We start from the raw sequence: 60,948 nt of genomic DNA, 5'->3' as shown, positions 1-60,948 counted from the left end.
TAAAGTGGATGTAATTCTTTCAGCAAGTCTCCTGAACAGGGCTGAGACGATCCTTGCTCTCGTGGATCTTACAGAAAGGCAGACAATAAATATAAACAAACAAAATGACTTAATACGGTACTACTACCAGGAAAATAAATGAATGATAACAGGATCATTACAGATAGTGGTCACAGAATGTCTCTGAGATGACTTAAGTCTTTCCTTAAAGCTCCTGTCAAATATCTTTATTATCCTATAACCCATTTTTGTAGAAACTCATTGTAAAACCAATTTTTATTTATTTATTTTTTTGGCTACGGGGTGGAGAATTTGTAACCGGATCCCGCCTTCTAGGCGGAGTCACACCCAGCCTGAGAGGGGAGCTCATGGGCTGCGGCAGAGCACGTGGCCGCATAGCCCCGGCAGTCGGCGCCCCGCCCTGGACGCCTCAACCGTCAATCAGGGGCCGGGCTCCGCCTCCGGCGCGCGCTGAGTCTCTCTCTATAAAAGGAGCCGGCGGGCTGTGACTAACCTTTACGTCGACGCGTAACGGGGGGGTGCGTGTGAGGTCATCGCGCGAGCGGGCGGGGTCGGGCAGTTTGAACGAGACGAAGACGGAACCGGAGCCGGGCACGAGCAGTGGACGCGGTTCCCCCGAGAGCCGGTGAGCCAGTTAACGGGCACGGGGCGGCGGCCGGGGGGCGGCCAAGTGGGCCTCGGGCCGGGCAGGCGCCGGCGGGCACTGCAGGCGGTGCCCGGGACGCTCCCCACGGCGGTACGGTTCGGTCTGGGTGGGGGAAGGGCGGGGCCGTGACCCGGCGCGCGCGGGCTGGGGGGCGCGCGTTCTTCTTTACCGGGGGGCGGGGCTTCGGACCGGAAATGGGGGCTGCCCCACGCCGCGTGGGGACTTCTGGGCCGTGGCCGAAGTGTGGAACCCGGACAGCGGTGGCCGGAGGTTCCGGGGTGGCCAGCCCAGATAAGGGGGTGTGTGTAGTTGAAGTGGGTCCTGCTGGGAGCTCTGGGGACCCCCACTGTAGGAGGCAGTGTCGTCTCATGGTAAGAGTTCGGGTTTTGATTCAAACCTAGGGTTGATTCCCTGCTGTGCGACCGACCTTGGGCAGGTGCTTTTATCTCTCTGGGCCTCAGTTTCCTCATCCGTGAAATGGGGACAATGATAATAGTACGCATAGAAAGCTCTAACGCGGTGCGTGACAAAAAGCAAGCCAGCTCAATGGACTCCTTCCTTCATTGGGTATTTGTTGAACGCCTACTGGGTGCTAGGCACTGTGGTAAGCGCTGGCTATACACCTAGGAGCAGGAGGGCAAAGTCCTGCTCTCCAGGAGCCTACACTGTTTTGGGAAGACAGATAGGAAATAAGAAAATGTATACACGGACAAGAGAATTTAAAATCACTACTAGGAAGACAGCTGCCCTGGGGTGTTACAGGGCAGAGCTTGGCCTCTGCCCGATTTGGGGCATGAGGATCCTGAGGCTCATTGAAGGAACACACTCAAGGCCTGGCATCCACCTCTTTAATGGTGTGTTTCTAAGAGTAGTAATAATACTATTTGCTAATTAGGTGCTTGCTTTGTTCCAGGCATTGTGTTAAGTGCTTGATGTGGTATTAGGTCATTTTAGATCACACTGCCTCTTAAGAGATACTATCTTCATTTTGCAAATGAGTGAACTTAGATTCTTGGAGGTGAAGTGGTGATGCTTTATGCTGCTGTCCAGCAAGTGGCTAAACCCATATCATGACTCCTGAGTCCAGGCTCTTAACCTGTGTATTACGCTGCCTCCCTGAGGTCCAGACTTAGCATGTTTCCTACCACTGTGCCCTGGGTGGTGTGTCAGAGTGCTTGTCACAGTTCTGTCACATAGGGAAGCTTAGGACATGATGTACTTTTAACTGAAGTGTTTCCTCATTTAACCTCACCACCACCTTGTGTAGAATACATTATTTTCACCTTTCACAGGTAAGCCATTTGTGATCCAGAAAGCTGAAGTGTTTATCGAGGGTCACATCACTTTTTTCTGGTAGCATCTCCGGCCGCCTCTTTCTTTAGGGCTCAATATGGTGCCTTGAAAGTCAGAGGGTGGTCATCACTAGCGTTGAATTAGAATGGGCTTGGGAGCCTGCTAGGAGAACTTCTTGAGGAGAGAGAACTCGGGAGACAAGAAGGAGCTTTTTCGAGGCAGTGAAACCCTGGATCAAGGAGGGTATTTAATGGTCAGTTTTGTGTGGTGGTCGTGGAGTCTTCCATTGAGGCCAAGCAATGTAATCAATCCGGTGGAGGAAGAATGAGCTGTCTTAGCTGTAGCTCTGAGAACTGGGCTCTGTTTTGACTGCCTGGAAGAGCCAATTATTTGGTTGAGTCAGTGGATGTTTATTGCACATCCACAGGGTGCCTCCCCCTATATATTTAGTTTCTGCAGAATTTTCGGATTGCATGGGACCAGGTATTAATATACTGCTAATGAAATAGTTTTAAATTATGACAAGCCGTTAACGTTTTCTGAGCTGGGGTGTGGTCAAGAGACACACGTGGCTTCATTAATTAGCTGCTTACATTTTATGGTAGCGTGACACACACGATACCTGATGTATGTATGAATATCGCCAAAATAGATTACAAGTGCTCAGCCTGGGACCATGTTTTTTGTTCCGATGTGTCTCGCCTTGGTACCTGATAATAGCATTTTGCTCACAATATGCATGTCATGTATTCATTCATTCAGGGATTTTAAAACGGGGAGACACTTGATCTCTGATTTGTGATTCAGAAAATTCTCTCTGGCTGCTGTGCTGGAACAGATTGAGAGTAATTTGAGGGCTGTTGGAGTGGACCCAGATGAGAGAGAGTATGGCAGGTCTCTGTTTTTGGCGCTGGAGTTGGGAGAATGAGTGCAACAAGGTCCCTCCCTGCCCTGGACCTAATAATACCTGTTATGTCAGGTAGCATGCTGAGTATTTTGTGTACCTTTTCATTTAAACCTCACCTCAGCCTTTTCAGATAGGTGGCATTAACTCACCAGATAATTGAGGTGTATTGAAGTTTACTAACTTGCCCAAGGTCATACAACTAATGAATGACAGCCTCTAGTTCAAATCCAGGTCCTCCTGGCTTGAAATCCTCAGCTCTTTGCATAGAGTAAATTGCTTTCTGGCCCAAATATTGTCCGGGAATGATTCAGAAATGCAGAGATAATTGACAATCCAGTGTGATAATGCCTGTCTTAGAGGTTTGAAGTGCTGTGGGAACGTGGGGATTAATTTATAGGGATTAATTTCCCAGTGGAGTCAGGAGCTAAATTGTGCTGGCTTCTTTTGTAACAGTTTTATCATTTGAGTTTAAGAATGTAAGTGTTGATGGTTTGCTTTCTGAAAAAAGTTTATATAGATTTCTCTTTCTTTGACACTGTCCTGCCAACCTGAAAACAAGTAGCATTGACTGAGAGCCCACTGTAGGCAAAACACTGTGCCAAGTGCTGTGTGGGTGAATGTGGGATGTGAGGGCGCAGCCCTGATAAGTCACTTACCTCTCCAGACCTCAGTCATCCTTGCTCATAAAAAGGGTATTTAGTTGGGTAGATCTCCATCTCTTCCTGCCCTCATTCTGGAGCTGTGTGACTCATGCAGCAGCCAGTGCAGGAGACGTGTGGGGGAAGAACAACTCGTACTGTAGTCATGAGGTGGAGGAAATGAAGTGCCCCAAGAGAGCATGGGGTCTATTGATGGTTCCAGATTTGCTGAGTTTTTTTCACCCCCCATTGGTAATATTGGTGCCTCATGAAGTGAGGAAAATTTTAAGAGTCAAGGTCGCTATGAAATCCAGTGTTTTATAGTTACATGTCCTCAGGGCTACTGCCCAGGCATTTCATTTAGATCTGGGTTAGACTGCCCTTACCTCAGATTGCTTGAGTCTTCCCTTCCCACTGTCTGTTCTCTACCAGCAATCAAGGTAATCTTGGTCAATAGGAAATGACATTTGTTTGTGTATTTGGTCAGTGTTAAACTTCCGCTACTAGAATGTGAACTCTGTGGACAGGCAACTTGTCTCTCCTGCTTCTGTTTCCCGGTCCCTAGAACAGGGCTAGGAAAACGTGTAGACTGAATGAGGAGGATGATGGCATCCACATTTAATAGCATTTTAAATTAATGTGTTTTTGTTGTTTTGAGTTTGAAAGCCTGGTAGAAGGGTGGAGGGAAGCGAGACTGGGCAGGCTTGGCTGCCAATTCCCAGGGCTTCAGTGTGGAAATCTTTTCCTTATCTGTGAAATGAAGAGAATGAAGTGAACCTTGCAGAGAGTTGTGAGGGTTAATGATAAGTGTCTGTGAAGCTCTTGGTATTCAGTAGGCTCTCAGATGCCCTCCCACATCCCCAGGTGGCTCACACAGAATTAGTACTGAAGACTCTTCACTGTAAGGTCATTTGCCACCCACCATCTTTGTAGTACTTAGGTTATTACAAAGCTTACTTTTTAATTATAAAAGTGGATCTAGTCCTTAAAGAAAATTTGGAAAATAGTGAAAACAAAAGGGGAATTAATAAAAAGCCCACTGTTGAAGAAAACTACTGTAACCATTTTGATGTTAATGGATAAGCTTGGTCTGACAGTTTCTAATCAGAGAACCAGAGAACATTCTGGTTTGTGCATCAGCCTCCCTTTATAAAGCATTTAATCATGTCTTAGTGTCTCTTATAGCTTAAAATGTTATACTAATCACATTAAAATGGGACCTAAATTTTAGGCTGGTGGTGTTGGGCAATTCATTTCATTCAGGTCATGTTTATATGTGAAAATCCAGTGGATTTCATGGCTGGAATGAATCATAGTGTGTCTGATTTGGCTTTTTGGGGAAGAAGGCAAAGTTTAAAAATTGAGAGTTCCTGCAGGAAATGCTTGCTCTTCCTTGCGTACCTAATAATGCAAACCTTTCTATTTTCCTCACATGCTGTAGAAGATGGCCGTGAACGTATATTCAACGTCAGTCACCAGCGATAACCTAAGTCGACATGACATGCTGGCCTGGATCAATGAGTCTCTGCAGTTGAATTTGACAAAGGTCGAACAGTTGTGCTCAGGTAAGAGAAATCCACTAGACCACTTTTCCAGGAAAGCCTGCAGGTCCTTCAGGAATATGCAGGTCCGTATCTGACTGCAGAAGCCAGAGGTTCAGGTTCTCTGCTAGGGCTGCCCCATTTCTTCGCAGCTCTTAAAGGAACTGTGCTTAAAAAGAGCCTGCTTCTGGCCTGTGAGTCTACATCTCCCGCTGCAGGGACTGCATTCTGAGGCCTGCAGCTTAGCTAACCTAAGGTCTCCATCGGAGCTTTTGCATCCAGATTTGAAATGTTTTGTTTGAGGACAATAATGGTAATTGTTCTAGTTCTATATTAGTTTATTAGTGGCATTTCTTCTTCCAAGTAGCACAAGACCAAAGTCAGGCAAATGCCATTTCATAATTTTATCAAACTTCTGTTTAATAAGAATTTGGCAGAGGGGTAACGATTATAACAAGAACAAAAACATATTCTGTTTCTGTAGATACTAATTGTATAACATTTAGAAAACTAGAAAGAAGAAAAAAAATGCAGATAATTTCATTATTCAGAGCAAGCCACTGTTTGGATGTTTTCCTTTTAGTTTTCTTTTTCCCCCCCTTCTTCTTCCTCCTCCCCCCGAACTCCGGTTCAAGCCGTTGTTTCTCAGTCTAGTTGTGTAGGACGCAGCTCCCTGGCCTAAGCTGGTGTTACGAGCCTTGCGCTCCCTCCGCTGAGGCAGCTGGTCGCCGGTCGTTGGCTCACGGCAGCTCTTGCGGACTGCCAGCTGCTCACGCTGGCCACTGTCGACCTCGGCGTTAGGAGCACGGAGCTCCAACCACCTGAGCCACTGGGCCGGCCCTCTTTTTTTCTGTGCATACGACACATGTATATTTGTATATATTTTAGCTTTTTTCAACATTATGTTGTGGACATTCTTTAGTATCTTTAACTCTCTTGGAAATACTTATTTTTAATGGCTATCTACTATTCCTTTCTGTGGATATGCTGGAGTTAAATATCTTCCAACTTTTGGACATTTAGGCTTGTTTCTAATATTTCTGTTGTTTCTAATACTGCTAGGTTGAGTATCCTTTAACATAAATCTTATCTGTGTTTATTTCTTCAGTGATTCCTAGAAACGAAATTCTAGTCAAAGGGTGTGAACTTTATAGTTTTTTTTTTTTAACTTTTATTTATTTAAGTGTGCTTTTCTAGGACCCATCAGCTCCAAATCAAGTAGTTGTTTCAATCTAGTTGTGGAGGGCGCAGCTCACAGTGGCCCATGTGGGGATCGAACCGGCAACCTTGTTGTTAAGAGCATTGCGCTCTAACCAACTGAGCTAACCGGCCATCCCAGAACTTTATAGATTCTTGGTAATTACTTTTCACTAAGGTGTTATCAGTTTGTACTTCCTCAAAAGATTTCCTGTCTCACCGTTTGAGAGTTCTGCTGACTACCCCTGATTGTCCTGGCATAAGGAATGTGTCAGGGTTATCAAAACTGGATTTAAAACAAGACAAGAGGTGGGGTCAAGAATATGTCAGAAGAAAGATGAAATGTGTATTCTATTGCTACTTAAATTCTTATCTTGTTCATGGGATAGAGAATTAAAACCCTCAGCTTATCCTAGTAGTGACAACAATCATTTACTTGAACACTTATGTGCCAGGATTATATAAATGCTTTTCAAATATCTCTTAATTTTCACTGTACCTCCATGAAGTAGGGGTATTTATTAACCCCCTTTGACAGATGAGGAAACGGGCGTAGAGAAATTGAGTAACAAGCCCAGGGTTATACAACCAGGAACAGAATTGAGACTTGAACCTTCATTCACATCAAAAGCCCATGCTCTTTAACCCCTGTGCCCTACTTTTTAGACTTTTCTTTTACCGACTGGTGCCATTTGGATCACTTTAAAATGATTTCTCTTATTTCTACGATTTTTAAAAAATGAATTCAGCTTGTGTACTTCCTTATTTTGTAGCTGTGTCCTAGTCTTGGTCTTAGTTTCATTTGCCCCTCTTACTTCCTTTTTGAGGCTTAATCCCAGTTTTACAGATGGTCAGAGGAAGGCTGTATGTGAAGATGGTTCAGTGAAACAGTGGTGCCCAAGAGTCATGCGGATTAAACATGAGTTACTTTGTTAGTCAGAGGCATAGGTGGTTAGCCTTTGATCTGGGCTGCTCTCCCCCCATTTTCTGTTAGTTTCCTCAGTTTCATCTCCACGTCCCCATTTGTTGGAGTCTTTTAAAGCACTTGTTTGCCTCGTGATTTATGACTAATGTGGGGATGAGGTCATCCTAGTTTTCATTAGAGCTTTTTTCACCAGCAATTTCTCCATAAAATTTACCTCTTTCTGTAAATATACTCCAAAGTATATTTCACTTAGTTACTTGGAAAATGAGATCTCTTTTCATGTGTAGTAAGTTGTACATGTGCTGATCAGGCTCCAGATTTATGTCATTCAGACAGGGAGCTGTCGTGGTCATCAGGACTGGGTGTGACGGGGCTTCAGTCTGCTCTGAGCCATGTGACTTTGGACAACTCCGTTAATATTCTAGTTCCCCATCTATAAACTGGGGTAGTAGGACCTGGTCCATGTGTGAAAACAGCTGTCAGATAGGAATTCTTTACCAGACCCTGGAAGTGAATATAGCTCTCAAGGGAGGGCACATCCTCAGTTTAGAGGTGATGAGATTGCCCATGGGGCACAGCTCGTGCATTACAGAGCCTGGTTTTGAACCCAGATTTTTCTGATCACACAGCCTACACTCTTTCTGCTACATACATATTATATCTTTTTGAAAGAAGATTTTGGAAGAGAGCTAAATGTAAATTACATATAATTACACCGATACCGTCTCATTAAAATTCTGTGAAGAATTTCAACTTTGCCTGCTGGCTGCCACTTTCTTATCCTAGACAAAGTACTTTTCCCCAGTAGAAAGTAGTACGTATAGGACACTTAACTGATTTGTGAACAGACTTTTATTCATTCATAACTTTTTCTCTTGAGATCTGCGTTGGGCTTCTTTTAGCGTATGTAGTTGGTTGTGTTGTGTTTCACATTAATATTTAGAAAACCAGGTCTCAGCTTCCAGTATGAGACCAAACAGGATGGGCTGCAGATACTGTGTCCCTGAAAAAGGCCTGCTGCCAGGGGATTGGAGTCACAGAGAAAGGGAGGCTCCTCAGATCCTTGCATTTACTGAGGCCCAAGCAGAATCCCAGTCGCCTTTAACTCTGATGCCTCCTGTTCTTACCTCTGATGAGAAGAGGGTCAAGCAGACAGCATTCTCTACCTGACACAAGCTGTAAGAGGTAGGAATGGGCTTTTCCTTTGAGAAGACAAAGTTCTGAGGTCCTGTACTATTGATGTGCTGGCTGCCTGTGAAGTGGTTGGTTTTGTTAGTATTGTGGGCTCTCCCACCCCCAAAACAGTGAAACGAACCTTTGCTTGGCTCTTGTAGTGAGATAAGGTGCGGATAACTTTCAGTGACAGTTGGCAGGTTGTTTTAAGATTCATTATATTCTGTAGTCTCCCTGTTTTGGAGAGCTAGTCATCAAGTAAACAAATCTGATCACAGAGAAGGATTTTTTTCAAAAAAATTTATTGGGGAATGTTGGGTAACAGCGTGTTTCTCCAGGGCCCATCAGCTCCAAGTCGTTGTCCTTCAATCTAGTTGTGGAGGGCGCCGGCTCAGCTCCAAGTCCAGTTGCTGTTTTCAGTCTTTAGTTGCAGGGAGCGCAGCCCACTGTCCCATGCAAGAATTGAACTGGCAATCTTGTTGAGAGCTTGCTCCCTAACCATCTGAGCCATCCGGCTGCCCCTCTGGGAGCTTAGGGGCAGCTCGTTGTCTTCAGTCTAGTTGTGGAGGGCGCAGCTCACTTGCCCATGTGGGAATCGAACCGGCAGCCCTGTTGTTCAAGTTCGCACTCTAACTAACTGAGCCATCCGGATTCTGATGAGGGATTGCTTGTGTCAGAAAGAGGATGCTGGTTGCTTTTTGTCACCCATCCCTCTGTTCCCACAGTTCCATTCCATATTCAGGCCCTTCTGCACTTTTTCAAGGGCCCAGCATGGTGCTTTGGAAATGTCGCGTGGCCCTCGCTGAGTGTTCTTAGCTCCCCCTTCTCTTCTTGCCTTCTCCCCTCCAGCTTGGCCTCCTCCATAGTTGTGTGCTGCACAGAATCGGAGAGGTGTTTAGACGCTCCCAGGCAAAGGCTAGATTTCCTTTTCCTCAGCTTATCGTGTAGCCCCGCCAGTCCTTGAGTTTCTGTAAAACAGCGTATCAGTCTTGCCCGTGCTGCTCTGAAGGATGTGTGACCACACTCCTAACCAGGCCTCCCCCACTTTTTCTCCTCAACTGGACTCCCTTTTCCAAACACTCCATTTGGGGCTGTGATTTTACCATTCTTCCAGTGGCGCGGCCTGAGAATCATCTTTTGAAGCTAGTTCACAAAGTTCTGTATCTCTTCTGCAGGGTGTTTTGGATCCAGCCCCTTCTCAGTTTGCTTACTGCTGCCACAGTGGCCCCCTCACTGGACACTTAGGTTCTCTTTAGGTTCCCCTGCCCCCACTTCTCTCTTGTACCACATTAGTCTGCAGGCTTTGCAAGAGACCTTTCTTATTGAGTCACTCCTGTGCTCAAGGAAGTATCGCTTCAAACTTTGTTGCTTAACTCTTCCAGCATCTCCTTAATTTCTTTGCCTTAATTAAAGCAAAACAAAAGGCAAGAAACTTATTTTCTTCTGATTGTAAGTGATTAACTCCTTGTTACTGAAACATTAAGAAAACCATAGTCCACTGTAATGTCACAAGTTAGTAATGTAGTCATTGTTATCTTTTAGCTGTATTTTTTCCTGATGGTGGCTTTATTCATTGAGTGCTTATGATAGGCTGGGCATTTTCCAAAGTGCTTTACATACATAATCTGGAAGGTAAAGACCATCACCCCCATTTCAGGATAGGCAACTGAAGCACACAAAGGTTAGAGGTTAAACAACTTGCCCAAGTTTACACTTTCTGTGTTTTCCTATAATTTTTCAACATAATTGACATACTGTATATACGGTTTTCATTTTTATTTTTATTTTATTTTATTGGGGAAGGGGAACAGGACTTTATTGGGGAACAGTGTGTACTTCCAGGCCTTTTTTCCCCCAAGTCAAGTTGTTGTCCTTTCAGTCTTAGTTGTGGAGGGCGCAGCTCAGCTCCAGGTCCAGTTGCCGTTTATTAGTTGCAGGGGGCACAGCCCACCATCCCTTGTGGGAGTCGAACCGGCAACCTTGTGGTTGAGAGGACACATTCCAACCAACTGAGCCATCCGAGAGCTCAGCGGCAGTTCAGCTCAACGTGCTGTGTTCAATCTAGTTGCAGGGGGCACTGCCCACCATCCCTTGTGGGACGCGAGGAATTGAACCGGCAACCTTGTGGTTGAGAGCCCACTGACCCATGTGGGAATCTAACCGGCAGCCTTCGGAGTTAGGAGCATGGAGCTCTAACCACCTGAGCTACCGGGCCGGCCCTGGTTTTTATTTTTTGAATAACCGAAATTCTCAAAATGGTTTAAAATTCGAAAGGAACAAAAAGGTGAAACAGTGATAAGTGTCCCTCTTAATTGGGTCTGCCAGCTACCAAGTTTTCCGCCCCAGAGGAAACCAGTGTTATCAGCTGAGTAGCCTCCAGACAGACTGTGTAGGACAAGCGAAAAGGCGTCCATCTCTCTGCAGTGTGTGTGTGTATGTGTGTGTGTGTGTGTGTGTCCGTGCGTGCACGTGTGTGCTCATTCCCTCCCCTTTTTACACAAATGGTAGTGTGTCAAATCTCGTTGTATATTCCGGAGAGTGTTCCATATCCGAATATCAGATACCACTTTATTTTCTTTTATGGCTGTGCAGTACAGAAATTTCCTTGGATCAGTCCCAGGTTAAGGGACATTTAGTTTATTTCCAGTCTATTGGTATTACAGGTTGTTGCAGTACGTAACATATACAAACACACATGTGTTGTGCAGTTTTGTTTCCTGCTTTTAAAATTAAAATAGGATTACTTTTCCCATGTTAAATATCTTGAGGATGATTTTAAATGTCTGCATTAAATGTCCTCACAGCCCTCTTATTTCAAAATTATATTCATCCTTTAGGAGGAGTCAAGCCTCACTACCCCCTAAAGCTTTAACCACTTACATTTAATAGTCAGAGTGTTTCCTGTGTTTGAGTTTAAACACTGGGAGTTTTTCATCTGGAGTTTCCTGATAGGGGAACATCTATTCTGTATAGAATGTTGATTGCAGCTTTCATCTTATTCTCCAAGGAACCCTTGACCCAAAAGGGTTGAGAGCCAGCGCACTTGAGATAATTGTTAATTTTTGGAGCAGGGGCTGCATTGTGCCCTTGTTTTGTGTTCTCTGCTTGAAGCACAGATCCTGCTAGGGTGGGGCTGTGGCAGTTAGTGAGACCTGGTAGTTGATGCCCTGACACAGCTGGTCCTACCCTAAGTCTGTCTGCATCCTTAAGCCACAGATTATGTGGGCCTGTTCTGTTGCAGATTGTTGGGATAGCAGCCATTTAAGAGGGGTCCTCTTCTAGCCCTGCTTGGGTTGCCAGCCTTTGTTAAGGCAGAGGTTGGAAGGAAGGTCCCTTTTAACCTGTTCTGTACCCAACTGAGACATTTATAGGCCAGGAGTTTTCAGTATTTTTATATAAAGCAGCTGATTCACTTTTTTCTTTTAAACATTTACCTTCTTTTGGGGGAATTCTGATTATAAAAGTAATATTCGCTGTGTAGTACATAAATAAATATTTAAAAAATGGAATGCGTGCAGTATCATCCCTCAGAGATGGCCACTATGTAGTTATTTTTGATCTACAAAACAGTAATTTCATATGGTTTAACCTAATTGTTTCCTTCTAGTCTTTTTTCTGTGCATATATATCAAGATGGGTATTTTTACATACATAGACATTATAGATAGGTTTTGTATCTTGCTTTTTCTTTTTTTGTTTTTAAAGATTTTTTTTTTATTGGGGAAGGGGAACAGGACTTTACTGGGGAACAGCGTGTGCTTGCAGGACTTTTTCCAAGTCAAGTTGTTGTCCTTTCAATCTTAGTTGTGGAGGGTGCAGTTCTGCTCCAGGTGCAGTTGCCTTTGTTAGTTGCAGGGGGCGCAGCCCACCATCCCTTGTGGGAGTCGAACTGGCAACCTTGTGGGTGAGAGGACGCACTCCAACCAACTAAGCCATCTGGCACTGGCCCATGTGGGAATTGAACCGGCAGCCTTTGGTGTAGGAGCACGGAGCTCCCACCATCTGAGCCACCAGACCGGCCCTGCTTTTTCCTTTAATATTAAATCTTGAGCTCTTCCTAAAAAAGTAAAACTGTGTTTTGAATGCCCACATAATCTTGTCGGGCAGATGGTATGCTAAAAATTTATGTAATTGATTGCTCCTGCTATTGGAGATATAGATTGCTTCCATTTTTTACTCCTGTGAATAAAGTTATGATAACCAGTTTTAATGTGTAGATCTTTGCCTCCCTTTTAAAAAATTACTTCCCTAGGCTAGACCCTCTGTGCTTATTAGCAATTTACATTTCTTTTGTGAATTGTCCAGTTGTTTTGTCCATTTTTACTGGGGTCTGAATGTTTTTCTTCATATAAATTAACTCTGTTTCAGCCAAGTTAAAGTATTGCAGGATGGTGTGTATCTTCTTTTCCCAGATTCAGGAAATTCTTCTTTACTCAACTGTAGGGTGTTCTCAAAGGGTGGTTAATAATGTGGAAAAGCCCAGTGGACAGGGAGTCAGGATACCTGGGGTCTGGTCCTACCCCTGCTCTTTGGCCTTTGTAGTTTTGGGCCATAGTTTTTCGTCCTCAGTTTTTAAATTTAAGGCTCTAAGGATTTTTCTAGCTCTAAAATAAAGACTGATAGTTTTTCAAGCAGGCTTTTCTGAGAAGGAGATGACTGCTGCTTTTAAGTGGTTTTGGTTGACTTTGCCTGGAAGTCCTATGGATAGTTTGAGAATACTGTGCATTTAGTAAAAGCATGTTATTTGGTTGTTTCAGAAAATTTTTTTTTTATTTGTAAAGCAGTGCTATGGGTATAGATGCTTAATAGTTTAGTAGGTAATCTTGTACATATCTTTTTTTAAAAGTTGATTTGTATGTATCAGGATCTAAACAAGATCTATACATTTCACTTGGTAAATTATGATTTTTAAGTCTCTTAAAATATAGCAATTACCCCTCTTCATGGTATTAGCTTGTTGAAGACACTGGGTCATTGTCCTCTAGGATTTAGGACGCTTAGTTGTTCCTATTTTTAAAAATTATAAATATTGCTAATGCAGTGCCTGGTACATGGAATGCCCTCAGTATTTATTTGTTTGTTTGTTTGATTTTTGGATGAGTAAATAAATCAGCTACTTCAAAAATCAGACTTTTATTTTCGGATGCTCCTTTCTACTAAGAATATCACTGGTCACTGAAGTGCTTTTGCTCTCATTGCATCTTCTTTCCAAAAATAATGATAATGGCTCTTTATGCTGAAGCTGGCAGGGAGCCAGTTTGGCCTGATTTGTAGTAAGTTGAATATACATACTGTGGTGGTCTCAAGTTCTGCAGAACACCTACTGCCTGGTCACTGGATTTCTTGCCTCCTTCCCTAGCTTGTTCCTTTGATGAATTAGCCATGGGCGGGAAGTAAGTGTACAGTAAAGCCTGCCCTGTATTAGGAGAGTGCAGTTTGGTAGGCATTGGAAAAATAACCTGCGAGTACCGTGTTTCCCCGAAAATAAGACCTAGCCGGACAATCAGGTCTAATGCGTCTTTTGGAGCAAAAATTAATATAAGACTCATATTAATTTTTGCTCCAAAAGACGCATTAGATCTGATTGTCCGGCTAGGTCTTATTTTCAGGGAAACAAGGTATGTACCACATCTTTATCCATTCATCTGCTGGTGGGCACCTAGGCTGCTTCCATATCTTGGCTATTGAAAATAATGCTGCATTGAACATAGTTAAGTTTATTCCTGAAATACTGGAAGACAGACATCTTGGAAAAAACATTTTTTTTTAACCCAGGTCAGAAGATGGATGTTTGAAATACTTGGGAAATCCCTCCTCCTGCTGGTGGGGTGGAGGGTATGTCCTTGTGAAAAATCAGAAAATGTCACCTATTTCCCTTTTTTCTATTTTGGGCTTTCGTTTTTCTTTGCAGTGGTCATGTTATTGTTCTGCTGGTATGTAATAAAAAATAGTTTTAAAATTTCATAGAAACATTCTATTTCTCTTCCTCACCATAGGTTTCCAAGTTTCAAGTGTGTTATAGAACCTGAGGTAAAACCAGTCTTGTTATTGATTAAAAAATGACTTTGAAAACAAGTGGTTAATGAAACTTGGGTTTTGTAGGTCCACCTTACAACTTCTTAAATTGTACACGGGTTAAATGGGTTTGGGTAAAAGTTTACTGCTTCTTTAATAATAGCATTTGATGACCTCCTGTGTATTTTCTTCTTCTGTTGCTGTTGTGCATTCAGGGGCTGCCTATTGTCAGTTTATGGACATGCTGTTCCCTGGCTCCATTGCCTTGAAGAAAGTGAAATTCCAAGCTAAGCTAGAACATGAATACATCCAGAACTTCAAAATACTACAAGCAGGTTTTAAGAGGATGGGTGTTGACAAAGTAAGTAAATTTTATTCTTTCACTTAGGTTGTTTCTTAATTAGTGATTGTTACTAAGGATACAGGTGCTGGCCCATGACTTGGGACGTTTTCTTTTTTTCTTTTCCCAACTTATAGTCACCTTTTCTCTAGTTAACATAGATTTTACTGGGAGCTAACTTTCCCTCTGCTCTCCTACCCCCAGGTCCCTAGCTGTCTTTCTTTATCAAGCAGTTAGTAGCTCTCTGGAGGAATCAACATGTAAATCTGTACCTGTGATTTTTTTTCTTTTTAATATTACTATTTAATCTCAATCTGAGATCTAACTCTTTTAATGTCTGGATTTACTCCTGGAAAGCATACCATATAGTAGAAAAAGTAGTTTTAATAGGGAAGATTCCAGAAATAGTTGCTTTATAAAAGCAAGGTACAAGGAAGATCCTAGGTGGGTGTTGGGAAGTTCTCTCTTGCCCCCAAGGTTATTTGAAGGTGCCAGAAACACAGTCCATCAGGCTCCATTAGGACAAACATTATCTCTGTTTTAGTAGGTAATAGATTACAGTCATACACCATATTACACAATGTTTTGGTCAACGAAGGACTGCATATCCGCGTATCCGATGGTGGTCCTGTAAGATTTCAGTGGAGCTGAAAAATTCCTCTGACTTCTTAGCCATCGTAATGTTGTAGCACAACACATTGTTTTTGATGCTTTTAATAAATCTGCTCTGCTAGTCATATAAAAGTATAGTATGTAGCACGTATAATTATGTACAGTACATAATACTTGATAATAAACGACTGTTACTGGTTTCTGTATTTAGTGTACTATACTTTTAATTGTTATTGTAGAGTATACTCTTTCTACTTATAAAAAAAAGTTTGCTGTAAAACTTTTATGCCTGTCATGCCAGCGGCAGCCTCGTACATCCCATGTTTAACCCGTCTCTTGGTTGCATCGTTTTCTCTTGTGCTTGATTTAATCTCCTGTTCTGTATAGTAACATGCTGAACAGGCTTATTGCCTCGGAGCAGTAAATAGGCTATAGCATATAACCTAGGTGGGTAGTAGGCTGTACCATCCAGATTTGTGTACGTGCACTCTCTGATGTTTATACAATGACCGAATTACTTAACAGTGCGTTTCTCAGAACGCATCCCCGTCCTTCAGTGGCCCAGAATTGTATTGCAAAATGTAAGCAGCACCCCTAGCCCAGTTAGAAGGGTTTATCCTTTTAAACCATTTGTTTTGGAAAACATTGTTTTAGTAATGCTTATAATTACTCCCTAATTATGCTGGTGGTGTGTCTGGTATTTATTTACTTTGAAATCAGTCTTTATTTTAGTTTTGTCTGTGTACAATATGTAAAGTATTCATTTGTATTTTAAGAACATCATTTAGTTACCAGGCATAGTTTTAATACTAGGTGTAGCTTATATACAGTCATTTTTCTTTTTCTTTTTATGGAACTTTATTTTTTTGAATAAGGAAAATTTCTCAAGTATACAAAAGTAGAGATAATAGTGCAGTGATTCCCCCATGTACCTCAACAATGATCAACTCATGGGTAGTTGTGTTTCAGCTATACCTCTATCCCACCTCTTGTATTCCTGGATTATTTTAAAATGATTTCCAGAGATAACATTTTATTTGTAAATGTTTCAGTGTCATACAAAGTAATTTTTAAAAATTATATTTATTTGCTCAGGGGCAGATATAGTTCATATATATGTATATATATATATATATATACACATACACATATATGTGTATATAATATGTATGTATGTATATATAAATAAATAAATTATATATCTATATATCTATATATATATATATATAATCTTTTATAAAAATACCATTACAACTGGAATCCTTGAAGAGTTAAAAGATAGTTAAGCTCTGGCCCCAATAGTCCAACGATTTGAAGTAATACCAGATGACACAGTAATCTTATATAATAAACTTACAGAGTCCTTAAAATATGTTTTAATAGGATTGAAATTACTTGAAAAACATACCGTTTGAAGAAATCTATCCTGGGACTGATTCTGCACCTTGACCTATTTTTAAGACAGAATTTTCTTTAACACAGTTCATTGTAGATACCTGTGGTTAGTTTGTGCTGTGAATTTCATACTTTGTGACACACACTGTCCATGCAAGTTACATGGGAGATTTACTCTTTACAGTGGAATGAAATATCTTAGGATGTGTTTGGAAGTGTGTATATGATTTAGATACGGTATTTTTTTTTTCTTTTTTTTTTTCATTTCTGATTCCTTTTGATGCACTAGAAGGGAGGTTGGTGGAGGGAGTACTCCACGGAAGGCAAACTGAATGAAACTGCTCTCTAAAATTCCAGGGGCTTACTTAGCAGTAAGTTCTTGCCTCTGAACTATTTTTTTCTCCTCTTGGCAGAGCTTTATACTGACTTGATGCATGGACATGTTTGACGCTTGCCAAAAACCTCTTGCTTTGGGCTAAACAGTCTTGATGTTTCTCTGCAGATAATTCCTGTGGACAAATTAGTAAAAGGAAAGTTTCAGGACAATTTTGAATTCGTTCAGTGGTTCAAGAAGTTTTTTGATGCAAACTATGATGGAAAAGACTATGACCCCGTAGCTGCCAGACAAGGTCAAGAGACTGCAGTCGCTCCCTCCCTTGTTGCTCCGGCTCTGAACAAACCGAAGAAACCTCTCAGCTCTAGCAGTGCAGGTAAAAAGACAAAGCAGAAACACTGTTTCCGAATCATAGCACTCCAGGTATTCATTCATTCATTCATTCAGCCAGAACTTTTTGAGTAGCCGTAGGCTCCGGGAATTTACGGAGCCTAATCCCAGCCAAGTGGCAGGAGCACGGAGTGTGGCATCAGGCAGACCTGTGATTGTTCTTAGGTCGCTGGCCCAGTGTAAGCCACTTCGCCTCTGCCCCAGTTTCCTCCTATAAAATGGGAATTTTACTTGTTTGCCCCAGAGAGTTGTTTTTGAGGCCTGAATGAGTGCTCTTTAGTTGTATGTTATAGAAACCCCTTAGGTTAGGTCACATAAAAGAGAGCTTTAGTTAGGACACCAGGACATTTCTCAGAACCCTCGGGTGGGAAGTTACAACCAGACCTAAGCTCCGAGGAATTGAAGGAGCTTTTTCAGTCTCTCAAGGACTGCTCTTGGCTCTGCATCATCATCTTGTCTGTAGACCAGCTTCCTGTGCTTACTTACAGCTTCCCTGCCCTCCCGAGAACTTTAGCTGCTATGAGGCTTTGGCTTGCTGTGATGCCAGCAGAATTTGGGAGGTGGCGGGAGGCTGTTTTTAGAGACCTTCTCTAAAAGGTCTTGGCCAGGTAGGTTTCCCAAGATGTGTTTGCAGTAGAATATACCTATACCTAGGGGCAGGGTGGATGTTCTACTGATGCAAACTCCTTTTCCAGAAGGTGGCAAGAACATTAGCTAAGGTCCCTTAGTACTTCAAGAGAGAAGCTGATCCATCTGGTAGGTAGAGAGGACAATTGAGTACCTTTTAATTGTTATAGCATTATTGAGATATATTCTCATGCCATATAATTCGCTCATTTGAAATGTACAATTCAGTGGTTTTTAGTATATTTACAGATGTGTTAAACTATCACCACAGTCAATTTTAGAACATTTTCATTACCCCAAAAAGAAACCTGGTATGTGCCTAATAAATGTCATATCCCATTTTCCTCTAACTCCCTTCCCTCCTCAGACTGAGGCAACCACCAATCCACTTTCTGTAGGTTTACCTATTCTGAGCATTTCATATAAATTGGATCATAGAATATGTGGTCTCTTGTGTCTGGCTTTTTTCATTTAGCATGTCAACATCCATGTTGTAGCATGTATCAGTAGTTCATTCCTTTTTATGGCTAAATAATTCCATTGGGTGACTATACCACATTCTATTTATTCATTAGTTAATCATTTGTGTTGTTTCGACTTTTTAGCTGTTATGAATAATACTGCTATGAACATTCTTATCCAAGTTTCTGTGTGGATATATGTTTTCATTTCTCTTGGGTACGTATCCAAGAGTATATACTTTTGGAGTAGAATTCTTGGGTCAGATGGTAATTCTGTTTACCCTGTGCAGACTTTTCCAAAGTGGCTGCACCAGTTTACATTCCTATCAGCAGAGTACACGAGGATTCCAGTCTCTCCAAATATTGAGTACTTTAATTGAGCTATTTAGAATAGGGAACTGCATACATAACCCTGCACATTTCATGTTTCAGATGTGACTAACAGGCAAGCAGAGGCGTGCATTAAGCATTTAGTCTTCAGGATAAACATTCTAGAGATACACATACTGGAGATGATACTAGAGGTCATCCAGAGGAAATGCCTGTTATTGTAGGTGACAGACCTTATGGTTATTGAGTAATCTGGGGTGTCAGGAAGATGAGATATTTCTAAGCCTGGCATAATGTACAAGCTTTACAAGATAATTGCCGAACGAATGAATAAAGTCATGAATAACACATTGGCCTTGAGGTAGCCCAGTCTTGATTATTTTAACTTGTAGATAGGTTGGCCCCTTTACTACTTTTTTCTTGTTTTTGTCTGCTTTTGACTGTTGCTACTGAGGGAAGTCTGTGAATCCTAGTCAGTTTGCTGCTTTTCTCTCCTAACCCTTCTAAACACCTAAAAGGTGAGCAAGGTAAGGGTTTTGAAGTAATTAATTTTGGATTAGGAAGAGTCTCTACCCTGCTGTTCTTCCTAATGCAAGAAGCCTGAGGTTCTGAGTTAGGAGGCATCATACTTTCCAGATGGGGAACTGTGGGTACCTGGCAACATCTAGGACTGTGAGCTCGCTCCTGGCGGGAAGTTTGCCTTGTGCCATGAAGCTGCCTTGCCGGTGGATTTGGTTGGAACTGGGTTAAGGTAGATCACCTTTGTGTGCTTCTTCCAGGTAATAGTTCTATTCACGCCAGTGGCAAAAAGACTTCAGAGAAGGACTTACTCCTGACACAAAAATTGTGGCTAAAATTGGTACTTAACCTTGCTGGTAGGGTGAAAAACCACTTTGGGCAATCTTGGGGGTGTTGTCATACATGCTGGGCTCTTCACATTGGGCCCCTTCACTTCATTACAGTGGAAGGCAGTTGGTCACAGCCTCCTCATGTTGTCTGGTGGATTCTTTCTGTCTTGAAATTTCTGCTCTTAAAAAGATGTCTACTCTTCTCAGCTCCACAGAGGCCCATTGCAACACACAGAACCCCTAAGGCTGGCGCAGGTGTGGTGCGGAGGAATCCTGGTGTGGGCAACGGGGAGGACGAAGCAGCCGAACTGCTGCAGCAGGTAGGCCCCTCCCGCGTTCAAGATGGAGGTCACTGCAGGGGAAGGACGCTTGTTGCACTGACCAGGGGAGGCTTGTCTGTGTTCTTGTGGGAGGACCTGCTTTGTCTGCTCGCTGAAGCAGTACTTGTGATGTGTGTGAGCACGTCGGGTGCTGTGTGTGGAGTATGAGCGAGGAGATGGAGGTAGAAGAGGGGTCAGGCATTTCTGGGATCTGTAAGTTGACAGAATCCAGCGTCTGAGTTCAGAAACCCACCTATGCAGTGGAACCCTGTTGAATAACTGGAATGCTGTCAGGGTTCTGTGGGAATCAGAGTGTTTCTTGAATTTTGGTTCTGACAGAAAATACAGTTTCTTTTTGAATAATTGAAAACAAAAATGGAGTTTACAGTTTCTCTGCTGAAATCCTGGGTCCCTAGAGATTCAAGTTGAGAGAGGAACTGGTATGAAAAACCTATTGCTCTTCTGTTCTTAATAGGTCAGTGATGTGACGTGTCTTTTTCAGGATAGTTAATATCCTTCAAGGTACCTGTCAGAGGTCTCTGGATGAGAACAAATTTTAGACTTTTAGATATTTTCTCACTAATGCTTCTAGTTGTTTTGTTTGTTGGATTTCGGATGATTCTCTTGATTAATCCTAGTTTCAAAATTGTACACAAGTGTTAATGTGTATAGAATATGCGAACATTAATAATAAAAACAAAACTAGCTAACATTTTTAGAGTGCGTATGCCATTACGCTGTTGATGTTAAGCGCTTTAATTTTCCTTTTGTGTTAGTTAGCTCTGTGAGGCTTTACAGATAAGACTGTGGCTCAGAGAGGTTAAGTAACCTGAGCTGGGATTTGAGCCCAGCTTGTCTCAGAAGTACTTTGGTCTGAACAGGGTTTTAATACATATATATTTAGCATGAAGTATTTTAGCTTCTATCCAGGTTACCTAAGTCTTGACCACACCCTGTTACTGACTCCTTTGGCTCATCTTTCTGGCCCCTGAAAGTATTTGAATTTGTGGCCCTCAACAAAAGTATGGCGGCCCCGGGGACACGACCAATATGGGAAATAAAGCCAGATGTGCTCATTAGGCTAAGAGAAAAATAGTGTATTCTATACGAATTACCTTGTAGTGTTCATATCCTTGGGGGATCTTCAGTGATTCCACATTCTTAAGTCATCCTGGAGAAATTTTTTATTGATTTTAGTCCAGAGCAGCACTCTGTTCAGTAGAAATAGAATGTGAACCAGAAATGTGAGGCATACATAATTTGAAATTTTCTAGTAGCCACATTAAAAGAGGTAAAAACAAACAGGTTAAATTTACTCGAATAACACATTACCTAGTATATCCGAAATATCATTCTAACATGTAAACAATACGAATAATTATCAATGAGATGTTTTACATTTGGAGACTACTATACCAGGTTTTAGAAATCCTGTGTGTATTTAATGTTTCCAGTTCATCTCTATTAATTGCACTGGCCACATTTTAAGGGCCCAAATAGCCATGTATGGCTCGTGGCTACCAGATTGGCCAGTGCGGGTCCTAAGCATTCTTCTTGGGCTTCCTAAGTTACATCTATTACTTTACTACAAGAGAAGGTTCTTTTCTAAGAGTGACATTGATTACTAGCCACTGATTTTTAATAACCTTATAACTAAGCATTTGGAGGAGTGCTAGGTGAAAGCCAGTGTGACTTGGTGTATATTAATTGAAAGTTTCTTGTGGATACATAGTTACTGAGTGATACCAAGGAGACATGCTGCTTTGGCCTTACAGGTGGGCACAGAAGGATGGGGTCTGATGCCCTGGATGATTTGTAGGCCAGAGAAGGTTTTACTGGGTTTGTGAGGGAAGCACTAGTGAAATGAGTATATAGGTGGACTCCAAGTTAGCGTACCTTTTTAAGCTATTTTGGCTTCCCTTTCCTTCTCAGTCACTAATGTGATTAGAAGGCCTCTTCTCAGGCTCTTGGATCTTGGAGCTGAAGATCCAAGGCAGTTTCCTGTTGCTGGGATTGGTCAACTTTTGTCCTTCTGTCCCCTTTCGTACTGCACTCTGGGGCTGACTGATGGTTTAAGGAAAGGCAACTGGCAGCAGTTACAGCAGGGGTAATGAGAATGGGGAGGGAGGAAGGGATGATTTAGTTTTGCTGGCTACTAGGTGATGGTCGTAACTTGATTGACACTTTCAATTATTTTAAAAAGTGATTTCTCTGGTTGATAAAGGAATAGCAAAGGGCTGTCTAGAACCTTGATTCTGGTTTGGTCTCTTCAGGTCTTTGATGATGGACGTGATGTTAAGTGTTTGACAGAATAGTCCTGGTGGCTCCTCATCTCTGGATGCTCCTTGACTGCATGTTATGAGCGGGGAGCTTCCTTCTACTTGGGACATCCCTGTGGTATGTCTGGCTTCTTCGTCAGGCTGTGGGGAAGCTAGATGAGCTGTTTGCTTCAGTTTTTGCAGCTGTAACTTCAGAAGGTTAGACTTGATTTCTGTGGTGCCTTCTGGCTCTCATATTCCCTGGTATCCACATTGTTCTCGGGTGCTGCACCTTTGATTTCCTGGCATGGCTTTCAGTGTGGCCCTAGCCTGTAAGTCCTGTGAGGATTTTATGCTGCACTGTATGCCTTGTAATATGCATTCAGTGAGAGTTAAAGTGAATTCACATGTCATAGATTTGACTACACTGGAACGAAGATGCACTTTGCTTAAAATACACAGAGGATCAACCAGGAGAGTTGTTATGACTTTTATTACTCATGGCTAGAGTCTTGGCCTAAGCTCTGGGATTGACTTATTTCTTCATTGGCCCTTTCTGGAGATTAGAGCTCCCGAAGGCTCTTGCAGCATATGTGGTGAGGGGACAATGTGCTCAATGGAGGGAGCCAGCAGTGGAATGTGGTGGGGTCTGCTACCTGCCTCTGCTGTCTTCTCTCCCGTTTGAGACTCTTCTTGGAGAGAGACAGGTACAAGGACTGTCTACAAAGCAAATGCTTTTTTTTCTTTCGTGTCATGGATTGGCCTCCCCTCTCCCCCCTCCAGTATATGGGTGGGAGTGGGGGAAAGAACCATTGAGTGCTCCATGCCCAGCCCGTCCTCACTCCTAGCGTCTTTGGTTAGTATTAGTCATCTTTAGCTAGTCTTCCCCCTCCTGCCTTGCCATTCCTACCCTGTTCCCCTGGACCAGACCCTCTCCTTCCGTTGACCTCCACACACAGAAAGACCTGGACTCGATTGACCGATGCCTGGGTAAGGACTCAATTTATGGTTGTTAGCCACCATGTTGGCTGGCTTTGGCTTCCCTCTTTGTCTCAGGCTCCCATAGTTTTTCCTCCTGGATCTTTTCTCAGTCCGTGAGAAGTTCCTGCTTGTTTCATGGTATAGTTATAGTCTGCCCTTTCCTGGGAATTATTATAGTCAAGGTGACTGTGAACAAGCCCATGTTACTTATCTGGGGCTGAAGAAAATTGACCTTAAACTAAAGTGGGCTTTTGTCCGTGTTAGAGAGTTTGATGAAAGACCACATCTCCTTTTGGGTTAGAAGTTTGTCTGTTACGATACTGGTACACAAAAGCCAGGTGTCTCACCCTTTTTAATGTTTTGTGCAGGTCAACGTATTGAAACTCACTGTCGAAGACTTGGAAAAAGAGAGAGATTTCTACTTTGGAAAGCTAAGAAACATTGAATTGATTTGCCAGGAGAACGAAGGGGAAAACAACCCTGTACTGCAGAGGATTGTGGACATTCTCTATGCCACCGATGTATGTGTTGACATGAGGATATTTTCTTGCCATTTTGCCACCTAAGAGAAAATGAATTTTATCTGGTTGGTTTCGGCAAACTCAGTGCTGATGCCTGTTGTATTCCAGCGTAGCATCAAAGGACTTCACCTTTGACCCCTCAGAGTCAGCCAGAGTGCACCTCTGCCCCGCTTCAGTCTTTGCTTGAGGTCTGTGCTTTTGAGGCCAGAATGGGACAAGGAGGTGGCTGACTTGCCCTGATTCTGTAGTTTGTGGCCACTGATAGATGATGAGTGCCACAAACTGTTCTAACCCCGCCATTCCCACTGCTCCCCCCTGCAGCTGCGTTGTCTCCGTTTGATCTGGGCCCAGGCATGCCCTGGACAGCCAGGCACATGGTCCCTTTTTGATGTGTGCTGCCCACCTTTGCTCCTCCCTCCCAGGAGGGTGCCTGGTTTTCATTCCCTCACAGTGCTTTGTGGTCAAGGTACTTGGGATCCCTGTGCATTACACAGCCGAATCTGCTGATATTCATCATGACATTAGCTGATCGGGGAAGACTGATTTTCCCTGGGTCTAGAATTTGGTATCTTACTGTGTCTACTGTTTAATGGCTATATTTACTTATAATTCTCCTGCATCAGCAAGGTCTGTAGGATCAAACTACAGTATATATCTAAGTGATTTGTAGTATGTGTGGCAGTATGCAAATATAAGGTAATATCAGTGCTGTTATTAACACTAGCCTTTAAACGGTGAATTTGGGGGATTAAGACAGATGACTGAAAAGTTGATAATTTGTTAAATAAATTCTTCTTTCAGGCTTGCCTTGTGCCAAACGATGAAGATATAGGGGTCCCTGGTCTAGTCTGCATATTATTTTAGTGGGGTCATATCTTAAGTAAATCCAGCAGTAGAGATTTAGTTAAAAAAAAAAAAAAAAAAAAAAGATGGTGGTTGAAAGGGAAGTCTAATTTTTATGTTAGTGTAGCCAGTATGTGCTAGAATGCCCTGGAGCGAGTGTGAGGTGGGAGCCATGAATCTGCTGTTTTCCCATGCCACTAATGTTGGGTCAATCTTGCAGCTATTTTTGCACAGGAGATTTTTGTGTAAACACTAAAAACACCCGCAACACTCTTAAGTAGTGTGCATGGTTCCTCAGTACAGTCAGAGGAATGCATAAAGGACAATCTGGCTCTAGAGACAGTGTGTTGAGAGGAGATGCTGTGGTACTGAACTTTATGGTGACCTCAGGGATTTTTGAGGGTGACTTTCCTGTTTTTTAAACAACTTTATTGAGGTATAAGAGACATGAACTACACATATTTAAGTACACTTTGATGACGCGTGAAATCATCATTGTAATCAAGAGAATTTACATCCATCCATCACCCCCAAAAGTTTGAGGGTAAATTTGATTGTGAAATGTAATTCCACTGCCTAAGTAATAAAGTAGTGGTGCCCGGGCCTTGTGCCATTACGTGCCGAGTGTGTGGTGGATGCAGGAAGGACTGTTGACTTGAGAGACTTTGAATAGAGGAACATGAACCCACAGTAGAAACTGATCATTCAGTGCTGAGTAATAGCTTTCCTCATTTCCCTTCTCATTTTCCCGTTTTAGGAAGGCTTTGTGATACCCGACGAAGGGGGCCCCCAGGAGGAACAAGAAGAGTATTGACAGCCTGGACCATCAGAGCGACATTGACTTCTTCACTCCAAATCATGTGCTTAACTGTAAAATACTCCCTGTTATTCTTAGAGGACTCACTGGTTTCTTTTCATAAGCAAAAAGTACCTCTTCTTAAAGTGCACTTTGCAGAAGTTTCACTCCTTTTCCAATAAGTTTGAGTTAGGAGCTTTTACCTTGTAGCAGAGCAGTATTAACATCTAGTTGGTTCACCTAGGGAACAAAGAGGCTGACCATGGGGCTCCCCGAATGGATGGTGGTAATGCTGATGACTGGAGAAGGGGTTTTTATGCGATACGCTGAGGTGGAGACCTCAGTAGAGAAATGTAAAGACTGGTTTGAATTTTAAGCTAATGTGAAATCTTGGCAGAGAACGTTTTAATAAATAAATGCCTTAAGAGTATTTAAAATATGCCTCCATATTTCAAAATGTAAAATGTAACCTGACAGGAGATTTTATGTGTTTGACCTTGCGTGTGGGAAGGAGGGGCCAGACCTTGGAACCTTTGGAACCTGCTGTTCACAGTCCTTGCAGGGCTGCTTGAATCTTCGTAGGCATAACCTTGGCCCGGAAGGAAAGTTTAAAATGTTGCTCTGTAGAGCCATTGGGTGTCCTTGGCCAGTTGCATCTCTGCTAAGAAGCAAGAGGTAATGTGGCCTGAATGAATAGAGGGTGTGTTTCAGCCTGAAGTTGAATAGCTTGATTTTCATTGAACATATTTCTCTGACGATTTTTCCAATTACCCCTAAAATTTCTATGTATTGTGTTTTTTTGGGAAATGAGGTGTGTTCAGTTTTTAATTCCAACAACTACTTTTTGGGGGCTTGCCCACATCTCTGGGATTTGAATGGGGGTTGTGTCCCATTTTACTGTCTTTTAAGTTTACATTGAACATGTTTCTCTTCTCTGCGCCCCTTTCCCACTGGGGACTCCTCTTTGGCTCCTTCCAGTTTGCTGCTTAGAGTGGAAGGTCAGCAGGCAGGTGAGCATGCTGTAAGTTCTTTCTGGACGTCTGGCAAAGGGAGTGATCAGGGCAGGCCATCGCCACCTTGGAATCTGCAAGGCTGGCTGTTTGGGTACCTGCTGTCCCACAGCCCTCCCCTGGTACCGGAATACTTTGCCAGTGCACTAATCTCTTTGGAGATAAAATTCGTTAGCGTGTTCCTAAATGTTAATTTTCTTTTGCAGAAAATACAGTGCCGTGTCTGAATTAATTATTAATATTTAAAGTATTTCATTCCTTAACGCTCCCTCATTTGCTTTGCCCACAGCCTACTCAGTTCCTTTGTTTGGCAGAATTCTGCAAAATGTGTGTCACCCACTACTGAGATTGTTCAACCCCTGATGTATTTGTATTGATTTGTTTCCGGTGGTAGCTTGTCCTAAAATGTGTGTAGAAAGCAGGTATTTTATGATAAATTGTTGTGTAGTGCATGCTATGTGTGGAATTCAGAGGAAAACCCAGATTCAGTGATTAACAATGCCAAAAATGCAAGTTAACTAGCCATTGTTCAAATAACAGTGGTGCTATTTCTCTTTCGTGGCCTTTTAGACTTTTGTTGCCCTAAATTCCATTTTATTGGGAACCATTTTCCACCTGGTCTTTCTTGACAGGGTTTTTTTCTACTTTAAACAGTTTCTAAATAAAATTCTGTATTTCAAGAGTGTCATGTCTTCTGAAATTTGTCCTGCCCTGGGTATATTCTTTTAGGTTCAAATGACAAAGTACCAATGCTCCTTTCTTAAATTAGGACTGATCTTTTAAAAATCCTTCACTATTTTTTCAAATGTGTTTGTTTCTAAGCCTGTTCCTTTTTTTCTCTATTCATGTTACATTTCTCAGCCTCCTGCTGGCTTACATTCTCATATTACTATGTGAGGTCTTTCAGAAGTACAAGGCTTGACGTGGTGGCCGTGAAGCCTTTTTAGACTGTTCCCCCTGCGACACACAGCAGGACTGTGGGGCGATACTTTTTTTGGTTTGTTTTTCTTGAAAGTATGTTTCAAAGGTACTGAACACGCTCTTCATCTATAAAACAAACCTGAAATTGTCACCATTTTTTCCTCCCTCTTAAAATTCTGTGCCAAAGAAGTGAATTCAAAAGGAGACTACTGCCTTTCCAATATGAAGTAAAGTTAAAGGGGCAGAAGGTGGTTTTCTGTATGATCACCACCACAGTTATGGGCACTCTGTAAACCCAATTTGAGGATTTTGACTGGTTACACCCACATTATTTTCTCTAGAAGTTAATGGTATGACACCTTCCTTGAAATGTTACGCACCTTCACAAGGAATTTGGCACCATAGGTGTTGGTATTCTACAAGAAGATGCCTCCAGGAGTGCGTGGAGTTTTTGAAGATACTGTTGAGTAATGTCAACTGAGAAGTTACCTTGGAAGGAGTGAAGCTGACACTGTACCTCTGACCTAAGTCCATTGACCTGGTTCTTTAAGGCACATAAAGTCTTGACGTGACTAACTCAGGTTAGGTCACTGGTGCAGTAAACTTAAATAACCTGCTTGATTTGCTTGGCAAGTTCTGTGTTGTGTAGAGGATAGGTAAACAAATGGGTTTTCTGGCTGGATTTGGATTTAGAATCCACTCATGCTGGTGGTCCTCAAACCAATGGGCTTCACAATCATTTGGGGAACTTGATTGACATAATGTATTTCTGAAATCCATCCTCAGAAATTCCAGGTCTGGAGATTGAAACATCTGCTTTTTACTATGTCCCTCAGGGGACCTGGACTTGATGTTGTCCTCAGACCTGTACTTTGGCCTTAGGTGTACCCTCCAAGTCCAAGTCTACGTCTGGCGGGGGGAATTAGTCCTTGCAGGTCCCTCTTAGCGTTACGACTTTTGGGATGGTTGACCTCTCTTCTTGTTCTGCCTGCAGAACAGCGGTGACATGGGCTGAAGGGCCTCCCTCACTGGGTGCTTGTTGGGATCAGAATGAACCGACAGAAAAGAGCAACCACGACGTTAGGCATCCCCTCATGGGTTCTTCAGATCCAGTCTGAAGTTCTGTTTCTAGATCAGAAAAGCTTAGGGCAGGGGCTTTTGTATCTTGAGAATTCACGAGGATGTTCCTTAAGACAGACTTGGAGTATTTTGTAAAATAAGGAACAAGATCTTTCAATGTTTTATTATATTTTTTTCCAGCTTGGTGGTATTGATGAGTCCAGCTCCTTTCAGTTTTCAGACTGTGCTTTTCACTGTTTTTTCCCAAGTAAAATCAAGGTCTAAACACACATTCCACCATTTTCTTTTAAAAGAAATTTCAGTGATTCAATAATTCAGATTCACTAATTTAAAAAATTGTGTTTTCTTCAAGAATGTAATATGGTGTTGGAAAGGAAGCAGTTTTCTTTTGCTATAACCAAGAGACTAGAGAAGTTTTTCTTTAAGGATTGTTTTCTAAGATTTGACTTGAGGACCTCCTTTTGTGATGTTTACCGTAGTCTACAAACAATCTAGGCATTAAGCCTGATCAACCTCATTAGATTAGCTTGCCTAGTATGTGGGTGACCCAGATCTGACTGCTGTCAACAGAGGGGAAGTAATTGCTTTGACCCAAGCTGAATCTGAGCCTGTGGTCAGTGTTTGTGAATGTCCAGTCATTTTGCTGCTCTGGCACTGTTGCTGTTGATTTAAAATTAGAAAGATGTCATATTTTTTAATTTACACATTCCATTTATAAAATGTGAAATCAGATAAGTTCACATTTATTTCTGACACTTGCTGCTTTTCCTCATAGTTTTTATGTGTGAGAATATAAGTGTGCAGAATCCTTGTCTGAAAGAAAGCCCACGGAGGGCTTCTCTCCTTTTACGTTGAACTGACTAGCTAGAACCATTAACCCAGGTGACTTCAGCCAGATTGTTATGCAGCTGTAACTTGGGAAGGTCTCTTTCCCTTTTGGCTTAATCTGAATTGGAAAGTAATGTTATCTTAGTCCTTGGAGCACAGAAACTTTCTGTTGAGGTTGTAGCCGGGTAGCTTCATTCATTTGGTTATCTAGGTAAGCAGGTCTAGCCTTAGGGTCAGATTTCTAGGCTCCTCAATCCAGGACTTTAAACTACTTATATATTATATAATGTACTAAATATATACTATAATATAGTGTATATATATATATATACACACATATATACATATGTACACACACACACACATATATATATATATATATACACACACACACATTATATATATATATATACATACACACACACACTATATTATAGTAAATGATACTGGGTTTTATATTATTTTTTGCTCCAAAAGATGCATTAGAGCTGATGGTCCGGCTAGGTCTTATTTTCGGGGAAACGCGGTTGCAGTGTAGACTATTAAAGTTAAGTCCAAGGTCAAGCATACAAGTGGGCAGACAATATATAAAGGGAGAATATGGCTAGAGCCCTTCTCAGACCTCTACCAAAATAAATGAGGGAGACTGCTGTGGTCAGGTGACCAAGGACCAGGAGTTGAGACCAAGGTCCTCCTCCAGGCCCCATGTCCCCCGTCTGCAGAGCATGGCTTTTCGTTGGCTCAGGGAGGCAATGAGTGAGGGTAGTTTCCCCCAGATCCCTTCTGGGCCAGAAAAAGTTACTTAGGTTTGTAAAATCCAATGATACTGGAGCAAGAGAGAGTCAGGCAACATTCTGGCAAGTATTGCTCTGGAGGCCAGTTTCATCAGTTCAGGGACACTTTGGTTCAAAGAAAAGCACAATGTTTCTCAGCATCAGCTACATATATTTTACATGAGAAATTCTGGAAAACCTCACTGACAGTGAAATTGTGAAGTGTACTTTTGTACTTTAATAAAGTTTTGTACTTTAATAAAGTTTTGACTCTGAAAGAAGAGGCTTTTGACAGGAGAAGTAACAAGTGGTTCAGCAAATGTGTTTGGCCTTTTTTTCTACAGGCTGCAGGGAGAGCTTTGCCCCAAATTGCCATATAGTTCAAGAATCTAGACGTACCCAGGTCTCTGTCATGGTTTATCCTAGTCTAAGCTTGAGTGACCTTCAGATATCTTTTGCTTGCTTCACAGGTGTTTTATCGTGTTGCTATTTATATTTCTCATAATGGGGCCCATTTATATATTTTGAAATAGTTCCAGTGATTTTAAGATCCAGCATACTTCAGGGTCATCTGGGCTTTACCATTCTCAAGGTTTCTAACCTGATACCCACCATTTTTAAATTTTTTGTATTATATGTTTTTCTACAAAAGAATGTGAGTTAAACGTGTAATTATATATGACTGATGTTTTTACTTTGATAAACCTTGCTTGGAAAAGTGGAATAAACTATTTGTGTTTTTTATAGGTTGTTATAGGCTATCTCAGCTTGCTCCTGTGTGTGCACCTCCCTCCCTATTAATTTTAAAGGCTGAGAGGAGAAATAATAATTTGATGTTGAATGAAATCATTTTTGAGAATTTTTAACTCTTTGACTTAATATTTCCCCCGCAATCTTTTTTTCCTTTCTTTTTTGGGGAGGAGATGGATAGGTAAGTAGCCACATTGAGAATCTGCCGTTTTTTCTTGAGTCAGATTCTATCTTGTTTATTCGTTCTCGAAAAGGAAAAAGCCACTGTTCTTGGCTGTCAAGTTGCATCTAAAATTTTGAAGAATTATATAAAAGCTTAGAAGCATACAAGTTTTGTTTTTCTAAAACTTTATTGAGGAATAATTGACATACATAGCTGTATATTAGGATACATGTTTTGACATTTTAAAACCCACATTGGTAAAGCTGGAGAGGACAGTACGGCATTGCCGCTGAGTGCAGTGGAGGTGCCTTCCCTGGGACAGTTAACTGTCTGTCACTGCAGCCCTGGCCGCCAGAGCTGCCCGCTCTGGCAGCATCCCATCTCCCCTCTTAGGGATCAGAATCTCCTTAGGATTGGCAAGTGATGCCTGAACTAGACTCAGGTGGGACTTGAAACATTTTTCCAGAAATATATATACATATATTTTTTCCAGAAATATTTTTGTGCAGAGATTTAGGAGGTTTTTTCCTTCTAAATGCTCTCCTTCCTACTTATTTTAACCTGAGTTGTTGATGATGATATTTTCACTCTTTTTAGGTGGGAGTTTTCTGAACCTTTCCTTACCTAAAAGAATGCATCTTAATACTTCCCCTTTTCTCTCATGTTTCTTCCCTGGGAAGGAAAAATAGAATTTAGCATTTTTTGGGGCCCATGTAAAAATATTACTAAATGCAGGAACTTCTGTAGGTAGAAAGATACCATTGGATTAGAAAATGAAAGCGCTGAGCCAAAAAGACAGTCAAATGTAGGGCCATCAGCCTTGTTTTTAAAAAAATTTTTTTTTAAACCTTCTAGTTTATTAATACCTAGTTTAATAAAACTGTTTTAAAAGACCTTCTGTATCTTTTAGGACATTTCATTGAAACACTCTTTTAATGTTCTACGGTGTGACAGAATCTTTTCTCTCCATTATTGATGAAATGGGAGCAGAATTGTTTTCTGTATGTTGGTGTTCTCTTTGTGGGGTCGGTCTGGGGAGAGAGTCTTGTGTGGTGGCCAGTTAACATTTCAGTAGCATCTAGGTCATGATGAAATGTGGTTTAGCTGGGTATCTTTACATCTGGACTCCATGTCCCTGGTTGAAATTCCCCAAGAGGTGTACCCTTGGCCAGTGCATCCTGCTGTTTTGTGCCATGGACCAAGATTGAACAGTGCTGCACCAGGTTCCAGGCCTGCTCTGAGTTCTGGATTTACAAGACTCGCTTCTTACACCCCGTGCTCTCCTATCTTGTAGCCATCCGCTAGGCGAAGAATTGGAGCTCATTCAGAGGGCACGTTAAGAGAGCTGCTGTGCCTTTCCCTGTCCCAACTGTGGAGGCCAGTTGGCCTTTTGGTTTTGGTGAACCCTGCTTTATCATAAGACTCCCTGGCATTGCCCACAGTTTCCATGAGAGATGGGCATTCTGTGCTGTATTTGTCCTATGGGTCATTTTGTACTCATACTTGTCCTGGCTATGTGTGCTGTAGCTCCTGTCACTGTCTGCTGTAAGTTCAACTTCATCAATAAAAAGAATGTCTCGAATTGGATGAAAAACGGCTATGTTGTTATGGTTTGTGGGATGGATTCTCATGTTCCATTTTGTGTTCTGCATGTGGAATTCTGTCTCATTTCCCAGTTCTCAGTGTGGCCAGCTGACTGCAGTTGGGTGGAAGCCCCCAGAGTTCCACAGCGACTTCCTAGAGGAGCTACTTTGGATTCGGACCGTTGCCAAGATGTCTCACGCCAGACGGAAGTCAAAAACCAATAAGTCTCTGTCAGATACAGCCAGCAAGATTAGCTGGGGAGAGCAAGTGGGGCCAGGGTGAGGGAGGGTTTGGGGATAAAGTCATCTGTAAAAGATGGAACACCTGGGCCCTAACATACATTTGCTGAGATCAAAGGCTGAGCAGCGGGTTTCTCAGCCATTTCCAGGACAGCTTTACCGGCCTTCAGCCTTAAGTCATCTGCCTCTACAAATTCTTACAAACTAGTCAGCAAACCAATGATTCCCCTCCTACCCCTGGCATGCTTCCCTAGTGGTTAGTGGCCGTTCCAAACTCCACTCCTGTTTCCAGGTTTGCACGGTACCCACTCCTGCCCAGAGTTGGTAAACTTTAGGGAACAGATTGCAGCTAATGGCTGTGGCTTCTCCTGATCTTAACTTGTTTTCTAATTCTAAATAGACATTTAATTCTACATCTGAAATTTCCTTCCCTCCAGTATTGGAGCACTAGTATGTCTGCTGCTTACTCTTACTGTTGGCCTTATCTCTTGGGTGTCTGCTACCCTCCACCAGTGTTTTTCTCCACTTGTTGGCTCAGTCCAGGCACATAGAGTTCCTCTCCTCTGGTCAAACACGTATTTCTCATAAAATTTTCAGTTTTGAAACAAAGTTTTCTAAATAGTTGTAAGAATAGTATAAAGAACTCTCCTTTGCCCAGACTGACTAATTGTGATCATTTTTTCATATTTGCTTTATCATTGTATGTGTTTGTTGAACCATTTGAGAAGAAATGACAGGCATTGTATTGTGCCTCTTTATCCGTAAATACTCAAGTGTATGTTTCCTGAGAACAAGGACATTCTCATAACCGCAGTACAGTAGCAAAAGCAGGGGACAACGTTAATTCAATACCTAAGAATGTAGAGTTCGTGTTCCAACGTCACCAGTGGTCTAATAATGGCCCTTAGGCCTTTCCCCCCCCAGTCTGGGATCCAGTTCAGAATCACGCATTGCCTTTAGTTGGTGGGCCTCTGTAGTCACCTTTAATTAACCTTTGTTTTTCATGACACTGACATTTTTAGAGTAAAATCCGTTATTTTGTAGAATGCCCTGCAGTTTGGGTTTGGTTCCTCCTGATTCGATTCAGTTTATGCATGTTTGTCAGTAATACTCCTGAGGTGATGGGTCCTGAGGGCAGCACACCAGGAGGCAGGCAGTGGCCATTTGCTCCATCATTGGTGAGAGTAACTTTCATTGTCAAGACTTTAAAGCAAAATGAAACGTACTCATTTTCTGTATACATTCCCATACTTTCCTGCTTTGTATAAATGTGATGCTACACATGCCTCTGGTTAGTACAGATGCTTCTGTATTCATTTATTCTTTGCCCACCTTTTTTTGCCACGTAAGCCCCCAATTCCCCATAGCCCATATTAGTATCCTAGTGTGTGTCCTTCCGTATTTCTCTCTGCTTAATGATTTTGTACGTACTGACAGTCCAGTACTTCTCTTAGACTCAGGCAGGAAGGGCCCTGAGCTGTAGGGTGTCCCACTCTGTTCCTCCTCTAACCCTGCCCCTTTCCATCAGCTAAGGAGTCCAAGGGCCTCAGAGGCCATGGCCTACCCCACTACAGGCTCCCCTCCCCCACTGCTCTAAGAATTTCCTGGCCAAATGGCTTTGGTCCTGGTTCCAGGTCTTTGTGCCTCTTTTTTTTCCAAGACTTTTTTCCAAGTCAAGTTGTCCTTTCAATCTTAGTTGTGGAGGGTGCCGTTCAGCTTCAAGTTGTCCTTTCAGTCTTAGTTGTGGAGGGCGCAGCTCAGCTCCAGGTCCAGTTGCCATTGCTAGTTGCCCCCTACGAGGCACAGCCCACCATCCCTTGCGGGAGTCAAACTGGCAACCTTGTGGTTGAGAGGACGTGCTCCAACCAACTGAGCCATCTGGGAGCTCAGCGGCAGCTCAGCTCAAGGTGCTGTGTTCTATCTTAATTGCAGGGGGCGCAGCCCACCATCCCTTGCAGGAGTCGAGGAATCGAACCTGCAACCTTGTGGTTGAGAGCCCACTGGCCCATGTGGGAATCGAACCAGCATCCTTCGGAGTTAGGAGCACGGAGCTCCGATCGCCTGAGCCACTGGGCCGGCCGTGCCTCATTTTTGAGGCAGCTCTCCCTAGACTTGTGGCTGTGGAGCAGTGGAAGTGAGAGGGAGGTACAGCCTAGGTGTGTGGACTGGGGTGCCCATGCATATGTCACTGTCCACAAGCCCCTTGAGCAGGACAGAGAGGCATGGGCAGAGGGCTTAGAGGCCAGCTCCCCCACGCTGGCACTGAGCTGAGGATTTCTAAGAAGCCTAAATTTGAAACTAGTCCACGTGGGTTGTTTTTAAAGTGGGTTTGTCGAGGTAAGAGAATAGAATGTATTTTATTCAATAGTATATTAACTTGATTTATAAACATTTAAAATAATGATACTTGCTATGTGGACCTATATTCTCTTGCCTTGGTTCCATAATTATTAAGAGTAGTGCCGTTTGTGTGTGTGTGTGTGTGCGTGCGTGTGTGTGCGCTCACGCGCACAATGTTATATATGTAAACATCCCTACTTGTCATTCTTTTATAAAAATTGGCAACATAGCAGGCACTCTTTCCTGCATCTTAGTTATTAGCATCTCTTGGAAATCCCTCCTATCATCTGCTGAAGGTCATCTTCATCCCCTTGAAGCTTCATCCCTTCATCCCCTCTCTCCTTGGAGGAGATGCCGTTTGAGCCAGATTTTGAAGAATAGGTAGGAGTTCACCTCTGGGTGGGAGGGTCTGTATTGCACAGAGGAAACAATATGAATAAAAGTGGAATGCTTGCTGTCCTGGGGATAGTGGAGGGTCGCTGGTGTGCCTGGACCATGGTGTGTGCATTGAAACCAGAAAGACAGGTCAGGGCTACCTTGCAAAGGGCTCCACTCAGGAGCTGGAGGTGGTGAGAGTAGCCTGGAAGGTGTCAGAGCTGATCAGATTTGCCTTCCAGAAAGAAGATTGGTGCCAGTGTTGGGAGGTGGATTGGAAGGCAAGGCCAAACTCTGGTCCCAGTTAGGGTAGGCCATTGTATTATACTTGTCCCAGCAAAAGTCCAGGGTTTGGGGTAGGGCAGGAATGTGGGAGAGGAGGGTTTAGATGTAGGAGGTGGATCACAGTAAAAACCAATAGGAGAGACAGTAAGCATGCATAAGAGGAAGAGGGACGAGCCAAAATGGTGCTGAGATTTCTAATCTGAGGGCCTGCGTGGCTGCTGAGGGCACTAACTAGCTCATCTGCTGGGCTCTGTGACTGTTCACTCGTGTATCCACAGTGCCTGGCACTCAACAAATGTGTGTAGACCATGTGTGAATAGATGCAAGTTCACAGGAGATGAGCATGTTTGCTTGTTTTGGGGGAGGGGGCACTGGGACGGGGAGAGTGAGTAGTCCAACCTCCACCAAAATCTCCTTGACTGCCCAGGGCCCAAAGCAGTGTGTCTCAGCAAGCAGCACTCCATGGTAGCCTGTCGTCCACACCTGCAGTCTTGAGGTGGAGGCAGCCTTTGATGACCTGAGCCTTTAGTGACCTGAAACATTGTGCCAAGTGTCCAAATGAGTCCCATGTAGGAGCTGAAGAGAGGAAGTATTGTTGATTGTTGAGGGGTGGAGGGCTGGGGCTTCACATACGTTCAGGGGTTCATAGTGAAGGCTATTTGGGGGATGTGGTGGCAAATTGGAGAAGGAAACCTCGAGCCCCCAACAGAGGGGTCTGCATGAGCTTTGATATCTGCGTGCTGATGATCTGACCTGACCCAGGGGAATGTGTGGACTCATCAGGAACACGTTGTCTGGGGAAGATGGAGCTGGATTCCTTTGGGTCTTGAATTCTGATCACTGAATATGTGAAACAATACAATTACTCAACTGAAGCACCTTATATATGAGAGTGCTGTTGTGTGTGAGGTGGGACCTTGGCTGTGTCCACTAACCTCACTGAGCCTCAGTCAATGGCATCTGTAAAAGGGGAACAAAAGTCAGGAGAGGCAGTCTCGGTCTTCCTAGGTCTGAAAGTGGTTAAGACTTAACTTGTTTGCCTCAGGTAGTAACACACCATGATACTATATACCCTGTCCTTCCCCAAAGAGTCTCTCCTTCAATGAGATGTGCTTAAAAATGTTCAGTGCAGGAAATCAGCCCTCTCAGTCTTTGGTTCTTACAGTCATATTTGTTCCAGGCATCTACCCCAGGTAGATTCCAGACGAGCAAGGAGGCTCTTAGCTCCCCAACATTATTCGTCACCCTTAGCCAGACACCAGACTTCCAACAAAAGTCTCAGCTGCTTACTGAACTACCCCTGGCCAAGATAGAGGAAATGTTTGAGGACAGCATGTACACGACTGGAGGTAAAGCTGCATTGTGGGCTCAGTCTCTTGACCTTTGCACAGGGTGGGACCTAGTATCTGGGGTGTACGGAGGGTTCCAACTTGACATTTTGGCATCAGTGTCTCCTTTAAAACTTTTTATTGTTATGTCAGTATTGTAAGCATATTGGAGGCTATTTGGGACCTAGAAAAAAATACCCCTAACCCAAACACCCAAATGTAACCACTGTCAGCATTGCGGTATATTTTCTTCCAATTTCATATATATGGCTTATTATCTATTGCTGTGTAGCAGTATTCCCACAGACTTACTGGCTTAAACCAACACATATTTGTTATCTCACCATGTCGGTGGGTCAGGGGTCTGGGCACAGCTTAGCTGGCTCTTCTGCTCAGGGTCTCACTAGGATGCAATTAACTGTTAGCTGGGGCTGTGGTGTCATCTGGGGCTTGACTGGGGAAGGATCCACTTCTGAGCTCATTCAGGCTGTTGGCAGAATCCGGTTTCTTACAGCCACAGGACTGGGGGCTTCTGCTTCTTCCTGGCTGTTGGCTGGAAGCTGCCTTTAGCTCCTAGGGCTGCCCACAGTTCCTGGCCACATGGGATTCTGCACTCTGGCTGATTTCAAGGCTCACACCAGCTAGGGAGATAGAAACTCCACCAGGACGGGTGCTACAATCTTATAACACAGTCATGTAATCATGTACACATAGCCCTGTACATCCTGTCACCTTTGCCATATTGGTTACAAGCAATTCACAGGTCCCGCCACACTCAAGGGGGTGGGTATGAGCAATAGGAGGAGGGTATCATGGGGCCTCTGCCACGTATGGCTATGTGTGTTTGTACATGTCTCTAATTGTACTGTCTGTGTAATTCAGACCCTTCTTTTTCTCTTAGTGTTGATACCTTCAGGGCTTTTTCATATTGCTGTGTGGTCTTCCAAACCATCATTATTAACGAATGCAAGTGTTCTACTCGTTGACCAAGCCACTCCTTTATATTTGGACATTTAGGTTTTATTGAGTTTAAATAACATTGTGAAGCACATCCTTTGTGCATCAAACTTTTTCTCTCTTTAGAGCTTGATTTTTTTCCCTTGAGATGATACAAATAAAGTTAAATAATAGGAGTACTTAAAGGCATCTTTATTTATATCCACTAAACTATGAACACCAACGCTGGAGCCCTCTCTACTCGCCCCATCAATTTCTTTTGAGTCTTACAGCCACGCTGTGATGTGGGCAGGAAAGGATAACAAATCCCCGTTTATAAATAAGCAAAGTCAGTCTGGGGAGGGACCATTTGTGTCTGACCTGCAGATGTTCCTACCTGGAGCTCTTCAGTGTTAGTGTTTGGCAGCCAGGGGTTGCTACCACTGTGTCTTGGAGGACCCCGACAGCACCAGGATGTTGATTGTGTTTGTGTTTGGTTTGAATAGATAATATATTCATGCAGTTCAAAATTCAAAAGGCACTTTTCCATGATACCTTTTTGGTATACAGAGAAATGTCTCCCTTGGCTGGACCCACACTGTCCAGTTCTGTCCATTCAGGCAGTGACAGCTTTCAGTTTCCTGTGACCTTTATAAACACTGAAGTGCAACTAGTTCCTCCCCCCTCTTGTTTATATGCAGTGGCAGCTTACTGCCCACACTTTTCTACTCCTTGTTTTTTTTTCAGCTTTATTGAGGTGTAACTGACAAATAAAATTATGCTTCATTTAAAGTGTACAACATACTGGTATACATCGTGAAAAGATCCCCACAATTGTCTACTCCTTGCTTTTTTCTTTTTTAACTTTTAAAATTTATTTTAAGTGTGTTTTTCCAGAATCCATCAGCTCCAAGTCAAGTAGTTGTTTCAGTCTAGTGGTGGAGGGTGCAGCTCACAGTGGCCCATGTGGGTATCGAACTGGCAACCTTGTTAAGAGCACTGCGCTCTAACCAACTGAGCTAACAGGCCCCCCTACTCCTTGCTTTAAAAAACAATAAATTTTTATTTATGTTTTTACCAAGTTTCCTCTCTTGCTTTTTATCTAATATGTCTTGGAAGTCTTTTCACATCAGTGTAAAAAAAGAGCTTCCTCATTTTTAAAACACTGGCCATGATTTTAAATGCAGGAAAGGAAAACTCACTTTTAGCTGATTTAGGGTAAAGGAAAACAGGAAAGTCTTTAAAAGAGGAGGCTCTGAGCATCGGCTTGATACCATTTGTCGGGAACCCTGACCACCTATGCCTGCCTCAGTGGAAAAGGGAGAGGCTAGGGTCCTCCTCCCGGCTTAGTTTTTTGGTCAGTTGAACCGAGATCTTTGAGGTGGGTTCATGGTTCTTTAAGAAGAGTACCCACTCATCTCTGGGAAGTCTTGGAAGTGTCCATATGCTCAGGGCCCCACCACCCCTGGGGGCCTGCAGGCTGCTAAGGGGGTTGAGGGATCAGTGCTGAGCTTGGGGTCGGGGCGTGCAACTCCATGCCTGAGAGCCAGTGTGGCCTTCTGTGCAGGTGCTCCTAGGTGAATATCGGTGGCACACTGTCCCCAACAGACATTTTACCCAGCACTGCCAGGTGTGGTAAAAAATCCGGGCATGTGTCGGAACAGAGTTTTACGGGTTATAAAGCCCTCTGTCGGATTTTATTCGGTTCTCACAGGAGCTTTGCAGAGCTGGTGGCAGTGTCCTGACTGTGTAAGGAGCCTGTGTTCTTGGCTCACATACATCGACAACAGGCTCAAATCGAGTGGCCTGGGGCCTCTGACGCCGAAGTCGGTGCTTTCTTGGGCACCCCACACTGTGGGTGGAACCCCAGATACCACAGTAAATGAAGGGATGTGGTCACGCGGTGCAGTGGCCAGGCTCAGGGTTGTGTTCTAAGAAGATAGGTCTGCCCTCCAGGGCCAAGCATTGTGGAGCCTGTGCTTATCTCCCCCTGGGGGGCAGGTGGGAGACTAGGAAATAACACTTTTTCCTTAAATATTTTTAATACAGAATTTATTTTTAAAAATACTTTATATAAAAAACAGAGGTAAATAGTCCATAATCCTAACTCCCAGAGAAAGAAAGAGAGAGGAAGAGAAAGGGACGGGGTGGGGGTGGATGGTAGTGGGGGCACTTGGAAATAGGAGTGTGTAAGGTTAGAAACCTGCCTGGAAAGGTGAAGTTGGAGCTTCCCAGGAGGGAAGTTCCAGGTGGGCAGTTCCAGGCGGAGAACAGCATAGGAGAGGTGCAGGGGTGCTGTTGTACTACAGGGACAGAGGGGTGTCCTGGGGGCAAGGTGGGAAGTGAGGGACCCATGGGGGGTGACTCAGGTCAGGAAGAGCCCTGAACTCCGGCAGTGGGGCTGATGGGGAGGTGACACATCTAGACCTATTTGAGAAAGGTAAGTGTCATGGTGCCAAGGAGGTTGAGTGGAATTGGGAGGCCAGGGTTGGTTCTAAGACCCCCGCCCCCATGTGCCTGCCCTGCACAGGGTAGTGGAGATTATAACAGAGCGAAGGGAAGCCTTCCGGTTTCAAAGCCCTGCTGTGCCACTGTGTGTCCTTGGGCAAATTGCTGAACCTCTCCATGCCTCTGTGTCCTCATCTGTAAGATGGGGAGAATGACAGTGCCCCCGTTCTAGGATTGTAAGATTCTTGTGAGGATTTAGGAGGGAGGACATTGAAAACCCCTCTCATGTCTTCAGCCTGTGTGACTCAGGGCAGGTGACACCATTAGCAGAGATGGAGAACGTAGGAAAGGGGGGCAAGTTTCAGGATAAAGATAAATTGGATTTTAAATATGAGTTGGAAAGTCTAGGGCAGGGCTGTCAAAACTGCGGCCCGCCAATCCATTGTTAATTGGCCCGCAGCAAATTCCAAAAACATATTTAGTTTACTTAAATAAACCAGGTGAGGCAATACGTACTTCACCTCAAGTGAGTGGCCCGGCTGTTTGTGTATTTTACCGCATATGGCCCTTGGTGAAAAACGTTGAAAAAAGTTTGGACACTCCTGGTCTAGGGGGACACTTGTACATAGAATCAGGGACATGGGAGAGAAGTTCTCTCCTGAGATGTAGAGATGGCTGAATAGATGAGGTCACTCGAGAATGTCAAGCGGTAAATCAAGGGACAGTGACAAGAAGAGACGGATACCCAGTGACAGGGCAGGGCAGGCAACAGAGCCCAGAGGAGATCAGGGAAGTGGGAGTGGCTAATGGGGTTGTTGCTTATAGGGAGGGGTCCCCAAGACAAGGAAAGGCACTGTCAGGTGTGGTTTGAGGTCATTGGTGGCTCAGTGGAGTGGCTGGCAAAAGTCAGGGAGCCCCCCAAAAAGTTCTTCCTGCCTGATCCTGGTAGTCCCCACTCCCTAGGAAGTGATGTTTACACATTTATGCTTTGAGAGCTACCAAGTAACCCTTTGGTGCGAGATGGGTGAGCGCTTCCCTTCAGAGGTCATGATGAGCAGGGATTTTTTCCAAGAGAACATTTCCGTTTCAAAATACCTTTGTGTCTCAAAAAGGGTTTTGATAAACTGTTTATACAAAGTTTATTAAAATAATATGGCAGTGAGTGATGTATATGGTTTCTTAAACACTGTGAAAGGACTCGATCCCTGAAGCGCGCTCTCGAGGAGTTTGTTCACTAAACGCTGCACAAAGGCGCTTTGACTCCCAGTTCCCTCCCGAAGGGAGAGCTGTGTGCTTGTGGACTGTCACCTGACCTCCATGGAAGGACCGTGAAGTGCCACTCAAAACGTGTAAGCCTCTGGCTATAGCTTCAGATAAGCAAGATGGACCCTCCTTTAAGCAGGACATGTTTGGTTCAAGCTTTCATTTGTTCCTTCGTCTAGCAGTAAATACTAACAGTCACAGCTGTAGCACTGTGCTGAGCGTTTTATGAGGAACATAGTGCGGGGTGAAAGCAGGACCTCTAGAGCTAGATAACTGGGGTCAGCCTGGGGCGCCACCACTTCCCAAGCACGTGAGCTTGGGCATGAGACCTTTCCTCTCTGTGTCACAGTGACCTCACAAGCTCCCCCTCATTAGGCGGTCAGTATGCATAAGCACAGATGTGACTGGCGTTCACTTTTATCACCACCACATCCTAGTGCTGACAGAAACACTTGGGGGACCCAGTCATGGAGGGACAGGCTCAGCTTTACACTCGCAGAACTCACAGGCTAGAGTGTGATGAGGGATGTCGGTGGACAGTGGAGCTGGGTGAGGGGTGGGCGGATTCCTTAGGTGGTCCCCAGGAGCGCTTTCCTGTGGGGGGAACCCAGGCAGTGCAAATGCCCTCAGGTGGGAGTGCGCTAGATGGGGTGAGAAACTGTGGGGACTTCGTGGCTGGGGGCAGCGGTGGGAGGTGAGGATGAGAGCCGGGTAATGCTCCAAATACTTGGAGAGGGTTTTGGAACCACTTTATAAATACTGTGATTACTTTTAAAAAATCTAGACAGGGGTTATTAACCCATTTGCAGAGAGAGTCCCTTAAGCCACAAAACCCAGCACAGGGAGAATATTTTATCCCCGCCCTCTCCTTATGTCCCCCACCCTTCTTTCCCTACAGCCAGTTTGTATTTTATAACAATGCTTGATGTTTTTTATTTTTATTTTTTGTTTAGATATTTTTTATTGGGGAAGGCGAACAGGATTTTATTGGGGAACAGTGTGTACTTCCACGCTTTTTTTCCAAGTCAAGTTGTCCTTTCAGTGTTAGTTGTGGAGGGCGCAGCTCAGCTCCAGGTCCAGTCGCCGCTGCTAGTTGCAGGGGGCGCAGCCCACCATCCTCTGTGGGAGTCAAACCGGCAACCTTGTGATTGAGAGGACGCACTCCAACCAACTGAGCCATTGGGGAGCTCAGCAGCAGCTCAGCTCAAGGTGCCATGTTCAATTTTAGTTGCAGGGGGCGCTGCCCACCATCCCTTGTGGGACTCGAGGAATTGAACCAGCAACCTTGTGGTTGAGAGCCCACTGGCCCATGTGGGAATTGAACCAGCAGCCTTCGGAGTTAGGAGCTCGGAGCTCTAACCGCCTGAGCCACCGGGTTGGCCCGCCAGTTTGTGTTTTAATTGCCTGTACTTGATCGCACTTCATCTCTCTCTATGTTTGACTTTATGTCTCCTTGTTGCCATTATTTTTTTCTTTTTTTGAGTTTTCGTCAGTTTTCTTTGACTTGATGCCTGGTCTGTCTTACTTGTTCGAAAGTGGGATTTGATCTTTTTTACTACCTGCTGCCCTCCCACCCCCCCATCATGGGGCCAACACAGTGCTCTCAAGTGGAAGGTATGCAGTCAGTATTTGTGGGGTGATTGAATGTTAAACAGATGATGCAAAAGATAACCCAGCAAACATGACCCTCTGTCTGTCCTCCCTCTTCACCCAGACACCATAGAACCCCGTGGTCAGTGGTGGAGCCAAATGAGCTGTGCCAAAGTGGACATTGTTCTTTCTTCTCTCTTTTCAAGCCCTGGACATGAAGGCTTTCATTAAGGCCATGAAGAAGAATCTGAACAATGTGTCAGATGAGATGCTAGAGGCGCTGTTTTTGAAGGTGTACACAGACTGTAATGGCTTCATCACCAGGGTACGGAGGGCGCCCCCTGCTGCCTGGAGGGAGGCTGGAGGGTACAGTCTGTTCAGTGGAGCAGCCTGGAGGGTTGAAGGTGGGCAGTCACAACATCAAAAAGCCTCCTGTGGATTCTGGGGTGCATGCTGGATAGAGGGAACTTTCGATCCTTCAGGGGGCCCTCCTGAGATTTTTGTGGGATCATTGCAGCTTATTCCCCTCCCTGGGTTCAGGAGAGTATATAACAAACGTTAGTGGCCCCTGCATGAGTTGGACTGAGTGCACAGCAGTGAGCAGAAGGGTCCCTCCACCTGCCTCGTGGCTGTCCTGCATACCAGCCTCCCGTCCAGCATAGGGGTTTCCAGCTGGTGCCACAACCATCTCATGGATCCTTGTGGTCACTCAGAAGCAGACACATCTGTGGCTGTTAAATCTAAAAATGTCAGGGTTTTAGAGCACATTAATAATAATGCTTTTGTTTTTTTCTGATTCTAAATGTTCTGCAGTGAGCATATACTATATAGCATTTAAGAATACATAATACAGAAAAGTACCAAAAAATTGTCTGCCATATTGACCTTGCGATGAATACAATGATAACCAGCATTTATAGTGGGCCTTGTGCTAAGCATTTTATGTATTATTTTAGTGAAACCTCACAGGAATCCCATAGGGTAGGTGCTGTTGTTTACATCTATTTGACAGATTGGTAAACTGAGGCACAGAAAAGTTAAGAACCTTGCCCAGGGTTACAGAGCTAGGTAGCAGGTGAGCCTGTCTCAGACATGGGAAGTTTACCTCAAGAGCCCATGTGTTAACTGTTCTATTATCCCCCCTTGGCTTACAGGGGGTACATTTTGGTTTTGGGTTTTTTTTCCTTTCATTTCTCTTAATAGTCTATAATAAACATGTTTCCAGTTTTCTCTGCCATTGACACAATGTTCTTTCTTAAATAACTCCCTATTTCTGGTTATAGCTTCACCTGCCGGTCCGTTTTGGCCTTGGCTGTATTTTTATGAGGCTGATCAGTAGATCTAGAATTGCCCTAGTGGCCTGTCTTATGGGTCATCCCCTGCTGTTAACTTGATAGTTGAGCTGGGGCAACTCATCCATACTTATAAGGGCACAGACTTGTTATCCATAGAGTGGGGTGAACAAAGAAATTCAGATGAGACAGCAGTGGAAGTGAGGTGAAGATGTATCTAGCATTACAGAGATGCACAGAGGAGGGAAGTACTGCTATGCTGTCTTTGCAAATACTCAGGCTCGTTACCCAATCCAGATCCAAGAACAGCTTTGTTGTTTGGCTGCTTCCCTTGGCCAGCCTCAGAGGGCTCCCAGAGCCCCTTGGAAGGATCTGGGAAAGATGGGGGAGGGTGCTGGAAGCTGGGCTTAGGTTCCCAAAGCCCAGTGCTCAGACTATCGGGCCAACACCCTCCCCGTCTTGTGTTTCTTCCCGAGGTAGCCTAACTTTGTGGATTACATGACTCGCGAGTTCCAAGGAAAGGAGCTGATGAGGAAGAGCCAGTACCACCTGTGCTTCCACCTGCCCATGAGGATCATTCCCCTGTAAGGAGCTTCTCCCTGGACTGAAGGGGTGTGTCTGGACAGGGCTGCGCCGGCCCTGCAGCATACGCCTCTTCCTAAATCCCTGAGCCACTCTTTGTGGGGGCCACCAACGGTCTGGCACCGGGCCTGGTGTTTGATGTCCTTTAGCTCCTCCCGGCCTCTGTAGGTGGGTGTGAGCATAGGGGTTTGTCCCCATTTTACATATGAGGAAACTGAGGCTTGGAGGGGTAAAATGAAAGTGGTGGGGATGCTTTGTTTGTCCCTCCCAGTTCGTATGCCCCCAACACTGCTCCTCCTACTTCCTCCTGTGGCCAGTGCTGAGTGGGTCTGGCAGTTTCATCCACAGAACACAGATACCTCACGTAGCAGGGACAGGGCTTTCCCTTGGGGCAACAGGGAGTAAGAGCCACGGCAGGAAACTGCTCCTTGAGCCTGCCCCAGTCCTCGGGAGAGGCCTCTCTATCACTCCTGAAGCATGCAGCTCTGATCCTGCCTTGATTTCTGCATGACCCTGCTGGCTTGCTTTTCCTTGTGGCTCCTCCTCCCTGTGTCCTATGGTCCTCCTGCATCCTCTTCCTCTTTCTGTGTCGTGACCCTGTCTGCTCCCACCCCTAAAACACTCTATGAATGAGGAATGGGCCAGTGGTTTGGGCCAGGGGCCCAGGACTCTTGAGCTGGGCTGCCTGTAGGCCACTGGCTCCCTTTCAGGAGCCCACCTCCCGTTGAAGCAGTTAATGGCCTTGTTCTGGTGGCCCCGGGCCAGGAGCTGGGACCTCTGGTACAAGGTGTGGTGACCTACATTTGTGGCCAGGTTAGGAGGGGCTGTGGTGGGTCCGTCCTCAGAAGCAGGTCATGGGGAGCACCAAAAACTAGAAATGGTCCCTGCCTCAGCAACCTGGAGTTTAATAGACAAGATGGTTTAAATGAAAACCATGAAAGTGTAAGTTTTAAAAAAATTTGGTCAAGGTTTAATTGAGGAATAGCCAATAAATATGAATGGCAAAAGATTTTATAAACATAAATTTTGACATGGAAACTTTGCTTGATTGTAGCCAAGCCTTCACTGGTCTATTTCCTTGGGACATTTAGATTCCCAAGCGTGCTTAAAGGGCCTGGACCAAAACTGTCAAGAAGCTTGTCCCTATGTTCGTTCTCCTGCTTATTTGCTCAACCTACAAACCCAGAGAACATTTCCAGCTTGGTGCAGAAAATAGCCAAATGACCTTCATGAAAGGGTAATTTTTTAAATTTTATTTATATTTTAAATTTATTGGGGTGACAATTGTTAGTAAAATTACATGGATTTCAGGTGTACAATTCTGTATTACATCATCTATAAAACCCATTGTGTGTTCACCACCCAGAGTCAGTTCTCCTTCCATCACCATATATTTGATCCCCCTTACCCTCATCTCCCACCCCCCACCCCCCAAAAGGGTAACTTTTAAAGGTTGGCTCACCTGCACTGAGCCTGGGCCCAGCTCACCAAATACACATCTCCTTGATCCTACCACATTCCTAGGAGGTGGAGGCGCTGTCATTGTGTAGATGAGGAAACCAAGACATCATAAGGGGACATCTCCTAGGGCTCTCCTCACTACATAGCTCTCACCTGTTGTGTCTGTTCCTCATAGTTTCTGGCCCTGACAGAAGAGGCGGAATTGGAGGTGATGATTGGAAGGGTGATTGCATTCATCAGGGTCTGGACAGAGCTGTGGGCTGAGGGCAAGAGAGAGAGGACGGCCGTGTCCAGATACACATCTCCCCGCCTTTTCTGCAGAGATTGTAATGCAGTAGAATTCCACGGTGACTGGGTTATCTTTAACCGCAGGTCACATCATTTGGAAAGGGATCTGGCTGGGGTATGGATCAAGCTGCCTGGGTTCTAGTTTCAGCTCTGCTGGTAACCAAGACATAACTCCAAGCCAGTGGTTATCCCCTGGGTCCCTATAAGGTGAGGTAACATTACCTGCCCTGCTGGGGCCCAGAGGTGTGGGCACATCAAATGGGAGAGAGTGTGCTGTGTCAGGAAGTAAAAATGGCGGTGCCTTTTAATTGCCAGATAGCTGGCTTAGCCAACTTTGGGGCAGGAAAAAAGCCACTGGAAGGTAGCCTTGAAGCTTGCTGGGACGGCTGACGTGGCTGCTTGCAAGGCCAGGCCTGCTCCAGGAGCTGTTTGCTGTGCTCAGGGCATGTTCTTGGAGACGAAGAGTTGTGTGCATGGGCCCCTGATTTCTCATTGCCCCCTTGTTTACTTTCCTCTCATTCTTGGGCTTTATTCCCCTCTCCACCCCAGAGCAGTAGAGCAGTTGCTGGAATCAGTTGTTATTTCAATTTTCAGTCACAAGGCCCATTCTGCTCACCTTCTGAGGATCATTTTTCCAATAAAAGGTTTGCAAAAGGCCTCTGTTCTCTGTCTCATCTGATCCATCCCATCATAAGCAAGCGGACTGACTGTTTCACAGGATAAGCTTACTGCTCTGGGAGCCCCGTCTCACACAAGCCTCATATGTGGGTCTCTTTTCCTTTTGGCCATTGTTGATAATGGTGGCAATCCACTTGGTGGAGGGGCAGAGTCCCACCTCTCACGGAGCCTGCTAGAGTTTCTCGGGTGTGCGTGTGTGCACGTGTGCATGCGTGTGAGCGAAGCCCCTCCTGCCTGCTGTCATCCTTCCTCCTCTGTGTCTTCGTTCTGGTTTTTGTTTGGGCTCTTCTCCCTCTTATCGCTTCCTACAGGAATCACGGATGTGAGGTGGTGAAAGTGGAATTTTTAATCCAGTGGTTCAAGAAAGTTGGGCATTTCCTGACTGTCACCAAGGATGGGATCCTGCAGTTCTGGTTGGAGTCCTTCTCGCTGATCAGCTCCTTTAGGGTGAGTGGGACCCACTCATGGAGCACAATGTGGGGGTGGTCAGAGGGCCTCTGCACCCCGGACCCAGCACAGGCTCCTTCTCAGGGTTCATGGGCTGAGCAGGCTGCACTTGCAGTCACAGCTCCTGGGTCCAGCTTCTGGCTTCACTGTGGGACCGTGAGCCTCACATTTTTTCTCTGTAAGCAGGATTCCACCTGGATGTCCATGCCACTTGGATGTCTGACAGACACCTCAAACCCAGTTTGTCCAAACTGCGTTTCCCTGTAGCCCTCTCTGCCCACTAGGCTTACTTCTCAGTAATGGCTGCATCATCCACCAGCCTCCTTTCCTTTCCTTGTCAAACCCACTTCCTCTCCAAGTCCTGCTGATTCAAATCCTTGGCCAGCACCAGGCAGGAAATCACAGCAGTTGAGAGCGTGGGCGCAGGAGCCCGACCACCTGGCTTAGAATCACAACTGCTAGGGTTAGGGTTCAGGGTTTAGGGTTAAGGTCAGGAAAAAAAAAAAAAAAAGAATCCCAACTGCACCACAGGGTTCTAGGACGGTTTTGAGCAGACAAATGGTGTAATTTGACGTATAGGAGCACCTTCTGTCTACTCTGTGGCAAGTAAAGTATGTGTGGGCAGGAGTGGAAATGGGGACAACAGTGAGGATGCCATTGTAGTCATTCAGAGTACATAGGATGGTGGCCTGGAGTCGGCCAGTAGGGTGGAGATGGAGGGATTTGAGATATACTTTGGGAGTAGATTGAAGAATATACACATGTGCCCACACACCTTTCCTTCCTGTCAGGATGCAGTACACATAATGGCCGACAGGTGGCACCATTGACTGCTTGATGGTTTCCCGTTCCTGGTGAAGGCCTCTTAAGGCGTGGCTTCTGCAGGTGGGGTGTGGCATTGCCACCCCAAATACTGCCTCTGGAGTGGCTTCAGCCTCCAAGGCAGTGTGGCCCTGAGGGTCTGGCTTCTCCGCAGCCGGCCTGAGCTGAGTACTTCAGGTAGTCGGAGCCTGCAGTGAATCTGATGGAGGAGCCGGTGTCAGGGTGCAAAGGACCTGTGCTGAATGTGTGGACTGACCCATAATGTCTCCCCTGCTTCCCCTCTCTTCTCTCAGTTCTGCCACCACCACCGAGTTGAAACCACACTCATCTCCCACCTGAACTGTTCGCAGTGACCTTCTTCTCTGCATTCCTTCTGACCTTCCAGGTCCTTCTCTGCACCGCAGCCACCTGTAGGCCTGCTTTCCTTCAGCTATGCTGCCAGAGCCATCTGTTTACTTCCCTGCAGGACTTGCCATGATCTGTAAATGTCCACTTCCCTGTCTCAGTTCATTTACTTGCTTATGCTGCTTCCCTCTAGAAGGGAAGCTCCGTGAAGCCTGGGACGTCATATCTATGCCCCTGGTGATCCTGGAAGGGTGCTGAATGAGTGAATCAGCCTGAAATAATTTCTGGTAACGCTTTGTGACCATTCTTCCGAAGATGGCTCTGCACATATACGCGTGGAGAAGGATGTATCTGTTTTGACGATAAATGAAATTCATGTAGTCAGTCGTTCTTCCTGAAATTTTAATTTTTCAGGGAATCCTGTCTGTGGAGGGGAGAGCAGTTGGAGGGGAGCAAGACTGGAGGTTAAGAGGCCGTGAGGAGGCTGACAACAGAAATGAAGGGGGGGGGGGCTTGAACTAAGCAGCGGCCAGGGCTGTGGGAGGATGTGGAATTTGGGAACTGGCTGGATAATGAGAGTGAGGAGAGGGACCCTCCAGGATGACACCAGGAGTGGTGGAGGGGCCAGTTCAAAGGCAGGTTCAGTGAGGGACATGCTGCCTTAAAGGGCTGGGGTGCCCTACAATGGGGGCCTTTGAGCTGAGGGGTTTTGAAATGAAATGTATTGGGGTGACATTGGTTAATAAGATTACATAAATTTCAAGTGTACAATTCTATGATATATCCTCTGTATATTGCATTGTGTGCTCACCACCCAAGTCTAGTCTCCTTCCGTCACCATATATTTGACCCCCTTCACCCTCTTTAACCTTTCCCCACCCCCTTTCCCCCCTGGTAACCACCATCCTGTTATCTGTGTCTTTGGGTTTTTTTGTTTGTTTGTTTTGATTGTTCATTTATTGCTTTCTGTTTTCTATCCCACATATGAGTGAAATCATATGGTTCTTGTGCTTTTCCATTTGACTTATTTCGCTTAGCATGATACTCACGAGATGCATCCATGTTGTCGCAAATGGCAGTTGTTCATCTTTTCTTACATCTGAGTAGTATTCCATGGTATGTATGTACCACATCTTCTTTATCCAATCATCCATTGAAGGACAGTTAGATTGTTTCCATGTCTTGGCCACCGTGCATAATGCTGCAATGAACATAAGGGTACACATATCTTTACAAATAAATGTTTTCAAAATTTTCAGATAGCTACTCAAAAAAGGGTGAGTTGAGTTTTGAAGGGAGAGTTTAAGTAGAAGGAGCCATACTCAGGCAGGGTCTGGGGTGTGAGCCAGAGCTGAACAGTGGGGTGGGGTCGGGAAATGCAGTGTCTATGTACTTAGGGATCTGGGGGGCCCAGCCTGGCTCTCCCCAGGGCCTGGAGAGGTGTGGTGGAGATTATGGTCCTGTTTAGGATTCTGGCTTCAGGACTGTCATGTCTGGGGGAAGCTCCCCGTGTGTGTGTGGGGAGGCTGTCTAGGGAGGTGATCAGTGTACCCTCCTGGTTGGGGCCTGGACTGGGAGGGAAAAGTGGCATTTCCGGAATCCACCCATAAATGCCCCACTATGCCCTGCTAGGGTATCTTGTATGATGCGTAAGGGGGACTGGGTTATTTCTGTTCTCACTTCCTCCTGTACTTTTCCCCTTTTGGCCGTGGACACCACTTGTTGTGGTGTCACCCCGAAGGCCCATTCCGGCTTTAATCTGCAAATATAGGGTAATTCAGAGACTGTATGGGTTTCCTAAGTGCCTGCCAGGAGCCCAGTGAAAATCCAAATCACAGTTGTGTTAGGGTGTGGCAGGGCTGCCCCCTTACCCAGGGGAGCAGAGACCCCAGACCAGGGGAGCAGTGCACTGTAGAGCTGGGTCCTGTGGGCTGTTGCTGAGAGCTGTGAGAGGCTGGATATTCTCCAGGTTCTGAATGTGATTTTCTCTCTTTTAAAAATGACTTTAAAAACTTTTTAAAGTTTATAAATAATGCCAGTTGGTTAAAAAACACACCCATATATAGAAACAATATATATGTAAAGCAAAAAATAGAGGTCCCTTATGTGTCACTGCCTGAACCCCCCACCCCACCCCAATTCCGTCCCATCCCAACAGTAGTGGTCAGTCACTCCTAACGGATTGGTTTAGCCTTTGTCTTTTTTTAATTTTTAGACCAGTGATGTAAAATTATAGCCATGTCCTGCTGTTTGCTGTTTTTAAAAATTTCACTATGTATCATGGGTATGTTTTCACCTCAGTCATTTAGATTCAGCTTATTGTTTTGTTTTCTTATTCTTTTTAATCACCGCATAGTGCCCCATAGTTTGGAAGGATCATAAGCTATTAAGCCAGTCTTCCATTCATAGGCAGGTAACTTAGTTCCAATTTTTAACTTTTATGAGCAGCACTGCAGTAGACATCCTTGCACATACATTTCTAGGCACACGTGTGAATATATAGAAAGGATGGATTCCTGGAAGCAGAATTGCCCAACAGACCTCATCCCTTTCAATTCGTGAATCTGACTGAAGTAGATGACTGAGAGCCCCACCTTTTGGGTTGGTGACCTAGTTATGAGGGCACAGACAGTTATTCATTGAGCATTTACCACGTGCCAGGCACTGGGGAGGCAGCAGTGAATAAAAAACAGCCCCCCACCCCATGTCCTCACAGAGCTGCTATTCTAGTTAAGTGAGGCAGACAATTAACCAGCAAGTAAAGTAAATGGTGGGTCACATGTGAGCAAGTACAGTAGAGAGCAATAAAACTGCGAAGAGGGTGGGAGAACAGCACGGGCGAGGGGTAGAGGTGCATGGTGCATCCTGGCCTCCCGACCCTGGCAGGCCCCGCTGGATCTGGGAGTAGGCGACTCACGTAGTGAAGGGCGCTGCTGTTTACATAGGGTGGTCAGGGATGGCTTCACAGAGGAGGTGGACATTAGCCTTTTTTAAATTTCTGCCAGTCTGGTAGGTAGAAAATAGCATTTGGGGGAGGGGGTATTTCTTTGACTTTGTGATATTGAGCTTTTTGTATATTTGTTAGACATTTGTATTTATTCAAAGAAATAAATGTATTCATATCCTTTTTCAATTCTTGTTTTTTAAATTAAAAAAAATTTTTTTTTTTATTGGGGAAGGGGAACAGGACTTTATTGGGGAAAAGTGTGTACTTCCAGGACTTTTTTTCAAGTCAAGTTGTTGTCCTTTCAATCTTAGTTATGGAGGGTGCATCTCAGCGCCAGGTCCAGTTGCTATTGTTAGTTGCAGGGGGTGCAGCCCACCATCCCTTGTGGGAGTGGAGGAGTCAAACCACAACCTTGTGGTTGAGAGCCCACTGGCCCATGTGGGAATTGAACTTCAGCTTTGGGAGCACAGAGCTCCAACCGCCTGAGCCACCGGGCCGGCCCTATTATTTCTTATGGAGTTCATTTGCTAGTGATAAATTCTTTAAGCTTTTATTTATCTGAAAACATCTCTATTTTGCCTTAAAATGTTAAGACTGTTTCACTGGATGTAGAATTCTCAGCTGGCAGTTTAGTTTCTTTTAGTACTTAAAAAAGACCATTCCATTGTCTTCTGGCTTTTATATTTTCTCTTGAAAAGCTGCATGTTGATACTTTGAAGGTAATTCTTTTGACAGCTTTTGGTTGTCCACAATTTGACTATAATGTGCCTAAATGTGATTTTATTTGTATTTATCCTGCTTGCAGGGCATTGATTGTTTTCAATATGTGGGTTGATGCCTTTCATCAGTTTTAGAAAATTCTCTGATATTATCTCTTCAATATTGCTTTGCCCATTGTCTCTCCTCTCATTGTAGGGTTTCAATTACATGTATGCTAGAACATTTGACTCCATCCCATGTCTCTCATGCTCTATTCTGTTCTTTCCATTTTTTTCCCTTCAATCTCTGCATTCCAGTTTGAATATTTTCTGCTGGCTTTCCTTCCAGTTTATTAATCCTGTCTTCTTCTGTATGCAGCCTGATATTAAATCCATCCAATTAATTCTTAATTTCAGATATTGTATTTTTTAGTTCTAGAATACCCATTTGGTCCTTTTCTATAGATTCCAATTCACTGTTGAAGTTCTTCCTTTTCTCCTTCATTTTGTTATATTTTTCTTTATTTTATTGAACATTATTTACAATAGTTATTTAAAAGTGTTTATCTGTTAACTTTAATGTCTGAATTATTTGGGGATCTGAGTCTAATGCCTATTTTTTCTTTTGATTATTGGTTATGTCTTCCTGTCTTTTCAGATGGTATATGCTTAAAAAATCAACAAAAAATCCCCAAAACAAAAAAAAACAACTTCAACATAAAAGTTTTCTGGGCATTATATAAAAGATGTGTAGAGACTGAAGTTGGTCTGCTTTCCCTCCAGCACATTTGTTCTTTCCTGTGTATGGGGCAGCTCATCTCAAATAATCAGACACTGAGCTGGGTTGGGACTGGACTACCGCTTTAGGAAGACTCGGTTTGCTTCTGTCTTTAGTTGTCTCAAGGGTGAAGCCTGTTGTGTTTTTTATAGGCTTCCTCCTCCAGTGGAACTCTACCTTCCAGGGATCTCCTGTCTTCTTAGCCCAACCCCCAGAACTTCAGTTCTTCCAGTGCTCAGCAAATGTTCGCTGGGAAAAAGAGCTATGCCTTCAGGTCTCCACTAGACTTAATCCATCACGCCAGTCAGAATGGCTGTCAGAGGCTCTGCTGGTTTCTATTCCTTCCCGTAGCTGCCTTAGGCCTAAGCTGAGCTTGATTCTCACTCAGCCTGTGCCCAGACTCACAAATGCTCCCAGAGAAGAAAGTAGCTCCCGATTTTAGTTCTTCTTGGAAAGACTCTTCTCTTTCTGTAATTTTAGTTCATCTGGTCTTCTTTGCTCCTATAGCCCTCTAATGATTTTTAAAAATATGATTTTGTAACATGTCTGTTCTGTTTTTCTTAAGTTTTAAAAATTCTGCAGCAGGCAAAGGGCCTGCTACGTACTATATTCCGCCCAACAATAGGACTCATATTTCTCTATTCTCATTACCTACTGTCTGCTCCAGCCCTGTTCCTCCCCAGCCCTACCCCTAACCTCATGTCTGATGGATGCCTGATCATTTTGTGCCATTGCCATTTTATACATGAGCTACTTGAAACCCAACTGAGGATCACTCAGCCATTGCCATAGTACTGTCTCCATCTCAGCCCACATATGGGGCAGGATGTTTTAGGCCTGAGCTCCAAGTATATCCTAGGGCTAATGTCTGATTCCTCCAGATGTTTGTGGAGTAGCCAGCATGATGCCTGCCATATGGTGGGCATCATGAAGTGTGGGCCAGGGGTGACGGGTTGCTGGCTGACTCTTGAGGATGGTTCTATCCTCAAGCGCCGGGACATGAGGAAAAAAAAAAAAAAAAAAAAAAAAAAGAAATATATATATATATATATATATATATATATATATATATATATATATATATATTTACTGAGGTCCTGCTAGTTGCCAGACCCTGTGCAAGGTTCTAGAGATCCAAAACAATCTAGATGGGTCTTGTTTCTGAGAACTCACTGTCCACTTAGGGAGAGAGACATGCAAACTCATGGCTGCTATTCTATGTGATAAGTGATGGGACTATTAAGAACAGGGATGACAGAGGACAGTCACCTGATTGGGTGGATCAAGTAAGGAAGGCTTTAGAGGAGAAAAGATTTCAGTGTTGGGTTTTGACATGTGAGTAGGAGTTTGCCAGGTACCCAAAGAGTCCTTGTGGCTTCTATGCTCCTGTCAAGACATACATCCTTATAGTCCGATGGGGAGATACCAAACAAGGCGGAGGTAGGGTTTCCCTGGGGCAGAGAGAATGTGTAAGTATCCCATAAAGGAAGGTAAGGTCAGGATGGGGTATCAGGCCTCCATGGAGGAAAGCGCAGGGTTGTGGGGAGTGTCCCAGGACTTGTTGGGTGCCAGTTTAATCTTGGCTTTGCTAATGTCAGAGATGGGCCCTGGACAGTATGGCCTCAGGGGAAGGATCTGAAGGTTGGAGAAGGCCAAGTCCAGGAGGGAGAAATCCTTTTGAGGTTCCTGAGAGGGCTTCCTTGTGGTGCGGAGGGCATCTTATGAAGGCAAGCTCCTCACATCAGGGAGGAGCGGGATTTTGCTGAGGCCCTGGTGTGCCAGCGGGAGCAGGTGGCACTCATGGCTGTCCTGAATGGGAAGGCAGACACAGAGGCTGGAGCTTGGGCCAAGCTGCAGAAGATAACCCTGACGTCCCCATGGGCTGGAGAGCGCCCCCCAGAAGCCATTGAGAAGAGCTGGTGCAAGTGGGAGTCCCAGGGCAAGCAGGTGAGGCTGGGTGGGGAACACAGGGGTGGAGGGGCCCCCAGCTCTCAGCCCTGAGCCATCACACTATCCCGTGACCCCTGCAGATGAGTAAAGTCGTGGGAGCAGCAATCAAGCCCAAGGAGTGGTCGTGGAGTCCCAGACACTTGTCCACCAACGTGCATTATGGCTGGATGAAGCAGCAGGTGAAACAGGGAGGGGCTGCTCCCGGAGATGCTGTGGCTGGAGGCTCCATCAGTGGCCACTCTGTGCCCACAGAGCCCTCCAGTGGCCGTGAGGGGGAAAAACTTTCTTTTAACAGGATCCTGAGCCGTAGTTCTGGGATGAAGCTGGTCTGGCTGGTTTGTTTGCCACGGCCCTGGTTGACGCCATGGATACAGGTCTTATCCTTGGGGACAAACGTCATTGCGTCTGTAGGAGAAGGTCCTCCGGGGATCTGGCTCCCATTGATAGCCGTCCAAGCATTTCCCAGAGCCTGTGGCTATTCGTTTGGTAGTGTGTTTACTGCTTGTGTCTCCATACTGCGGGCTGCTCCCAAACAGACACAAGTGTCATGATGCCAGGCTCACAGTCAGGAAGAGGTGGAGGGAGTAGAAGAGGGGCTCTCCTTGGAGAGAGAAAGGAGCGGGCCGTGGGGAAGACCCACTTGGAGCGCCATCCTGCCTCTTTCTCGGGCAGATCCTAGCATCTCCTTGTCTCTCTCTCCTCATCTGCCAGAGGGGCTCCCTGCCTCGGTGGCGGAGACTCAGAATAAGTCAGGTCACTGCCTTGGGCTGAGAGAGGTCAGTGTGAAAAGGAACCCCTTGGCATCTATTTATAAGCTGCTCCACCACAGGGACACCTGTTTACAAGCTGCTCTGGCCCTGATGCAAGGGAGCCTCAGAAGTGGGGCGGATGGCAACCCAGCCTGGCTCTGCCGCTGCCTGGCTTTGGAGTCCCTCATCATCTCTGGGCTTATTGTCCCCCTCTGGCTCAGAGGTACCTGTCCAAGCCTCTGCGGGACCACTAGTTTTCTTGGCAGCTCCACATCCCATTCTGGGGCATGTGGGTACCCTGGGCACAGGACCTGCGGCCTGTGGAGAGCCGTAGCACCCACAGTGCCGCGCTAGGCAGGGGTGTGCCAGGGCTGTGGGCGATGGGCTGCAGGCCTGGTGTCTTGGGGTTTCTCTAACGCTTGTGTTACCGCAGCCCCTCCCACCCAGCCCAAGGCTCAGCCCTAAGACGTGACTAGGTGGTGTCCCATCCCCCTCTCCACTTGCTTCTCCCTTCACACTTCCCGGTGTGAAAGCACAGGCTTCCCTCTACTCTCCAGCAAAGTGTCCTCTGTGTCGCTGTGCCTCCTCCCTGGCACCACCATATTCTCTCTGCTGTGGGGAAACTGAGCTCTCCAAGGCTTGGTTCTTGGAGTAAGGAGCCAGGGGGCACCCAGGAGCCAGGGTTGTTGAGGCCCATTTGCATGCTATACCCCAATATCATCCCCTTGTCCATTTCCCAGGGCTCGCGTAACGAAGTACCACAAACCAGTGGCTTAAAGTAATAGAGATGTATTGTCTCACAGACCTGGAGGCCAGAAGGTCAGGTATCGGCAGGGCCACGCTCCCTCTGAAACTCAGAGGTGGAAGGAAGCACGGGGTGGGGGTGGGGGTGGGGGTGGAAAGAAGAAGAGACATGGCAATGACCAGGCCTTGGAAGTGTTTCTTAAAGGCCTCTCTACAGCCCTGACCTGAAGGGAGATTCAAGGTCTCCTTTAGATCCCGAGATCTTGACATGGCCCGGACATGCCAACCTCTGGCGGAGCTTCTGCCTGACTCTGGGACTTAGCCCTCCCTCAATGGACCTAGCCCGTCACAGAAACCCGTTACTGCATTTGCCCACATGTTTCAGTTTTGCCACGTTGTAGGCACTTAAAATAATGGTAGAGTCTGAATGTCGTCTCCTACCCCAGCTGCAGCCAGACGTGGAGCTCTGTCTCTGGCCACTGAGTTCGCAGGCTGTCCCTCCAGGCAGCAGGTGCCCAAGATGCAGAATCTCAGGCCCCAGGACAAAATGTGGGGCTGAGCGTAGCCAAGACGTGAGCGACTTCTGTCTCTTCTGCTGCCTACGCCCCTCCTGGCGCTGGCCCTGCCTGGAATACTGGGCAGATAGCTCGAGAGCATCAGGGTCAGAAGGAGCTGAGAACCGTGGTGGGGAAATGGAAGCCAAAGTCCTACAGGGGTTGGGTGTGAGGAAGCAGGGCTGGAAGCCCTCTCTCTGGGCATCTCGCAGTACCCTCCCCTTCTCCCCAGTCCCAGGTGTCCACGGAGCTACACCTCCCTTCCTCTCCGTCTGTTCTCTGCCTTTTGCATCCATGCCTTAAAAACATGACTTAGTTTAGCTCTTTTCTGACTCTAAAAGTAGCACAGGCTGAGTATAGCAAATTAGGAAACTATAGAAAAAGCATAAAAGCCAATAAAAACCATCTGGATTCTCTCTCCCAGAGTCATTTTGGTGCATTTTCTTCTAGATTTTTTTCTGTCTTTATGTGCACTTGGGCACACACCCGTATACACACGCACTCATACCCTCCCATCACTCACACACACACACTCCCTCCCTCATACTCTCACACCCACACAACCCATAACCTTGGCATTCAAGCTTGGCAGAGAGCATTCCTCATGTGATGTACAAATGGCCCATCACAATTCACTGTAGACCTTGCCCATGAAGGCTGCCTTTAGCTCCTGCCCGGTCCTCTTCTCCAGGACCTAGGGTCACACTGCCACGCCACTCTAGAGAGGAGCAGGAAGGCACACACCTCCTGTTTGCCCCTACCACGTACTCTCACAATCAGAGAAAGGGGCAATCATTTATCTCCAGGGAGGCAGTTTTCCTGGGCCTGGCTGGGCTGAGGGTTCATGACCCCACCGACGGACCAAGAATGGGGCACGAGGGCACCAAGGGGAATGTCAGGGCAGCCTTGTCTTCAGAGAGAAGCCATCATTAGCCATGTTTTCTGGTACTTCCATATTTCTGGTACCACTTACTGAGCACCCGCTGTATGCCAGACACTGTCCTGGGCACTGGGGACCCAGGGTGAGGCGTACCCAGCCCTTTCCTGTTGGCGACACAGATCACTGCTGTGTGGATGCATCTTCTCCTCAGTTTCTTCACCAGATTATCTTCTCCTAAGCACCGCACATCCAAGGGGAGGCAGGTGGTGCTCATGGGACTGGGTACAGGCACAGTGGGGACCAGGAGAAGCAATCCGAGATGGCTTTCTGGAGGAGGAAGCCTTTAAGCCCAGAGCCAGTCAGGACCTTTGTGTTTGTTGTCTGCTCAGCCTGAGAAGGGCTTGCTCTGCATCAGGGGCCTCCTCCATGCCCTGCTCAATCATCCCCTCAATGCCAGACACCCCTGCCCTCTCTAAGCCCTGCCCTGCTTTATTCTCATCACAGTACTTCTTTGCATGTCTACTTATCACAGTGCCCCCTTCCCCCAGGGCAGGACAAGGTCTGTCTTGTTCATAGTTCCTATGCCAGGCACGGTGCTTTGCACATTGCAGGAACTGGGTAAGTATCTGTCCAATAAATATTCATGATTATTGGCTCAAAGTTTACCTCCTCTGGGAGATCTCCTAAGGTTGTTCTCACCTTGCTTTTTCCTCCTCTGGGGCTGTGTGTTCTCTATTTGCTGGCCCTGGCTGGATTTTGGAGTGTCTCTTCCCCAAAGGGACTACAGACCCTGTCTGTGAGATGCTCCAACTTTGGTGGAGATGCTGGGAAGGGGCAGAGGACCTGACTGGCTCTGGGTCTCTGACTTCGTTCTGGATTCCATGCTGGGTGGGTTTTGACTTGGTTCTGGAAGGGAGGGCAGGTCTTGGATTGGCAGGGAATAAGGGATGGTGTCAGTCAAGGGGTGGGACATTGCAGGAGCAAAGATCAAAGGCAATGAGGGGTCTTGGGAGGTAGGTTGGGGATAGCCTTGCTCTGAGGGCCTGACTAGCAGGTGGGCCCCTTCCAAGCAGTCAAGGGTCCCAAGAGGATGTGGTGGCTGTTGGGGGGGTCCTTGTGGCTGAGCTCCCCGAAGGGAGAGTACCACCAGTGTCCGTGTTCTGGGAGCAAGGGGCAGACTCAGAACAGTGTGTCACTTGGCCCCCAGGACACATACACATCCCTCATGAGTCCATCGCCCGAGGCAGCAGCCTGGGGCTCAGGGAGGGGAGATGCCAAGCCTACAGTCACAGGCGCTTCTATGGTGAACAGTGGTACCTGGACTTTGTGACAGCTGTTTCCAGACCAGTGCCGGGAGGTCTTTTTCAGGGGCAATAGGGGCGGGGTCTTCCAGCAGAGGGAACATCCAGGGGAGGAGCCTCAAGGTAAGAATGAATTGGCGTTTTCTGCGAAGAGACCAGTGAGGCTCAAGGGAGTGACAGAAGGGGGGAGAGGCAGCTGGGGAGGCCCAGAGGAACCAGTCACTTTGGCTTTTTCCTCTTGGGAATCCTGAGGGCATTTTAATAAAAGGTACAACACAGTCTCGTTGGTATCTTGAAAAGCTCCTTCTGGCTGCCTAGTGAGGTTGGGCTGTGGAGGCAGGACTGGCCCTGGGAGACCCAGGGGTTGGAGTAGAGGGTGGGGGGCGGGGGGCCATGGGTAGCCAGCACCAGAGGGTGGCAGACACTGACGGCCAGGAGCTGGCTGCGGGAGCCTCTGAGGTGTGCAAAGAGGACCTCTGGGCTGCTCTTCCTTAAAAACATTTTTAAAAATTATTTTTATATTAAGAGCTTTTTTAACTAATTTATTTTTAAAAAAGATTTTATTGGGGAAAGGGAACAGGACTTTATTGGGGAACAGTGTGTACCTCCAGGACTTTTTTTTTTTCCAAGTAGAGTTGTTGTGCTTTCACTCTTAGTTGTGGAGGGTGCAGCTCAGATCCAGGTCCACTAGCCATTGCTAGTCGCCAGTTGTGAGGGCGCTGCCCACCATCCCTTGCGGGACTCGAGGAGTTGAACCGGCAACCTTGTGGTTGAGAGCCCACTGGCCCATGTGGGAATCGAACTGGCAGCCTTCGGAGTTAGGAGCATTGAGCTCTAACCTCCTGAACCACCGGGCTGGCCCCCTTAAGAGCTTTTTAACACTATAGATTTCCTCAATTCTCAGACATAACTTTAAAGTTGTATTAAAAAGCAATTTTAAAAAGGTTTAAGAAACTGGGCTATGTCTCACAATTGATGGGTACATTCAATGAATTTTTTCCCCTTGGAAAGGGGGCATTCATAGATGCTGTACCCTAGAATAGACAAGACAGGGCAATCCTGCTGGGGAGGGAGCGCCCCCTGGTGGAATGAGATTCTTGGGTTGCA

General features: G+C 45.2%; 1 protein-coding gene across 2 annotated transcripts; it reads left to right on the top strand.

Annotated features, from left to right (window-relative positions):
* The first annotated feature begins 506 nt into the window (after positions 1–506).
* MAPRE1 (microtubule associated protein RP/EB family member 1) lies at positions 507–27,107 on the top strand. Of its 2 annotated transcripts, none has more exons than XM_019748524.2 (7): positions 507–646; positions 4,947–5,070; positions 14,572–14,717; positions 17,206–17,413; positions 19,901–20,013; positions 23,621–23,773; positions 25,374–27,107. In XM_019748524.2, the coding sequence occupies exons 2-7, from the start codon at positions 4,950–4,952 to the stop codon at positions 25,428–25,430; spliced, it is 798 nt and encodes a 265-aa protein (XP_019604083.1). In that variant the 5' UTR covers positions 507–646; positions 4,947–4,949; the 3' UTR covers positions 25,431–27,107. The 2 variants fall into 2 exon arrangements, with proteins under 2 accessions (XP_019604083.1, XP_019604082.1); XM_019748523.2 differs by lacking the exon at positions 507–646 and adding an exon at positions 901–1,038.
* The last annotated feature ends 33,841 nt before the right edge of the window (positions 27,108–60,948 follow it).

The sequence above is a fragment of the Rhinolophus sinicus genome, linkage group LG13 (genome assembly GCF_036562045.2).
Source record: "Rhinolophus sinicus isolate RSC01 linkage group LG13, ASM3656204v1, whole genome shotgun sequence".
Taxonomy (NCBI): Eukaryota; Metazoa; Chordata; class Mammalia; order Chiroptera; family Rhinolophidae; genus Rhinolophus; species Rhinolophus sinicus.
The sequence above is the reverse complement of the archived record's forward strand: the minus strand, read 5'-3'. Positions and strand labels throughout refer to the sequence as shown.

Coding starts and splice junctions, on each gene's coding strand:
- MAPRE1 (XM_019748523.2), top strand. Junction 14,718..17,205: donor AGAGGATGGGTGTTGACAAA/GTAAGTAAATTT, acceptor GTTTCTCTGCAG/ATAATTCCTGTGGACAAATT. Junction 23,774..25,373: donor ACATTCTCTATGCCACCGAT/GTATGTGTTGAC, acceptor TTCCCGTTTTAG/GAAGGCTTTGTGATACCCGA.